Source organism: Schistocerca nitens, chromosome 6, assembly GCF_023898315.1.
Source record: "Schistocerca nitens isolate TAMUIC-IGC-003100 chromosome 6, iqSchNite1.1, whole genome shotgun sequence".
Classification (NCBI taxonomy): Eukaryota; Metazoa; Arthropoda; class Insecta; order Orthoptera; family Acrididae; genus Schistocerca; species Schistocerca nitens.
The window spans coordinates 591,077,576-591,149,664 of record NC_064619.1 but is presented as its reverse complement, the minus strand read 5'-3'; positions in this window follow the sequence as shown (position 1 = coordinate 591,149,664).

Sequence of the window (72,089 nt, the reverse complement as noted above, 5' to 3'; positions counted from 1 at the left end):
AAATTCTAAAACACATTACAATAATTGACAGTATGACATTACGCAGAGAAATGGAAAACAGCATGATGGTTGGTATTTTGTTTTAGAATATAAGCTTATTTAGGCTTTATTGGCTTCGCGAGTACATCGGAAAATAATTACATTTGTTTATAATTTATGTAATATGTTGTTGTTGTTGTGGTCTTCAGTCCTGAGACTGGTTTGATGCAGCTCTCCATGCTACTCTATCCTGTGCAAGCTTCTTCATCTCCCAGTACCTACTGCAACCTACATCCTTCTGAATCTGCTTAGTGTATTCATCTCTTGGTCTCCCTCTACGATTTTTACCCTCCACGCTGCCCTCCAATGCTAAATTTGTGATCCCTTGATGCCTCAAAACATGTCCTACCAACCGATCCCTTCTTCTAGTCAAGTTATGCCACAAACTTCTCTTCTCCCCAATCCTATTCAATACCTCCTCATTAGTTATGTGATCTACCCACCTTATCTTCAGCATTCTTCTGTAGCACCACATTTCGAAAGCTTCTATTCTCTTCTTGTCCAAACTAGTTATCGTCCATGTCTCACTTCCATACATGGCTACACTCCATACAAACACTTTCAGAAACGACTTCCTGACACCTAAATCTATACTCGATGTTAATAAATTTCTCTTCTTGAGAAACGCTTTCCTTGCCATTGCCAGTCTACATTTTATATCCTCTCTACTTCGACCATCATCGGTTATTTTACTCCCTAAATAGCAAAACTCCTTTACTACTTTAAGTGTCTCATTTCCTAATCTAATTCCCTCAGCATCACCCGACTTAATTCGACCACATTCCATTATCCTTGTTTTGCTTTTATTGATGTTCATCTTATATCCTCCTTTCAAGACACTGTCCATTCCGTTCAACTGCTCTTCCAAGTCCTTTGCTGTCTCTGACAGAATTACAATGTCATCGGCGAACCTCAAAGTTTTTACTTCTTCTCCATGAATTTTAATACCTACTCCGAATTTTTCTTTTGTTTCCTTTACTGCTTGCTCAATATACAGATTGAATAACATCGGGGAGAGGCTACAACCCTGTCTCACTCCTTTCCCAACCACTGCTTCCCTTTCATGCCCCTCGACTCTTATAACTGCTATCTGGTTTCTGTACAAATTGCAAATAGCCTTTCGCTCCCTGTATTTTACCCCTGCCACCTTCAGAATTTGAAAGAGAGTATTCCAGTCAACATTGTCAAAAGCTTTCTCTAAGTCTACAAATGCTAGAAACGTAGGTTTGCCTTTTCTTAATCTTTCTTCCAAGATAAGTCGTAAGGTCAGTATTGCCTCACGTGTTCCAACATTTCTACGGAATCCAAACTGATCTTCCCCTAGGTCGGCTTCTACCAGTTTTTCCATTCGTCTGTAAAGAATTCGCGTTAGTATTTTGCAGCTGTGACTTATTAAACTGATAGTTCGGTAATTTTCACATCTGTCAACACCTGCTTTCTTTGGGATTGGAATTATTATATTCTTCTTGAAGTCTGAGGGTATTTCGCCTGTCTCATACATCGTGCTCACCAGATGGTAGAGTTTTGTCATGACTGGCTCTCCCGAGGCTATCAGTAGTTCTAATGGAATGTTGTCTACTCCCGGGGCCTTGTTTCGACTCAGGTCTTTCAGTGCTCTGTCAAACTCTTCACGCAGTATCTTATCTCCCATTTCGTCTTCATCTACATCCTCTTCCATTTCCATAATATTGTCCTCAAGTACATCGCCCTTGTATAAACCCTCTATATACTCCTTCCACCTTTCTGCCTTCCCTTCTTTGCTTAGAACTGGGTTGCCATCTGAGCTCTTGATATTCATACAAGTGGTTCTCTTCTCTCCAAAGGTCTCTTTAATTTTCCTGTAGGCAGTATCTATCTTACCCCTAGTGAGACAAGCCTCTACATCCTTACATTTGTCCTCTAGCCATCCCTGCTTAGCCATTTTGCACTTCCTGTCGATTTCATTTTTGAGACGTTTGTATTCCTTTTTGCCTGCTTCATTTACTGCATTTTTATATTTTCTCCTTTCATCAATTAAACTCAATATTTCTTCTGTTACCCAAGGATTTCTATTAGCCCTCGTCGTCTTACCTACTTGATCGTCTGCTGCCTTCACCACTTCATCCCTCAGAGCTACCCATTCTTCTTCTACTGTATTTCTTTCCCCCATTCCTGTAAATTGTTCCCTTATGCTCTCCCTGAAACTCTCTACAACCTCTGGTTCTTTCAGTTTATCCAGGTCCCATCTCCTTAAATTCCCACCTTTTTGCAGTTTCTTCAGTTTCAATCTGCAGTTCATAACCAATAGATTGTGGTCAGAATCCACATCTGCCCCAGGAAATGTCTTACAATTTAAAACCTGGTTCCTAAATCTCTGTCTTACCATTATATAATCTATCTGAAACCTGTCAGTATCTCCAGGCTTCTTCCATGTATACAGCCTCCTTTCATGATTCTTGAACCAAGTGTTAGCTATGATTAAGCTATGCTCTGTGCAAAATTCTACAAGGCGGCTTCCTCTTTCATTCCTTCCCCCCAATCCATATTCACCTACTATGTTTCCTTCTCTCCCTTTTCCTACTGATGAATTCCAGTCACCCATGACTATTAAATTTTCGTCTCCCTTCACTACCTGAATAATTTCTTTTATCTCGTCATACATTTCATCTATTTCTTCATCATCTGCAGAGCTAGTTGGCATATAAACTTGTACTACTGTAGTAGGCATGGGCTTTGTGTCTATCTTGGCCACAATAATGCGTTCACTATGCTGTTTGTAGTAGCTAACCCGCACTCCTATTTTTTTATTCATTATTAAACCTACTCCTGCATTACCCCTATTTGATTTTGTATTTATAACCCTGTAATCACCTGACCAAAAGTCTTGTTCCTCCTGCCACCGAACTTCACTAATTCCCACTATATCTAACTTTAACCTATCCATTTCCCTTTTCAAATTTTCTAACCTACCTGCCCGATTAAGTGATCTGACATTCCACGCTCCGATCCGTAGAACGCCAGTTTTCTTTCTCCTGATAACGACGTCCTCTTGAGTAGTCCCCGCCCGGAGATCCGAATGGGGGACTATTTTACCTCCGGAATATTTTACCCAAGAGGACGCTATCATCATTTAATCATACAGTAGAGCTGCATGTCCTCGGGAAAAATTACGGCTGTAGTTTCCCCTTGCTTTCAGCCGTTCGCAGTACCAGCACAGCAAGGCCGTTTTGGTTAATGTTACAAGGCCAGATCAGTCAATCATCCAGACTGTTGCCCCTGCAACTACTGAAAAGGCTGCTGCCCCTCTTCAGGAACCACATGTTTGTCTGGCCTCTCAACAGATACCCCTCCGTTGTGGTTGCACCTACGGTACGGCCATCTGTATCGCTGAGGCACGCAAGCCTCCCCACCAACGGCAAGGTCCATGGTTCATGGGGGGGTTATGTAATATATAGTTTATAAAAGTTTTTTACGTTTGATGTTACACTCGCGTCCCGACGTTGCGGATGGACATATGTCAATTTTGAGTAAACTATCATTGCTGTCTAAAGTTCTTGGTTGTAATATTATTTTCAATAACATTTCAAAGTTGTTCGATAATTTGCTATTGCGCGTATATTAGAATACGTTTTCTACTAACTGTTGTAGAAATTCAAATTTGATAGCTTCTTATTTACTCAAAGATATTTATGTTGTTAGGGGTTATATATCTATGGAACTGTTACTGATGTGTTTGTAACCTCTCGCATTTTTGTTATCCGTTGTCCCCATACCACAGTCAAATACATACTGTCACGACAGTCTCTGGTGTGAAAGCTGTTACCGTTTAATAGCTGGAGCGACGCTAGTGCTCCAAGCGGTGAGAAAGCAGACAGTCACAAGCGTCGTATGGGTAACGTTCGTTTTTAATTATTTTCTACTTAGTTAACGAAATAGTTGCTATATCTTTGTGTTCCATGGGTTAGTAAATTACTAAGAGACATGATTTACCGTGAAATAATTTAAAAACATCCGAATCACACTGAGTCAGTGACGTGAGCTACAACGTACACATGAAGAAATACTTTCGAATATGTGTATATCTTCTGCTTATTCCACTCATATCTCATGCATGAGAGGCATATATTTTTGTTGTTGTTTGATGTTATTATCGTAGGCGCTTTCATTGATACCGAAAAACTTTTTGTGGAGTCTAATGATTCGACATTCTTACACTTCACTCGACTTTCTAATAGACGAATATTTTTCTAAATGTAATTACTTTTGCTTCAAAAGTGAATGTGTTGAAGATCCTTACAGTTTGCGGCTCGGATATAGCAGCTATTGTGAAATTGGTTTCTTCTGTGCTGGGAGTCAGTTTTATTGCTTTTTACGATTTATTATCACGTCTGAGTGATTTTTCTGAAGCTACAGTTGCGATGGTTTACTTGGTACGTTACATAATGTAGGTCACACATTCCATATAGCGTTCCTTCATTCCACATTCACCGATTTGACGGAAGTGCAGCGAACAAAACTCTACTTTATTGGGTAGATATACGACCCCCTTCAGATATTTACTAGCTTTTTTATTAAAGGAAAACGATATTATTCAGCAAATGTCTGTACGTTACAAGAGAATCGTAGACAAGCTGTCCTGTAATGTACCGTTTCGTACCTTCCATTTTCCTTAGGAAACTAAATGAGAAATATGGTATAATTTTCCTGTTATTGCCGATTATTTTCATGGCATTACATGAACTCTCTATTGTAAAAACTATGTTACAAATTAATATAAACGTTAGTATTCGCTCTCATCCGATATTGTATTCAGAAGTGTCATTTGCTGGCCATTTGGGGCGCTGCTATTGCTGTGGGTAACAAAAATGAAATGGAGTGTTGCGACTATTATGTTACACTGTACCTATACAAAATTTCAATAGTTTTTTTAAAGGTTGTGTGTGCCTGAAATCGGTTTGTTCATTTAGTATATCGCAGGGATAATCCTTGGTGCGTATGTGTATTTTGAATTCATCCAAAATATTCATGATTGGACCTTTTGGACATAGCGATTGACAACAGTAAATGTTTGACGCACTAAAAAGACAGACCGTCAGTTCTATACGTTAAAATATAAAAGGATGATTTGCTGAGTAGTTACAATATTGACACAGATCAAATGGCAACTGAATGTCTCACAAAATATAAAAGACTAATGTGGAATTTCATAAGTAACGGGTAAAAAGCCGATGTGTTGACTGATTAAGAGAGACATAGGCGACTGAAGTAGTGAGTGGATGTAGATTGCCAGGGATAGGGTTATCTTGAGAACATATCAGTCGAGGTACTCGGTGAGAGGGTGTTTGTGACGGCGGACGTTTGGAGGAGGGATTTAGGAGAGTGAAGACTGATACCGTTCCAGACCAAGCCTTAGGATGTGGATGGAGATGAGAGGAGAGGAAGGAACCCCTGATCAGCGGAGGAGGGGCGGATTTCATGGTCGGGTAAGGGAAAGCGATGAAAGTTTCGTTGGGAGAGGAGGTGGAGAATGTGGAAGTGTGGTGTTGGGGGAATGTGATGGCAGAGGTGTGGCAGAGTACCTGGATCAGTGAGCAGGGAGAAAATTAGCGGGTGGGGAGTGTCAAGTTTCCTTAGTCTTGCTTCCACTATCAACCGCAACGTCAGAATTGTCTCTCTGGTGCATTTACCTTTCCTAAAGCCAAACTGATCATCATCTAACACATCCTCAGTTTTCTTTTCCACTCTTTTGTATATTGTTCTTGCCAGCAACTTGAACGCATGATCTGTTAAGCTGATTGTGCGATAATTCCCATACTTGTCAGCACTTGCAGTCTTCGGAATTGTGCGGATGATATTTTTTCGAAAGTCAGATGGTTTACTGCCAGACTCATAAATTCTACACTACAAAGTGAATAGTCCTTTTGTTGCCACTTCCCCTAATGATTTTAGAAATTCTGATGGAATGCTATCGATCACCTCTGTCTTATTTGATCTTAAGATCTTATTTGATCTTAAGTTTTACATCTACATCTACATGTATACTTCGCTAGCCACCAACCGGAAGGCACAATTAGTGTGATGGTGGTAATAATATATGCTCTACATCCTCGATGAAGATTGGATTTCGGAATTTAGAGAGCAACCCCTTCTGTTAAGCCCGTCGTCTACCTGCAAGTGTGTCCCACTTCAAACTTTCTATGAGATTTGTAACGCTTTCGCGATGGCTAAATGTACCAGTCTCGAATCTTGCCGCTCTTCTTTGGACATTCTCAATCTCTTGAATCAGACCCAACTGGTAAGGGTCCCATACAGACTCACAATACTCTAAGACTGGACGAACTAACGTATTGTAAGCTATTTCCTTTGTTGAAGGACTGCATCGCTTCAGGATTCGCCTTACCCGTTATTTGTGTAATCTGATCATTCCATTTGACATCATTTCGAATAGTCACACCCAGATACTTGACTGATGTTACCGCTTCCAAAGACTGATCATTTATTTTGTACTCATACATTAATGGGGTTTTCCGCCTTGTTATACGCAGTACATTACACTTACTAATATTGAGAGATAACTGCCACTCATTACACCACGCATTTATTTTCTGCAAATCCTCATTGATTTGTTCACAACTTTCGTGTGACACTACTTTCCTGTAGACTAAGGCATCATCGGCAAACAGTCTAAGGCCGCTGTCAATGTGTGTCTAATGAGATGAACAGAAATAACACTTTTTTTAAAGATAGTAATTACACTGAAGTCACCACGTTCATTGATGGTCCTCTGGACATTACAGAGGGTGGGACATGGTTCTTAATACGGTTGCTCGCTGCCAGATCTCCGTAGACATTCTGCATGCTCTGCAACGTTCTCCAGTCCTGGCCACAAGACAGCAAGTAGTTCTTGTGGTAGGGCTTTCCATTCCTCCACCAGTTCAGATGAGAACTGCAGACACTAAACCACCTCACACCATAAAACCTGAACCACCAAAACTATTATGTTCGACAAATGAGCTGCATCATTGCGTGTCCCGGCTGGAGCCATCCAGTATAGACCTCGGAATCTTTGAACGAAGTACAATCGTTCCCTGTGTGCGTCTTTTCATTGGTGTATTCGGCAATGACTTCATTTTCATGGATGAGCGTGCACAACCGCTTAGAATAGCTCAGGCGAAGGAGCGAATGGACTTGCCTGCCCATTCCCCCGACTTTAATCCCACCAAGCCCTTGCGAGATGATTTGGCTAGGCGTACTGTAGCAGGGCCACGCGCATCAATGACCATCCAGTAGTAGTGACCCACGGTGGAAGGCCCTACCACAAGAAATCCTTTCCAGCCTTGCGGCCAGCATGAAAGCACATGCCGCCTGTGCAGGTCACGCGCCCCATTAAGAACGCCTCGCCATCTGTGATGTCCAGGGAACCATCATAAATCGCGGTGACTTCAGTCTGATAGAATCATTCCGTCATTTCCGTTTGCCTCGTTGCGTATTTCTTTCAGGTACCTCTTTTTACTGTCCGCCCCCGGTAGCTGAGTGGTCAGCGTGACAGACTGTTAATCCTCTGGGCCCGGATTCGATTCCCGGCTGGGTCGGAGATTTTCTCAGGGACTGGGTGTTGTACTGATCATCATCATTTCATCCCCATCGACGCGAAAGTCGCCGAAGTGGCGTCAAATCGAAAGACTTGCACCAAGCGAACGGTATACCCGACGGAAGGCCCTAGGCACACGACCTCTTTGTACTATACTATAGCTACTCTTTATACGTATGGTCAAGTTTCATCGTCTTCTTGTACTTGGCCGTAAGACACTGAGCCGTGCGTGGCTCATGCGTCCGCCAAATTGTATTTTACACCCTCTTTATAACGTACTTCCACCTCACTACGTTAATTTAAATTACTACTGTCACAGAGTTGCTGCTCTGCTTCTTCCTGAGCGGCGCTAGCAGCGGGTATCGATATATCCCCTCTCGTAGTATCTTTGCTCGACTGCTATTACTTCCCGCTCGTTGTCTGTTGTTGGAAGGGAGTTCGGGTCTGCCAGTCAGTGGGGACGGGTCTGGAGTGCAGTTCCGGACCTGCCAGCCGGGAGTTGTAATGCGGCACTAGTGCAGTCGGGTTGGAGCAGCAGTGAGCTCTGCGTCTACATGGCTCGCCCGACCATTGCCGCCACGCATCACTTGGGCCGGGCCACGGTCTTGGTGGATCGTCGGTCGGTCGTCCTACCTGCCGGCGTGTTTTGGCTCGCCGATCGTTCATGAGTCGGCTGTGTATGTGTGTGCATCGACTTCCGATTTGTCTTCGTGTGTGCTTAGTTACTGTAGAGTATCGTTCAGGTCTTCGTGCAAGCGTTTGTCAGGTTGTCTGTCTAGTTAGACGACTATTTTAGATGTTGTCGGCACTCTGAGAGCAGTCGGTCGGTTGGTGCGGACCAGAAAGGTTCAAATGGTTCAAATAGCTCGGAGCACTATGGGACTTAACATCTGTGGTCATCAGTCCCCTAGAACTTAGAACTACTTAAACCTAACTAACCTAAGGACATCACACACATCCATGCCCGAGGCAGGATTCGAACCTGCGACCGTAGCAGTCGCGCGGTTCCTGACTGAGCGCCTAGAACCGCTAGACCACCGCAGCCGGCGGAGCAGAAAGGCTATCTCCGTGCGTTACAGTCGGCTGGGTCTGGTGGCGGTCCCTGCGCGGTATCGGAGCGTGTGTGGAGCTGTCCGATCGCTACGAGCTTCGTGGTTCACCGACGCAGGACGTGAAGGTTGAGTAGGGGTTTAAAGTACCCAAGCCCCGTCCATTCATGTTGTGGTTCGTTTAAGTGGTTCATTGTCGATAATCACGTTTGTAACCTATCCTGTTCGAATTCTCGTGTACTGATTGACGGGAAGCAAGTCGTTGTGTCGGTCGGTCCCTGGCTGTCCCCTGGTTGGGTTCCGACGGATCAAGTATAGTTGGGCTCACCGCCTGTCGCACCTAAGTGAACGGGGGCAGAACGACCTCCCTGAAGGCCTTCTGAGTGCCACCGGTGTTTAATTATCTGTTGTCAGGTAGTTTAAATTTTAGGCTTACGGTTAGTTGTTTTGTTTCTTAAAATTTTGCAAAATTCATTTTTAAACTTATCTTTCAAGCTTAAGCACTACGACCTTCTGCCTTTAGAAATTAAGGTAATATATTTTGAAATTTTGAAGTTTAATTGTGGCCCTCAGCCATTGGTATTGCACCTTGCATATGTTGCTTCTTTAAATTATTTTATTGCTCTCTTAATTGGATTTTTTTATTTTGTTGGTTTCAAAGTTTATCGCTATCTTAATTCAATTTTGATTTTTTTAAACATTTCTTGTTGGCCTTCTGCCTTTAAAGGTCTATTATAATGTATTATAAAATTTTGGAATTTAATTGTGGCCCTCAGCCATTTGTATTGCACTTCGCGTGTGTTGTTTTCCGAATTGTTTTATTGCTATCTTAATGCCGGCCGCGGTGGTCTAGCGGTTCTAGGCGCTCAGTCCGGAGCCGCCGCGCGACTTCTGCGGTCGCAGGTTCGAATCCTGCCTCGGGCATGGATGTGTGTGATGTCCTTAGGTTAGTTAGGTTTAAGTAGTTCTAAGTTCTAGGGGACTGATGACCACAGATGTTAAGTCCCATAGTGCTCAGAGCCATTTTTGCTATTTTAATTGGATCTTTATCTTGTTGAGATTTCTTGTTAGAGGCCTTCAGCCGTGAAAGAGTTGCTAAATTACAATAAATGACAATTAGAAGCAGAAACTGACCTCAACACTTGGCCCTTTCCACAATCCTATTACCTGTTCTGCCCAGCGGGTTTAGCGGGCGTTTCAGACATCGTGTGAAAGTTCCTTTCGTCCTTAACTTCCGTGCATCATTGTGTTGGGGAACGCCATGGAGAAATTAAATCTGGGTAGTGGGACAAGGCTTCAACCGCGTCCCTACGTGTTTCTCACAGGCATGTCACTACGATTTTGTTGAGGATAAATTTGTGGCAGTGTAGGCTTGCTTGGAAGCCCCGTACTAGGTGCGTCGAGCACTGCTCAGAGGGTGGGCGTGGCCGGCTCAGCCCACTTGCGGCTGGAGCGGCTATCGGCCGGTTCCGCCACATAGCTCACGGCGGTCGGCGATACATAGGGCTGCCTCCCGCAGGCGTGAGCCCAGCCTCACACGTGCGGCGGAAATGAAGCCGCTGCGTCAGCGGAAGTCCTGCCACAGGCGCACAGATACGTGGCCCAGTCAAGCCACACGTTCCTAAACAATTCGGGACTCTTTTTCCGGAGAATCCGGGTATCGACGATCTATGACGCTGCTCGCCCTTCTTTTTCTCTTCCACCTCTCGTCAGTCGCGTGATTTGATTCCCTTTCAGCCTGGTTCAATGCTACGCTAATTTTAAATGTCTACCATACACTTAAACTGATTTACGTAAACCAAACTTTGTCCACGCGTAAATTTCTTTTCGCTGCTGTTCCCAAATTGCACCTTTCGTAAAGCGTTTTTCAATTCTTTATTTTTTTCGCAGTCCGCTTCTTCTTTAGTAGCGCTGAAGCCTTTGGTGAGCCCTGGCCTCTTCAAAGATCTTCCTCCACACTTATCGGTTATTTGCTGCTGTTTTCCACCCCAGAACTCCCTTTTCGGCTAGCTAAATGGATCACACCTTTCATCATTTTCTTTGGAATTCTATCCTCTGCCATTCTCTCCAAATGTCTTAGCCATCGTATTCGATGTGATTTCACAAATTTTACTATGTCCCTACCTTTAATTAACTGTCCGCACCCGGTAGCTGAGTGATCAGTGCGACAGACTGTCAATCCTAAGAGCCCGTGTTCGGTTCCCGCCTGGGTCGGAGATTTTCTCAGCTCAGGGAATGGCTGTTGTGCTGTCCTAATCATCATCATTTCATTCCCAGTGACGCGCAAACCGCCGAAGTGGCGTCAAATCAAAAGACTTGCACCCGGCGAATGGTCTATCCGACGGGAGGCCCGAGTCACACGACATTTACATTTACCTTTAATTAACCCTTGTAGTTCGGCATTGTAGCGCATTCTCCAGCCTTTTTTTCCTCCCCTATTGGCCCATAGATTTTGCGTAGTATTTTCCGCTCAACGTTTCTTAGTGCATTTTATCATGTTCTGTCAACGTCCATACCTCTGACCCGTATGTGATAACTGGGCGGACTAGGCAATTATATATTAGCAGTTTTGTTTTTCTTGTAACAAGGCTATTTATGAAAAGTTGCATATTTGCAGAGTAAGCTCTGTTTCCTGCTTGTATTTTTTCCCTTACAGCCTTTCGAATACTGTTATCGTTTGTTGTTAGGGCTCCCAACTCCTTTGAAGCATTTCCCATTGATGTTTAGGTTTCTAGGCGTTCTTCTGGCTTCAGATTGTGACATCACCATATACTTGGTTTTGCTTTCATTTACTATGAGGCCAATTTTTAAGGCTTCTGTTTCCATTGCCCGGTATGTTTCTTGGAATGTGGTGATATTTCTTTCTAGTATAGTAATGTCATCACCATATGCACATATGTGGCTGATTTTCATAAATATGGTGCCTCTTTTGTTGATGTTATTTACTATACTAAGGGGGCTATATTCAGTCTGTTTGGCTCAACGCACTCCGTGAGAAGAAATGTGTGTATGATGGGCAGGCTACTGATGGAGCATGACGTCGTCTCCGATGTCGACCACTAGGTCGTACCATGCGGGCACACAGGCCCTCCCAATAAAGTAACGTGAGACCGTCGCATTTAACAGGGATTATGTTGAGAAACAGCCAAAAGAGTGGAGAATAATACTGATTACTGGAAACCTGAATAAAACCAACCTACTTTTAGAAAAAAGTGTTGCATTACTTACCGAAAGCTCCTTGTACATACCGTAGCACAACATGGTGTTTCCACAACTCATTACGAGACGCTGCCTCTTGTGATAACACGGCTGGATATCGTGAATATGAGTGCTCCCAGCCCAGTCGATTGCCGGATTTCATCACCGCCTTGCATCTACAGCGTCATAAGCGCGCCATCAACAGACCGAAGCCACTGATCTATAGTCTGTCAGTTAGCCGTGATTGTTTAGGACTTCGAATTGAATCCGCCAAGGCGAGGCCAACCGTTGAGTGCCATCGCCTGACACTCCAGCCAGATTCCAGGAGTCCCCTGCGTGCTGCCTTGATCGGATGCAATGTACGCCAGTCCAATCACAAGCGCGCTGTAACTGTGGAGCAGACACTCGTTCTGCATCAGCAAAGCTGTTGTCATCACCGCCAGCTGTTAACCTGGCACAGCACTGCACTGCCTCAGTGTACTCAAGCACTGCCCACTAGCTTTGGCTGGCTCCTGGCCCCCAGACATCCGTCCAGAAATGCCAAGTCGTCTGCAGACTTCCAACTTTGATTCCTCTTTCGAAGCTTTTTTCTACTACCTTTACTGCTTGTTCGACGTGAAAGTTCAGCAATAGAGGTGTCGAGCTGAGATCCCGCGTTAAATCTGAAACGTGGCAATCAAATCTGCATGCCCTTTGCATTTGATTTGACTCTTGTTAACGTGATTAGAGGATGATAACGGCGGGGACTACATTGAGAATGTGTTTATTGACTGGTAGTAAGGTGCTTTATGAAACTTCATTTCCCTTTTATAACGTGGTGATGGGCTCACTAGTTTCTGAATCCTTTTAGCGTGTGTTAGAAGACATAGCCCGTCGGTGTCGGTATGCCCAACTTTTTAGAGATAGTTTCGGGGCCTCGGCTGTTCAGTACAGAACATCTACATCTATATCTACATCTAAATCTACATCGATACTCTCCAAGTCGCATTTAAGTGCCTGGTAGAGGGTTCATCGAACCACCTTCACTATTCTGTATTATTCTGATTTCTGAATTCCCTTATTTTATCGTGGTGATCGTTCCTCCATATGTAGGTCGGTGTCCACAAAATGTTTTCGCATTCGGAGGAGGAAGTTGGTGATTGGAATTTCGTGAGAAGATTCCGTCGCAACGAAAAACGCCTTTCTTTAATGATGTCCAGCCCAAATGCTGTATCATTTCTGTGACACTCTCTTCCATATTTCGCGATAATACAAAACGGGCTGCCTTTCTTTGAACTTTGTCGATGTGCTCCGTCAGTCCTATCTGTAAGGATCCCACACCGCGCAGCAGTATTCTAAAAGAGGTCGGACAAGCGTAGTGTAGACAGTCTCATTAGTAGGTCTGTTACATTTTCTAAATGTCCTGCCAATAAAACGCAGCCTTTGGTTAGACTTCCCCACAATATTTTCTATGTGTTCCTTCCAGTTTAAGTTGTTCGTAACTGTAATACCTAGACATTTAGTTTAATTTACGGCTTTTAGATTAGACTGATTTATCGTGTAACAGAAGTTTAAGGGGACCCGGAACGTCCTATACCTCCAATGTTAAATGTAAGGAACATTTTCATATGAACTATTAACACTAGAATGATGAAACTTTTACAGTATAATATTACATATATTTAACACCAAGTACCATGTGGATTTTAATTTCTTGGTGTTTTTTGGGAAGATATTAATTATTTTGTTACTGAAAATAATTGACACATTTTTGGCATAGCATCTTTGAAATAAAATCTGTTATTAATTATGTATCACAAAAAGGATATGATACAAGGTGTATATTGGCACTGTTTACATTCCTTGAATATTTTAAGTCTTTATCTCTAATAGTTTAGCAGAAAATGTTCCTTATATGTCAAAAAAGTGAACTTGTGGAAAACGAGTTTCAAAGTTTCACTAACCGTCGGTTTTAATACTGCTGAGTTGAGGGCTTTCTCTTCTGGAGATACGTGGATGACACTTTCATAGTGTGACCCCACGGAGAGGATAAACTGATAGAGTTTTTGGAACATCTCAGTTCCATTCACGGAAACATCAAGTTCACTATGGAGCGAGAGAAGAATGGCTGTTTACCGTTTCTGGATGTGCTGGTTCGCCGGAAAGAAGATGGATCCCTAGGTCATTGCGTATACCGCAAGCCCACACACACAGACCTGTATTTGCAGGCGTCCTGCTGCCACCATCCGTCACAAATTATGAGTGTTCTGAAAACTGTGGTCCACAGGGCTCATGTTGTGTCCGATGTTGACAGCCTGCAGGATGAGCTTGTACACCTGGAGGCAGTTTTTAGGAGAAATGGCTATTCGCAACAGCAGATTAAGAAAGCCCTGCAAATAAAAACTGCAGAAAAATCACAGGATAAGGATGAGGAAGTGGAAAGGGAAGTGAAATCTACAGCCTTCCTCCCATACGTGGGTAATGTTTCTTCTAAAATCGCTAGAATCTTGAAGAAACATAAAGTGGATGTGATATTCCGCCCACCAGCTAAGACTGCAGCCTTGTTGGGATCCGTTTAGGATGATCTGCTCTTGCGAAAGGCGGGAGTTGATGAAATCCCTTGTGAGTGTGGCAAACGTTACATAGGGCAAACCACGCGCACTGTACAGGAACGATGCGTCGAACACCAGCGGTACACACGTCTTCTTCAGTCCAACAAATCAGCAGTTGCCGAACATTGCATTTCTACTGGCCATGCCATGGATTATAAAGATGTTAAGATTTTAACTACTGCTTCATCTTTCTGGGACTCAGTTGTTAAGGAAGCTGTAGAAATACAACTAGCCGACAACCGGCTAAACCGTGACGAAGGATTTCATCTTGACAATTCTTGGAAACCGCTTATTTCACACCTTCGTTCGGAAAGAATTTCTGCATCTTCACTTCCGACAGATGTTACCACTTTTAAAGATTAATTATTTATTTACAAGCACTGTGGATTCGCAGCAGCACTATTCTGTTTGCACTCTGCGCTTATATGTTTATCTTTGCTATATACATCTTATCTATGACTAGCGCAGTAGTGGCGACTTTGATATCTTTGACGCATGCGCTTTCAATTCTCAGCAGCCTTGTATCACGTGACTCTCCGTATAAATAGGCACGCGCAAACGCTATGAACTAAACAAAACGCAACTCCGCTCCTGGTCACGATCGTGTCACCTACCGTCACCTTAGTGAAGCTCCTGTCTCTTTCCTCTCCACCCTGGCCAGGCTCTACAATGTAGTCCTGTCCACCAGTTACTACCCCGACTTGTGGAAAACCTCCCGTATCCTGCTGTTCCTTAAACCTGGCAAAGAGCCGTCCGCCGTCTCCTCCTACCGTCCCATCAGCCTTACCTCGGTCTTCAACAAGGTCCTGGAATCTATCCTCACCCGACGCATCCACCAGCATCTCCGCCAGCACCGACCCCTTCCCGTTATCCAGTGTGGCTTTCGGCCGTCCTTCTCTTCCGACGACCTTCTCCTTCACCTCACTTATCTCCTTTCCGAACAGCTTAATTCCCGTCGCTCCGCAATCTTCCTCTCCCTGGACCTCGAACGTGCTTATGACCGTGTATGGCATTCCGGTCTCCTCTTCAAGCTCCAAACCTTCGCCCTTCCCATTAACTACGTCCATCTGATCGGCTCCTTTCTCTCCCACCGTCCTTCCTACGTCACCATCCATAACACGGATTCCTACACCTTTTTTCCCTCCGCCGGTGTGCCCCAAGGCTCCGTCCTCTCCCCCCTTCTGTACCTTTTGTATACGGCGGACATGCCGCCGCCGTCACCCCCCGTCCACCTTCTCCAGTTTGCCGATGACACCGCCTTCCTTGCCCTTGCCCCCACCCTGCAGCGCTCCCAACACCTTCTCCAATCCCATCTTGACTGGTTCACCACTTGGTGCAACCAGTGGTTGCTCAAGGTCAATCCCTCCAAAACCCAGGCGATCATTGTAGGCAAAACCACCCCTTCCTTCCGCCTCCTTGATTTCTATCTCACCATCTATGGCCGTCCTATCGCCCTCACCCCCACCCTCAAGTACCTTGGCGTCACCCTCGACCGTCGCCTCTTCTGGACCCCCCATCTCCGGACAATCCAAGCCAAGGCACGCTCCCAACTCTGTCTCCTCAAGCTCCTTTCTGGTCGTACGTGGGGTCTGGACCCCTCCACCATCCTCCACACCTATAAATCCCTCATCCGCCCTATCCTTTGTTACGCCCATCCAGCCTGGATCTCCGCCCCCCCCCCTACCTTTTATAAATCCCTTCAAATCCTTGAACGCCATGCTCTCTGCCTCGCCTATCGCATCCGTCTCCCCTCCCCCACGCAGATCCTGTACGTTCTCATTCCGTTCCCCCACCTCCTCCTTTTCCTTGAAAGGATACGGATCCTGTACACCTCCTGCAAACTCGATCCTCCTCACCTGCTTGTCTCGCCCATCCTCTCCCACCCCCGCCCGCTGCTGTGCCTGTATTCCCACGTCCCGCCCGGTCTCCATCTCTCCACCCTCCTTACTCTCTTCCAAGGTGGCTTCCGCCAGCTCCCCCTCCCTGATGATGTCCTCCTCCCCTCCATCTACCCCTCCTATCAACTTTGATCCTCCCCCCCCCCACTTCCTGTGTCCTTTCCCTGAGGCAACCTCCCTCCCTTCTCTTTCCTTTTCCCCCATCCCCTTCCTCCACCCCTCTCCCCCGGGATTCCCCTCCCCCTTCATCTCTTGCCCTTATCTCCCCTGCCCATGGCATCTCTGGTCTCCCCTCTCCCTCTCCCACCCCCCCTCCTCCTCTCTTGGCAGGTCCCCAGAGTCGTACACAGTTAGTGGACATTTGTGCGCCGGAGATCAACGCCTCGTGTTACTGTGTGTGCCATCGTTTTGTGCTTACGTAGTTCAGTGTTATTCGTTTTGTGCACCTACGTTCACGTGTGACAATTTTCGTCTATGTATGTGTCCAAGTGTCTGAACAAATTTTATCTAGGACTCTACGCCCGTGAACGGCACCATGTATTTTAAAAAGTGTTTGTCTCCGTTTATATGTCCACCATATGTTTTCTCTAATTGTCTTCTTTTGTATCTTTTGTGGTTCTCTGAGGCCAAAGAGCGGCGTAGTGTGCTGCTGCTGGCCTGCCTGTACACAGGTTTAAAAATAACAATAAAGTAAAAAAAAAACCTCTATGAACTCAGTCGCCGACTCGCCTTGAAGATGGCTGGGAGGTTTCTAGCCGAAATATCGCAAGAAGAATTATCGCTGTCCCGAGTGCACGCCCGAAAGATGATGGAACATTATGTCCGCCAGGAAAACTTCAAGAATCAGGTCCCTAGGATTCTGAACATCTGGAATTTCTTCATTCACCGCCACAGCCTCCTCCACTGCTTCTTTCATGGTTCCTTGGGCAATATCTTCAACACAGGATCCAACAATCGAGTTACATTTTGAGAATTTCGTTGGTGGGGGTGATAGATTCATTACACCACAAAACATTTGACCAGCAGAGTATCCCTTACCGATTGACCTTAGAGCATAAACACATCTAATATTTGCACCATAGTACTTGCTTTTCTCACTATCAGTTTCACCTTGGCCTATTTCGACATATTCTGAGTTCCAAAATGAAACACTGTAATGACAACTAGTACAATGGAGACAGATTTTTGCTGCAAGTCCTATGTGCCGCTTGACATTTACTGACATACTCAATTTGCAACATTCCTTACACAGTACTGAACTCTCAATCACCTTTGAGAGCAATGAAATTCTAATTACTTCGTTTACATTATCCTCACTACACTTCTGCAATAAACTGCAGTATTTTTCAGTTGATCCATGCAACTTCTTGTTTGTGCTAGACAGGAGTGGATTTCACTTCATGAATAACCTCACTATTTTCAGAATCATTTCCCAAGGTCGGAGAAATTGTCACAGTTCCACTAGTGTACCTCGGAGGAGGCTTCTTCCTCTTGTAAACTCTGTTACTAAATCGTGGCATATTTGATAAGTTCCAGTTACGCAATAGAAATACAACACAAATCGTGCAATAACCACCAAATGCTCAATGTAAACAACAGTATCCAAAGACTACAATACGCAGACAAAACAATTGCCTATCAAAACGTGTTGCCAACATAATATAAAGTCTTTGGAAAGACCGGAAGTTTTGAAAAACGATGTTTTCAATGAACATGTATCCATGGAAATTCAATGTCGCGACATGCCCTCTACAGCACATTATTTAAAATAATATTTTCAATACTTGGAGTTGAGCTACAGGTAAGATTAATATGTCATTTTAAAGAGGAAGATCTGTACTACTTTATTTCACAGTAAACTGAAATCCCAAAATTTCATCATTTTTAGGTTTCGGGTTCCCTTAACGAGTTCCTTTTAGCACTCCTGTGGATGACCTCACACTTCTCGTTATTTAGGGTCAACTGCCACTTTTCGCACCATTGAGGTATCTTTTCTAAATCGTTTTGCAGTTTGTTTTGATCATCTGATGACTTTATTAGTCGACAAACGACAGCGTCATCTGCAAACAACCGAAGTCGGCTGCTCAGATTGTCTCCCAAATCGTTTATATAGATAAGGAACATCAACGGGCCTAGAACACTTCCTTGGGATTCCATAAGCATGCAATTTCACTACGAGCCGCTTGTGCGCTACAGTGTCAAAAGCCTTCCGGAAATGCAGAAATACGGAATCGATCTGAAATCCCTTGTCAATAGCACCCAACACTTCATGTGTATAAAGAGCTAGTCGTGTTTCACAGGAACGATGTTTTTTAAACCCATGTTGACTGTGTGTCAATAGAACGTCAAATCAAACATCTTTTGCCGTCCAAATTTTCAAACTGTTATTTTATTGGGCTACCAGTTTCTGTGATATATTACGCAATCTTCAGGCACTCTGACCGACGTGTAGGAAGATTCCAGCTTCAGTTCCGGTCAAAATATGGGCCAACATTCAGAGACTGATATTTGTAGATTTTTGATACACCGATCCAATTGATGGCGTAATATATCGCCGAAATTGGTAGCCCAGTAAAATAAGTTTGGAAATTTAGAAAGGTGATTAATTTGGCATTCTACAGCGCAATGGAATTGAGACGAAAACAGAATGCAACGGAAAACAGTACTTCCTTAGAGTGGAAACCCGAGGCTCACGTGGACTTCACGAAAATGGGGCTGCTCTAGGGGTAGCAAACCATTGTCCAGCTTTAAAGCCTCACTCAGGCTAGTGTCCGCCAGGGCATAGAGAGGATCCTTGGGCAGTAGACGGGAGCTTTTCCTTATGTTTTGCGGATCGCCTTTGTATATAGTCATGGGGCACTTAAGAGATCATAGCCCGCCCGGTTGGCCGTGCGGTCTTACGCACAGCTTTCCTGGCGGGAAGGAGCGCCTGGTCCCCGGCACGAATCAGCCCGGCAGATTTGTGTCGAGGTCTGGTGAACCGGCCAGTCTGTGGATGGTTTTTAGGCGGTTTTCCATCTGCCTCGGCGAATGCGGGCTGGTTCCCCTTACTCCGACTTAGTTACACTATGTCGGCGATTGCTGTGCAAACAAGTTCTCCACGTATGCGTACACCACTATTACACTACCAGGGAAACATAGAGGTTACACTCGTCTGGTGTGAAACGTTCCCTGGGGGGGGGGGGAGGGGGGTGGCACCGGGGGCCGAACCGCACAATAACCCTGGGTTCGGTGTGGGACGGCGGAGGGGTGAAGTGGACTGCGGTAGTCTTCGTGGGGTTGTGGACCACTGCGGCTGCGGCGGGGACGGAGCCTCTCCGTCGTTTCTAGGTCCCCGGTTAACATAAAATACAATACAATAAGAGATCATGGGCTGCAGAAAATAATGTATTGTATTGTGTATTATATGTTTAAACCGGGGCCCTAGAAACGATGGAGAGGCTTCTTCCCGCCGTAGACTTCAGTGGTTCACACCTCGCACAACAGGCCACAGCGGTACACCCACACCACCGCCGCCCCACACCGAGCCTAGGGTGGTTGTGTGGTTCAGCCCCGCCTTTGGACGCTCTGTTAAAGTCTCATACCAGATGAGTGCAACCCCAAATGTTTGTGTGGTAGACTAATGGTGGTGTGTGTGTTTGTGGAGACAGTGTTTGTGCAGAAATCGCCGACATAGTGTAACTGAGGCGTAATAAGGGGAACCAGCCCGCATTCGCTGAGGTAGATGGAAAACCGCCTAAGAAACCATCCACAGGCTGGTCGGCACACTGACATTAATACGACGGGCGGATTCGTGCTGGGGACCGGCCCGCCTTCCCGCTCGGTAAGAAACGCGTTAGACCGCGCGGCTAGCCCGGCAGGCTAGAAAATAATGTGCTGGTCTCGTGAGCTGTCGTTCCTGCTTTCAGACGTCCTCTCATGCGAGGCTAGTACGGTACGTGCGGAAACGCGTGACTGGTATATTAGAATGTGATGTCACGAACACAGAGCTGGAGCAGACGTTTTTTTAGTAGTAGGGGAGATGATTGGCTTCTGATCACGAGGCAGTGTTTTAGCAGGGTTCTCTGTGCTGGAGGGAGACCTGGCTATTGGGTCACATTGTTTTGAATTTTCGCTATTGGGGACTGGCACTGTTTGGCGGGAATGTAAACCATGGCGTAAGAGAAAGCCAAATAGGGAGGGTTCCACATCGAGTCGCGGTGGAAGTGGCACCAACTTCGGCTGAGACGTAGTGCAAATCACAGAGACTTCTGAGTTAGAAGACGTCCAGGGAACGGTGTTGCAGTCGTAGCAACGCACCTGAGACAGTCTGCACAAGAGCGGCGTTCATCACAGTGCGAGACAATTAAATTATAGTGGATCTTCATAGCGGCATCGGGAAGCTAGATCATTCCTATTCCACACTTGAGGAATTACACACGATCACGTATGTACGTCTCAATCAGTCACCCACCTTTAAGACATTGTTCTTCTGTCACGAAATATCGATTTTTGAAACTGAGTTTTATCGTCAATTTTGAGTTAACAGGGTGTAATTTCTCATGCAGTTGAGTGGCACTGCTTTCTGTATAATTACTAATACAATCTCCAATCAGAATTTCCATACAGATAACATTAGTCAACTGTGATTGTCTCTCTTTTATGAGTTTTGATCATCAAAATTTTAATGAACAAATTAGAGTGGTTTCGTCAGACACTTTCCTGTCACATTAGATTTTCGTGTAAATCCCTCACATTAGGATCTACGCTTAGGGCCTAACAGTCGCGTTATCCATTAGACGTTGTGCACATTAAATTCGTAGTAAAGGTCTTAAAAGAATGGCCTGCCCACAATTAGTTTTCTGGGTTAGGGAAATTTTCCACGTTGAGAGGATTTCGTGCGTCATTCTTAAGATGAACTTGTCTTTCACGATCATTTAATTTCATTACTTCCAATTGGTTGTTATTGTTGTTGTACATTGTTCCTTTGTCTCTATGCTTGAGCCCTAACGTTCAAAACAATTTTTTTTCCACCTGCCACTGTCTAAACCTTTCTCTAAGTTTTCAAACGCTAGAACGATAGTCAGATCTTTATCACTTTGCCTTCCTTTACCAAGCGGTACGTCAGAATTACCTCTATGGCTTGAAACATGTCAGTTTTGGGGCAAAGATCTTTCAAATCGCATACTCGCGTGACCTGCATTAATTCCCTTGTAAACTCACAGACGATGTGACGCTAGACGACTCTCTCTACTAGAGCGGTGCATCTTCGAAACCGAATTGGCAGTTGCCTCCTAGGATCACACACAAGCCTTGGTCGGTGCCAGACAAGCAGAGCGCTGGTTACGTACATTTCTGTATGGACGCCCCGTGCTGTTTTGTACAAAGCTCTTTCCAGCACGTCGGATGTACGTGATTGGGACACATATCTTGTGTTTCGACACGTGCGAATTCAACCCACAACTCTCAGCGATAGGGTGAGAAGGCAGCAAGCGACGTGTGCTCTGGATGTTCGGAATTGACGCCTGCTTTAAGGTTCTGCGAATTGTTTCTTTTTGCTTTGCATTTTGCATTTCATCTTGCCTTGGGAAGTGCCATACTTTTGTGTCTTTTGATCTTATCAGCATATGCTGTAGCCGTGAGTGGTCTGCTATAGACGCTGATTCAGCGCAACAGAATGTCAATCCTAAGTGCCTGGGTTCGATTCCTGGATGGGTCGTACATTTTCTCCGCTAAGGGACTGGCTGTTGTGTTGTCCTAATCATCATAATTTCATCCCCATCGACGCGCAAGTCGCCGAAGTGGCGTCAAATCGAAAGACTTGCACCCTGCGAACTGTCTACCCGATGGGAGGCCCTAATCACACGACATTTACATTTTTATTTATGAAGCAGACGAATTCTCCGTTCCCTGCAAGCGGTGGGATCTGTCTTCCATCTACTTGTCGGCTACTGTCCCGACTTTAGCTGGCACCGAACTTCTTTACTTCTAGCAGGGGTTCAACTATCGTTTAACTGAAATAATGATAGGGACAACAGGAGGCATTACAGACCAGAGAAAATGAGTCTGTTCTAGTAAAATCATAGCGTATTGTACTTCTAGCAGCACACAAAAAGAAGCCGAGGTAGCCTGATTTGGTAGTATGACGGTACGTATATAAAAACCAGTTCCTCTCTCTTCTTGCTGCAGATCAAGTCTTGTCTCTTCTTGCTGCAGGTCAAACATACTACACAGGAAACATTCAGTTGAGAGTCAAGCCTTGAATTAGCTTGGTGCAGCTCCTCAACTACGCCAGACTGCGCCGAGGAAATCCACGGGGAACGTTGATTATCGACGAGAAAGGTAACGGAAGTCCGGGCAGGGCACATCCTACAGTTATTTACCATCTAAAATAGCGCCCAGTCAATGGAGGGCAGAACGATAGCCAGTATATTCGCGAACGCCGCTGAATGTAGGTACTGACAGAACTTACTATCATCTCGCGAGTGGAATGACCACGGCGGAAAACGTTGTACCGAGATGCCGAGATTCTGATTGGCTCATAACCGACGACCGCCGTAGCTGTTCAACTGCGTTGCACGCAGTCCACTAGTAACATCTACCTTCTCTTGCAAACCCTCGTCACTTTCATTGACGGATGAGATCTCAGCACAGTATATTTCGGCCGCCGAGAAGAGGGGCGTATAGCCAACCTAGCCAGCGTGGCTGTTACCGTTCCCTGCATAGTTGTCAGAGCCCAAGTTGCTGCTCTTACTACGGTGGGAATACCGCGGAAACGGCACGCCGTTGCGTGTTCTTGCGCCGCTAGTAGCCGTGGCCTGTACTTGAAGCTAATGGATAACTGGCCTCTGCCGATATTGGCCATCTCGTGGTATTGTAGGATTAATTGAATTTGTACCCTGAAAATTCGTCCGCCCCCACGAGTGCCTAGTCCGCTAGTTAGGCATGCCGACGGCGGTCTGAAATCGTCGAGAGAAACTAATTTTAGATCTTAAAGATTAATTATAACGATTTTCAAGATAAATACTTTATCAGTTCTAGTGGCATACCAAACAAAAAGGTAATTTAAAGAACAACCCGAATCTGATGTCAAAATTATTAATTTAATTTAATCTGTACTCTGAGATCCTTTGTCGCTGAGCTGTACCATGCGGCAGTGTAGGCTGGTGACAGACTTCCTGGCCAGTCCACGAAAAGTCTGCACGCAAGAGTGTGGTGATCGTTATCCGTTTCTGACTAAAAAGCTTTTGAATTCAAGCGACTTCCAAACAGTTTCTCTCACTCGTAAGATCATGTTTCAGAAGCTTGTAACTTTATTTTGAATTTTCTTTCAGCCACAATATTTGGTGGGAATCTTAAACGGTTATGATCAGATACTTGTATTTATATAAGACGGACAGCTTTCTGTGCATCTCTTTCAAACTTAATATCACAATTTTCATACGTTCGGTCTTCGCGAATTAATTATATGTTCACAAGATCCACCAAGTGTCTCAAATCTCTATACAGCGTGTTTCAGCACAGCGGTTACAAACTTCCCGGAAAAATCACATAGCATTCCATGATCAGAAACACTTTTCTGAGGCAGTAGTGACGATACCAAACACAAGAAAATAAGGACACGAACAAGGTGAGAAAACATGTTTATTGGGCTTGTTGTTGTGATCTTCCGTCCAGAGACTGGTTTGATGCAGCTGTCCATGCTACTCTATCCTGTGAAAGCTTCATCTCCCACTACCTACTGCAACCTACGTCTCATTCACTACTTCAATCGTCTCATTTCCTAATCTAATACCATCAGTAACACCCGATTTAATTCGACTACATTCCATTATCCTCGTTTTGCTTTTGTTGATGTTCATCCCCCATTCCGTTCAGCTGCTCTTCCAGGTCCTTTGCCGTCTCTGACAGAATTACAATATCATCGGCGAACCTCAAAGTTTTAATTTCTTCTCCATGGATTTTAATTCTTACTCCGAATTTTTCTTTTGTTTCCTTTACTGCTTGCTCAATATACAGATTGAATAACATCGGCGATAGGGTACAACCCTGTTTCACTCCCTTCCCAACCACTGCTTCCCTTTCATGCCCCTCGACTCTTATAACTGCCATCTGGTTTCTGTACAAATTGTAAATAGTATTTCGCTCCCTGTATTTTACCCCTGCCACCTTCAGAATTTGAAAGAGAGTATTCCAGTCAGCATCGTCAAAAGCTTTCTACAAATGCTAGAAACATAGGTTTGCCTTTCCTTAATCTATTTTCTAAGGTAAGTCGTAGGGTCAGTATTGCCTCGGCTTCTACGTTTCCATTCGTCTGTAAAGAATTCGCGTTAGTATTTTGCAGCTGTGACTTATTAAACTGATAGTTTGGTAATTTTCACATCTGTCAACACCTGCTTTCTTTGGGATTGGAATTATTATATTCTTCTTGAAGTCTGAGGGTATTTCGCCTGTCTCATATATATTGCTCACCAGACGGTAGAGTTTTGTCAGGGCTGGCTCTCCCAAGTCTATCAGTAGTTCTAATGGAATGTTGTCTAGTCCCGGGGCCTTGTTTCGTCTAGGTGTTTCAGTGCTCTGTCAAACTCTTCACGCAGTATCATATCTCCCATTTCATCTTCATCTACATCCTCTTCCATTTCCGTAATAGTATCCTCAAGTACATCACGCTAGCACAGACCCTCTATATACTCCTTCCACCATCCTGATTTCTCTTCTTTGCTTAGAACTGGGTTTCCATCTGCGCTCCTGATATTCATACTAGTGGTTCTCTTTTCTCCAAAGGTCTCTTTAATTTTCCTGTAGGCAGTATCTATCTTACCCCTAGTGAGATATGCCTCTGCATCTTTACATTTTGCACTTCCTGTCGATCTCATTTTTGAGACCTTTGTATTCCTTTTGCCTGCTTCATTTACTGCATTTTTATATTTTCTCCCTTCATTAAATAAATTCAATGTATCTTCTTTTACCCAAGGATTTCTGCTAGCCCTCGTCTTTTTACCTACTTGATCCTCTGCTGCCTTCACTATTTCATCCCTCAGAGCTACCCATTCTTCTTCTACTGTATTTCTTTCCCCCATTCCTGTCAATCGTTTCCTAATGTTCTCCCTGAAACTCTCTACAGCCTCTGGTTCTGTCAGTTTATCCAGACCCCATCTCCTTAAATTCCCACCTTTTTTAAGTTTCTTCAGTTTTAATCTACAGTTCATAACCAATAAATTGTGGTCAGAGTCCACATCTGCCTCTGGAAATGTCTTACAATTTAAAACCTGGTTCCTAAATCTCTGACTTACCATTATATAATCTATCTGAAACTTTCCAGTATCTCCAGGCCTCCTCCACGTCTACAACCTTGTTTCATGATTCCTGAACCAAGTGTTAGCTATGGTTAAGTTGTGCTCTGTACAAAATTCTACCGGGCGGCTTCCTCTTTCATTCTTTAGTCCCATTCCATATTCACCTACTACGTTTTCTTCTCTTCCTCTTGCTACTGTCGAATTCCAGATCCATGACTATTAAATTTTCGTCTCCCTTCACTACCTGAATAATTTCTTTTATCTCATCATACATTTCATCAATTTCTTCGTCATCTGCAGAGCTAGTTGGCATATAGACTTGCACTACTGTAGTAGGTGTGTGCTTCGTGTCTATCTTGGCCACAATAATGCGTTCACTATGCTGTTTGTAGTAGCTTACCCGCACTCCTATTTTTTATTCATTATTATACCTACTCCTGCATTACCCCTATTTGATTTTGTATTTATAACCCTGTATTCGCCTGACCAGAAGTCTTGTTTCTCCTGCCACTGAACTTCACTAATTCCCTCTATATCCAACTTTAACCTATCCATTTCCCTTTTTAAATTTTCTAACCTACCTGCCCGATTAAGGGACATGACATCCCACGCACTGATCCGTAGAACGCCAGTTTTCTTTCTCCTGATAACGATATCCTCCTGAGTAGTCGCCGCCCGGAGATCCGAATGGTGGACTATTTTACCTCCGGAATATTTTACCCAAGAGGACGCCATCATCATTTAACCATACAGTAAAGCTGCATGCCCTCGGGAAAAATTACGGCTGAGTTTCGCATTGTTATTGGCCTTAGTGCATTAGAAAGCAAGAAATAGGAAGAAGAGATAACGATCATCATCGAAGAAGGTGTTCGAAATTGTGACCCCAGACCGCGATGCAGGCCTCTCATGTCTGGCGTTTGGAAGATCTGATAGTCGTAACCGGAACGGTCGGGGGGTGGCCGCAAACGAAAGCGCGGCGGGACCGAACGGGAGCGGCCCGCAGACAAACAAGACGGACGAACGGGAAAGGACGGCCACGCACAGTGACAGACGACAGAGTAAGACACCAAGAACAACAACACGCAAGAAGCAACGGGGTCACAAGTGAAAACCTTACGTCCACTAATACACGGAAATAAGCAAATTAAACACGATGTCTGTAAGCGAGATATCGAGAAACTGACGCGCACGTCAGACTTCCTAGCTGAGTGAGTGGCAGGCGTTTAAATACATGATAGGGCACGTCGCTATTGGCCGCTGGGACCACGTGCTCCACAGTGGCGCCCTCGCATTACACGAGGGCCAGGAGTGCGTGCAGCCACGGCTTACGGCGCGGCTGCTGCAGAGCCTCTAGTGGTAAGCGAGGTCCATGCAGTTTGGCGCGGATTCGAAACCTGTGGCGCTCGCTACCAGACTGATATTCTGGAAAATATGAGCCGTTTCCCGGACTTACACAACAGCTGCCACGATGTGTGCAACAAGTCACTCAGTAATGTTAAAGGGGGTTACGTACACCAGTACCTTGACGAACCACAGGGACACAGATGGTATTTTCCAGATCATAGCCGGCCAGAGTGGCCGAGCGGTTCTAGGCGCTACAGTCTGGAATCGCGCGACCGCCACGGTCGCAGGTTCGAATCCTGCCTCGGGCATGGATGTGTGTGATGTCCTTAGGTCAGTTAGGTTTTAGTAGTTCTAAGTTCTGATGACCTCAGCAGTTAAGTCCCATAGTGCTCAGTCCCATTTGGACCATTTTTGGACCAGAGCATATCTTCCATGGTCGAGACATGAACACCTGCATCAAGATCCAGAGTCGTAATCCCAGCCACCATGTTTAGTGACGATAGTTGCTGATTTTGCTCTTATTTATTTATTGTACTATTTATTGTACTATTGTGCTATTGTACTATTTATTGTACTAAGCCCAATATCCATGTTTTCTCATCCTGTTCGTATTCTTCCTTTTTTGTGCTTTGTGACGTCACTATTGTGTCAGGAAATCGTTTCCGACTACACATTGATATGTTATTTTCCATCGTCTAGATCAGGGTCAGTTAACCTTATTTTCTTTTTCATCTACCACCCACATCTGTATTTGGTTGGTGATTAAGTTCCTAGCCTATTTTCGTAACTTTAGTAAAAACAGACACACATAACGAGGACTTTGGTTATCTATAACATATTATGTTTCACTATTTACAACAGTCGGCCAACACTGGGGTAACTTTTCGATTCCGTGGCTGTAGAAATCACGTGATCAGCAAAATGAGAATCTGCCGCGTAGTGGGAGAGTGGCGGAGTCGTGGAGATGCAGCGTGGCGTCCAGAAAACAAATGCGACTACACAATGAACATATTATTGCGTCCGAAAACTCCTATAGTTTAAGTTACTCGGTTATCGCTATCGTTTAGGAGACTCTGAAGTCTGTTTGTCTACACTGGCCACGAGCGGATGTGAGTCTCTAAAGCACGAGCGTAAATAAGCACTTCTCAACGGTAAAAGCGTCACAATGAAGTACCAACCTGTTCCTCCCTCTACAGAGAAATAAACTGCTCGTACTTCAAGTAGTGCAGCCAGCACTGTACTAAGTAAGACAAAGACCAGTTAGTGGACACGTTGCTAGGAGCGTCTTGGAGCAGTCTTGCTCTGTGACTGTCTCGCTCGCCTCCTGTCGCTACACTAGGTCGCACCCTCGCTACCGAGCCTCCGTTACTCCAGTGTCTGTTTTAAACACAGGCAATCACGGCTCTCCTTTCGATACCATTTCCTCCCACCATTTTAGGATGTGAAACCGCTCGCCGGCCTACACAACGCTGCAAGATCCTTCGAGATGTTTCCCTAAAGACTGATGCAAACTCATGCTTAAACCTGCAACCAATGGCACCATTTCACATCCTCACCTTGGAGCAAAACGACGAAAGGCTACGCAGTCACCGAAACATCGTCAATAAAGTCAGACTGTGTTGTTAATGGGTCATGTTCAATGCTTGGGGCTACATTTCAAGGTATAAACCATATTCATAAGCTTACATGAAAATACACGTTCAGTAGGCCCTATCCTCGCCCTTGTCCGACCATTGAAACACGTATGTATTCATTACCAGCGATGGCGAGGCATGACAGAATCTCTGACCAGAGAGTTATTTATCGTTGCTAGTCTGCGCTTGACCGCGCGAGTCGACAGTTGGATAGTAGTACTCAGTCTGGTGCAGTTGCGTGTAGCGAGTCGGCAGGAACAGTTGCACTCTGTCTGCAGAGGGATATGCTAACAGCTGCAACAGAATCACTTAGAGACGAAATTAGTGCAGTCGGTAAACAATGCTCTGAAAAAGCAACACAATTACGCGACGAGTTTAAATTAATGACAGCAGAACTTTCGCGCACACTGGATGCAAAAGTAGACGCAAAATTCGACCAACAGAATAGTCAAATTGACGAACGTTTTAATCTTCACCTACAAAACAGTGATACGCGTTTCCGTAAATTTATACAGGAACAGAATAAAGTAAAACGACAAGTCATGGAAACAATCACCGCACAGAGACAGGGTGATAAACGTAAATTGTTTGCGAAGGCAAAAACATACGTAGACAACAATATTGCTACAGTGTCAGACGAAATTAATACCATCAAACAGTTGAACACAGAATTACGTGATGAAATTTCCGATCTTAAATCGAAAACAGACACACACACAGCAGACTTTCAGACAGTGACAGACAGACTCGAACAATTAGAACTAACACAGGATTCTGATGTCATCAAAGCAGACGTTAAAAAATTGAGCGAAACCACACGTAAAATACAAAAACAAATTAATACTTCTGACACTAAAAACGATGATCAGGTAAAAATACTGACTGAAAAATGTGATGAATTGGCCAGTCGTATTGATGTTATTGAAAGTAATAATGACAGCAAATCAGACGATACTTCACCAATTTCGTTTAACCTAACACCTGAATTCCAAAATCTACAACAGACAATCAGTGAGATAGAATCGTCTAATAATACACTACGTAGAAAATTGTCAACTTTACAGCAAGAAGTAACACAGATGAAAAATATTTCAGCGTTTAACACGTCACAAGATACGGCACATTCCGAACATTTCTCACAATCACACAGCCAGTATAATTTGGGTAATTTGCAGAGAGTACGCGACTTAGATTCCGAACAGACACAGACAAATAGATTCTCATACAATCTTGAGCCTGTTCCGACATACAGAGACGATAATTTTGATTACAAAAATTTTCTATCATTAAGAAAATCTAAGGAATTTAATCATGACAGAGCACAGGTACACGCATTGAACTGGATACGTCGATTTATTTTTGTACTTTCACTGCCATTACCTGTAATGCAGAAACTACAATTAGCATGGATACTGCAATTTATTTTTGAATTTTCACCGGCATTGCCTGTAACGCAAAAGCTAAAATGTATTTGCAGCGCATAATAAACCTCAGGGGATTCATTACACTTTAATGAATATGTGCCATAGCGTGCACAGGGCCCCGAGCCGTAGTAGTGCTGTTTCATCTTTAGTTTTCTGCACTGCTGCCTTCTCTTCTACTATCCTTTATATTTATCAAAACAGCTCTTTAACTATTGCTCTACCTAGGATTAAGAGCAGTGTAAAGAAAACCCGATATGACAAGTTATACCGAAAGTGACACTTTTTCATTAGACGGTCGAGAAATGATAACCACGAGAACTTTAATAACAGATTAAAATTGTAATCATCAGTATGTGTAAACGTATCAGCAACAGCGAACGCATTTTTGTAATAATAGAGGTTATTCAATGCAATAGCAACAAAACCAGCCGGTTAGCATACCTAACCAACAAAGCAGTCTGCAAGGTCAACCAAGCTTTAATGTTTCGCCGCGTGCACGTATAGTCTCAGCCCCAACAAATAGTAACGCACAGCAACAAGGGAATCAGTACGTAAAGAAAACACACTATTTCACTTCCTGTCGCAATGCACCGTATAGCAATGACTATCATGACAGACGTAAAAATAATGAGCACAATTTTCAGCGTACATATAGTAACAGTCGGTCTTCTCAGCACCAAGAAGATTAGCAACAACATATTATCATGAGTGTACCACACAGTAGGTGTCATCCAGAATGTAATACGTCAGGAAGAAGTAACAGAACAGTACAAATGGTTGAAATGCCACAGCATCGTTCTGCAAATAATAACACGTCAGAAAGAATTTGACTAGATACAGTACAGGTTGCATAACGTAAGCAATAATTTTGACACGCAGAATCTTGTTCACGAAAATGTTATTTGAAACATGCTTTGTTGAATGCACCACTTTAATCGCACCCAGATCTTACCAGAAATTTTCCCATTGCCACCGACAGTTCTAACACCGCTTTAGGCGTACATATTTTTCAGGAAATTGAAGAAGATGGCTCTACAGTAATTAAAAACATCGCATTTGCAAGTCGCATTCTGTCACCTGATGAACGAAATTATTCCGTTACAGAACTTGAAACATTATGTGTTGTTTGGGCTTTTACGAGATTTCGGCATTTTCTTTATGGAAGACATACCACCGTTTACACAGACCATACAGCTATACAATTTTTATTTTCGGCTAAATTTACACACGACAGGTTAAGCAGATGGAAACTTTATTTGCAGGAATTTAATTTCACAATTGTTCACATTCCCGGCACACAAAATATTGTAGCAGACGCACTATCCCGTTCTCTCAGCAACAACCAGTAAGACATCGCAACCAACTTCTGCAAAGCAAATTTCAGCGTCATGTACATTCAACAAGTTGCATTTGAAAATTTCATTTCGTCGTCATTACAGGACATAGCACAAGAGCAAAGTAAAGACAATGTGTGGAAAGAGATTAAACACCTTTGGCAAGATAGGGATAATGTTACCATTAGAAACCATTACATCGTATGCAATGACATTCTGTTTCGCCGCTCTCATCCTGACAGCAACAATTGGTTATTATGCATTCCTGACGAACTTGTTAGCAAATTAATCTGGTATACTCATTTAAGTTACGTACATTACGGAGCCAGAAAATGTTTTCTTATACTGAGACAGAACTGTTATTTTGCCAACATGGAGAAACGTATTCGACAAGTTTTAGCGTCATGTAAAATTTGCCAGAAAGCTAAGTCAGACACCACTTCACACATTCCTCCATTATATCCCATTGTACCTGCTAAATTGAGACATATGGCCGCTGTAGACATTTTTGGTCCGATTCCCAGAAATAATAGAGGTTTTTGCTACATCTTTGTCGCTGTTGAACTCACTTCAAAATTTGTTACCTTCACTCCGTTACGCAAAGCTACTGCTAAAACTGTTTCGAAAGCATTTGTAAAACATTTTCTATTTCATGCAGGGCGTGTGTTGAAAGTAATTTCCGACAATGGATCACAGTTTGGATCTGCTATATGGACACGTGTTACGAGCTAGAAACATTTCTCCGATCTATATATACAGGTACCATGCTTCTTCGAACCCTTGTGAACGATTAATGAAAGAAATTGGTAAACTGTGTAGAACATACTGCCATAAAAGACATATTGATTGGGACACACACATACTCTCATTCCAGGATGTAATTAATTCTATACCAAATGAATCTACTATGCTATCTCCGTCTGTTATACTGAAAAATGTTGAACCACCTAACAAAATTAAAGAATTAGTAACCTTTCCTACGTCTCGTCGACTACGACACCATGAAATAATTGACATTGCGCTGAACAACATCAAACGTGCCGCAGAGCGCCGGAGAAGACAGCAAAAACAGGTTTGTACACGCCGTGACTTTCACGTTGGACAGCAGATATTAGTACGTACACACTATTTATCCAACAGAATAAAAGTTAGGTGCAGTAAATTTGAACTTCTATACGCAGGTCCATATCGGATACGCAGCATCCCTCACCCCAATGTTGTACACGTCGAAACTTTGAGAACCAGAAAATCCAAAAGAAACCACCACATATCGAATATTAAACCTTTTATTGAATGAAGATACTTTATGATTTAACATGCTGTAATGACATTTCCTAATTTTTTATGACCACTTATGCAATTATATTCACATGAATACTTACAGATGCTTGTCGTATTTTTTCTTGGCAAGTGCCCGTCAATGTAAGGTTAGCAGGTCGCTCTTCTTGTCGTTACACATCAGACCGTGCATATTTTTCCAGATGAACTTACACATTTTATGACCATTTTGCAATTATATTTATGTAACTACTTACTGATGATTGTCGTATTTTTTCTTGGCAAGTGCCCGGCAAGGTAAGGTTAGCAGGTCGCTCTTCTTGTCGTTACACATCAGACCATGCACATTTTGCATTTTTTCATGTATGTATGATTGTTTTCCTGTTTTGTTTGTATGCACTATGAAATAGTTAAGATATAGGAAACACCAGTTGACTTTGACATTTTTGCCTTATGATATCTCAACATCGTGACTATTTAACTTTTTTTTTTTTTTTTTTTTTTTTTTTTTTTTTTTTTTTTTTTTTTTTGCTATTACCTTGTGATACACAGGGTACATTTTTGCCTCTGAACACTGTCTATGTTTTTCACATATTACGTTTTCTGTCATGCTACGCTGTATGCTCAATTATGTTACTATAAACCAGTTTTTATTTAATGGGTATATGAATTAAATGCAAGACATTAATCTTTGTTCATCATTTTCAGAAAGAAATACCGTGTAAAGGAGATAAATTAAACAGAAATGGGAATTTCACCTTCGGAAAGAACGAAAGAAAATGCAACACCTCATGAGGAAGAGTAAATGGATCAGAATTAACAAGCATTAACAACAATATAATATACACATCGTAGAATAGCAGCCTTAACTAATTTTTTCTTTCAGAATACGAGGCGATTGATGCAGGCTGTCAGACAGAACTACACATCTTAGTATTAGTGATGAAATATGCTAGAAATAAGGAATAGTTGTATAGTGAGTAATGAAGTGATTCTTTTGCAGATGATAATGAATGATGATGAATAATGATGAAGAATATGCTACTATGGATAATGAAGTTTTTCTTTACAGGTGATGATAATAATGGAATTATGATAATATGGATAATGAAGTTTTTTCTTTACGGATGAGGATAATGTTGAAGTTTATGTATTTATGCTATGTAGTTATTTAAGTGTTTGTTGCAGTTCGTTTTTGACAGTATGTGTTATATTGCATAGTATGATGACTGAAGGTTTTGGAAAGGACAGCTAGGGAACACACATATTTTTTTATACACATTTCACTACCTGTTAATTCGAAGTTCACTACTTTTCAGCATTAAATGCGTTTCTTCTTTCAGTTTAATAATCCATTTTAGTATAGTTTGCAGAAGAAATTATTTATGAAATGAATGTGCTATGTCATTTATGAATGTGATCACATATACTCTACTTATTTCATAATATTGCTACAGCTGACTCATGACGAATGACGTTACACACCTTCATTTGCAGCAATAACTCAAAAGCAAATATTTTCACTCCACAGTAATTACCCAACGCAATGCATTGCTAGCAAAAAAAAGAAAAAAAAAGCTTTGTAACTGGCCAATGTCTGCCAATGATTACTATAATTAGATTAATTATGTGCATTATTCTGTAATACTATGTCATTTATTAGCTCCTGTTTTCAATGATGACTTCTGATGGTTTGTAATTAGGCAATGAGTGCCAATGTTCTCTGTAAAATATCTCATGAATATTATTGTGTAATACTATGTCATTTATTAGCTCGTGTTTTCAATGATGACTTCTGATAGTTTGCAATTAGGCAATGAGTGCCAATGTTCTCTGTAAAACGTCTCATGAATATTATTATATAATAGTATGTCATTGATTAGCTCCTGTTTTCAATGATGACTTCTGATGGTTTGTAATTAGGCAATGAGTGCCAATGTTCTCTGTAAAATATCTCATGAATATTATTATGTAATACTATGTCATTTATTAGCTCGTGTTTTCAATGATGACTTCTGATAGTTTGCAATTAGGCAATGAGTGCCAATGTTCTCTGTAAAACGTCTCATGAATATTATTATATAATAGTATGTCATTGATTAGCTCCTGTTTTCAATGATGACTTCTGATGGTTTGTAATTAGACAATGAATGCCAATGTTCTCTGTAAAACTACTCATGAACATTATTCTGTAATACTACATACATGGTACAGAAATGTTCAATAACTGGGCAATGAGTGCGACCCATTACTAGTGTAATTCTCAATGAAGACTAGTATGTGACTTAATGTCTTTCACCTTCTAACCTAATTACCTGGACTTACTGCAATATCCGTTTGTCCTGTATATCCTCATGATCATGGAGCACTATATTTGGTTTTTGCACTAATTCTACGTTGGCGTACCTTACAAGAACGTGGTGTTGACACGACATGCTGTCCACCACCATGAGCGATGGAGATGCTATTATGCTCCCACTGTTTGGTGTACCTCCTAATGTACTACCAAAATGATAACATGGAATATTACTACGACATTTCAGTGTCTTGGCTACACTGATTAATACTTCTGGGAAAAGAACTTCAGATTGTCTCACTTTGTGTTGTGCTTCTGCAGAAAGATATGGACTTTCAGTGCAGCTGCGTGCAACCTAAAGTGCTACAACCATGACGCAATCCTTCCCTTTCCTATCCTAATTCTTGTAACATAGTAAAAACCATTTTGTTATCATGATTTGTATTCATGGCCTATACATTTTTGTGATTTGCTGATATGTTCTGAACTACAGTGCATGTGCACTTTAGTCATTTTGTTAACATGATTTCTACTCATTGCATATACATTTTTTGTGATTTGCTGATATGTTCTGTATTACTGTGCGTGTGCACTTTTGCCATTTGTGAATATGTTTTGTACTCATTGTATATATATTTTGTCATTGCCTGATATGTTATGTACTCAGTGCATGTGCACTATATTTACTTCATGTTCTTCACCTGTATATCTGTATATATTCTGTGATTGTAAAGTTAGTTAGTTAAAAAAAAAATTTGTTGCTCATGGCAAGTCCAAATGACTCACAATCGCTGCCAAATTTTTGCCCCCCAGTGGAGGGTTATGAAACACGTATGTATTCATTACCAGCGATGGCGAGGCATGACAGAATCTCTGACCAGAGAGTTATTTATCGTTGCTAGTCTGCGCTTGACCGCGCGAGTCGACAGTTGGATAGTAGTACTCAGTCTGGTGCAGTTGCGTGTAGCGAGTCGGCAGGAACAGTTGCACTCTGTCTGCAGTAGTGAGTTGTACTCTGTCTGTAGTAGTAGTAGTCAGTAGTCAGTAGTAGCGAGTGGACGGTTGTACTGAGCGGGGGTCGGCATGCGTCGACGGTGTGCTCTTCCCGTGACTCTGGTCAGGATTGTGGTGGACGATGAGTTTTGTTGTAGAGGGTAATGAAGCAGCAATGCGCACATCTAATAATGTAATGTTAATTGTAATTAATTTGTTCAAAGAAATGCCCCAATAATAATTTCATAATTTAAAGCAACTCTTTTAAAGAAAAGCAGTCATTTCAATTTAAAGAACATTTTGAATGCATCATCACTCCTTCCAATAATCCAAATAATATATACGCCAGCATTGCACGAAGCTGTGTCAAAAAATTGCAACATAAGAGCACATATAGATGCAGCTTTTATTGAGGTAAGAGTTTTTTGCTTTTTTATTCAGAATACAGGGCCGAAGGTCAGCGCTGCTGTATTTATAAAATTTACCAGATATTATTTTTTGTGTTGAGAGGTTCCATTTGGTTCATGGTTCATTATTCAATTATTATTAGTGTGTGGTTTTTGGTCAATTTTCATTTATCAATTTTGTGGGGAGTTTAAGCTTGGTTCCATTTTGCCTTATTATTAAAATTGTGTGCGGGGAGGTTACACTATGCTGGGGCGGTTCTCGTGGTCAACCTCCGCCGGAGGTCCCCTTCGCTGCCCACAGCGCTTAGGCCCACTCCCTACCTCTACATTGCAACGACGTGTCAAAAATTTAATTTTCCCAGCTCATGTAATTTTATTGTTTTGGGGAGAAGCTAGCCAGTATCAAACCATTTCGTTAATAAAGTCACAACTCTCCAAACCATCGATCTCTCTTCATATAAAATACATCTATTAATTAACATGACTGATGACTTTTAATTAACAATTATTACAAGTAAGGCGAGCAAAATACCGACGCGTTAAAGTAATAATTAGTTGCCAAATGTTTTATATGAAGAGGTTGAAAAATAACCCAACCGGTTGCAAGCAAAGGTTTATTTGCCCATGGCCTAGGTTTCGATATTTGTAAAAATATCTTCTTCAGAAGTAGTGGGCCTTGTTACATCACATGACCCGAAGTACGCTCTACATCTACATCTACGTCATTACTCTGCTATTCACAATTAAGTGCCTGGCAGAGGGTGCAATGAACCACCTTCAAGATGTCTCTCTACCGTTCCACTCTCGAACAGCGCGCGGGAAAAACGAGCACTTAAATTTTTCTGTGCGAGCCCCGATTTCTCTTATTATATCGTGATGATCATTTCTCCCTATGTAGGTGGGTGGCAACAGAATGTTTTTGCAATCGGAGGAGAGAACTGGTGATTGAAATTTCATAAGAAGACCCCGCCGCAACGAAAAACGCCTTTGTTTTAATGATTGCCACTCCAATTCACGTATCATGTCTGTGGCACTCTCTATTTAGCGATAATACAAAACGAGCCGCCCTTCTTTTTTTTTGAACTTTTTCAGTATCATCCGTCAGTCCCGCCTGATGCGGATCCCACACCGCACAGCAATACTCCAGAATTGGGAGGACAAGCGTAGTGTAAGCACTCTCTTTAGTAGACCTGTTGCACCTTCTAAGTGTTCTGGGGCGGTCTTTGGTTTTCTTTACCCACAATATTATCTATGTGATCGTTCCAATTTAAGTTATTAGTAAATGCAATCCCTAAGTATTTAGTTGAGTCTACAGCGTTCAGATTTGTGTGACTTGACGCGTAATTGAAATTTGGCGGATTTCTTTTAGTACTCATGTGAATAACTTCACACTTTCCTTTATTCAGGGTCAATTGCCACTTTTCGCACCACACAGATATCTTACCTGAATCATTTTGCAATTCATTTTGGTCATTTGATGACTTTACAAGACGGTAAATGACAGCATCATCTGGAAATAATCAAAGATGGCTACTCAGATTGTCTCCTATGTCGTTAATATAGATCAGGAACATTAGAGGGCTATAACACTTCCTTGTGGAACGCCGGATATTACTTCTGTTTTACTCGATGACTTTCCGTCTAATACTACGAACAGTAACTTTCTGACTGGAAATCTCGAATCCAGTTCCACAGCTGAGGCGATACTCTGTAGGCACACACTTTGGTAAGAAGACGCTTGTGAGCAACGGTGTCGAAAGCCTTCTGAAAATCTAAAAATATGGAGTCAATTTGACATCCCTTGTCGATAGCACTTATTACTTAATGAGTATAAAGAGCTAGTTGTGTTTCACAAGAACGATATTTTCTGAACCCGTGCTGACTGTGTGTCAGTAAATCGTTTTCTTCGAGGTACTTCATAGTGTTCGAATACAGTATATGTTACAAAGCCCTACTGCAAATCGACGTTAGTGATAAAGGCCTGTAATTCGGCGGATTACTCCTATTTCCATTTTTGGGTATTGGTGTGGCTTGAGCAACTTTCCAGTCTTCAGGTACGGAACTTTCTATGAGCGAGATATATCTAATCTGAATGATATCTAAAGCCATGGCTTCGCATAATCCTTGTTTTGTCAATTTTGTATATGACAAGAGCCGCTCCGTTTCATCTAATCTAACGTACTATCATGTGATGTAATAAGGTCCAGTACTTATGAAGAAGAAATTTTTACAAATATCAAAACCTAGTTTAAGAGCTAATAAACCTTTGTTTGCAACTCGTTGGCCGATTTTTCAACCATTTCAGATTTACAAAGTTGCTATCTCTCAGCCATGTTTCAAATTTTGAAATATTTTATATAAACATTTTATAAAGGCTTAATGAGTGAAACTGGTTTAAAACGCCTGCCGCCTAGCGGCCGCCATGAAAGCTGGAACACCCACTAGTAAACGGTAGGGACCAGACTGACCACCACTGTTTAAGGTGTACCTTATCTTTCTTGAAAGTATGTAACCGCCGTGTTGAAACACAGTCTAGCCTGTATGGAAACTTCATATTTCCTTGACAATAACGTTCCCCATTCACTTTCTTTGCACTTAATTCAGAGGAGACGGGGCATAAATGAGCAGTGCTTGCAATTATCTTCCGCAAGAATTTTATAACATCAGAGGTAAGACTACATAATGCAGTACTTCGAGACACGCAGCGGCAGAGACGGCATCGTCGGCCTTTTTCTCTTCCACTACACTAGCTCATAAATGTCCAGATTACAAGCAACATACGTCACAAATGACAAACGCATTTGTTCTGCACAAGCTGAACCAATAAGAATCAGCCTATTGCAGGTGAAGCAGTATACTGCTTGCAGTCAGTTTTACTTCCTATTAACTGCACTCCATCTTCTCAATTATGCTTTATTGTAGTTTTGTCATCTTCGAAACATCGTTACTGAAGTCATATTGTGTTATTAATGCGTCATATTCAGTGCTTGGGGCTATACTTCAAGGTAAAAACCAGGTTCATAAACTTATAAGAACATACATATTTAGTTTCAAAGGACTGATAAGTTTTCATGTTCTTTTTCCTTCTTGTGAATCAAAACTGGTCTTCGTCCATACATCTTATATTTTCCTCTATATACTTCTATTTACTATTCTGTTTAGAAATTTACACATATGCTTTATCTAACTAATCACCCGTGAATTGTCACGTTTATACTTTGGTGGTAAGTCATCCGCTTCATATATCTATAATGACAAAACGGAAATAATTTTCTAGGTCCTTCACTTCCCATATATTTCGATAAATCGAAGGTACACCATTAACTCCAGCTGAACTGCTCGATTTCAGGTCCTTCAGTGCTGTGTCAAACTCTGGCCGCATTCTTGAATCAATTATTTGTTTCACATTGACTTCTCCTTACTATCAAGCGTCGAGTAAGTTCCTTTCCATCGTACAGGCCTTCTATGTTACCTTGGCATTTTTCTCTTCTTCGACATTTAATGTCAGTTTTTCACTTTCACCTCGTAGGGAAACGCCTTTTCATTTCAGTTCTTCAGATTTACTTGTCATATTTCTGTATATGCCGATTTTTCCTACAGTTCTCATTATCCTTACATGGCCCTCTCACCCATTCTGACCTGGCACGTTTGCACTTCTTATTAATTTAAGTTCCAAGCAACCTACACTGTTGCCTTCCTACCTCATTCATTAATTTATGTTATTGTTGTTTCGTCCATAATTTCAGTTATCTCCTGACTCAACATTACTTCTTCCAGTCTACTGTCACTGTACGCATGATGTCCTGTCTTGCCTTAATTATTCCTTCTGCATTAAACTTCACTCCTCTCCCACTGAACTACTCCCCGTGATTTTATATAGGCAAATGATCACTGTCTGCGATAATTTCCTCACCGTCCTTGTATTCATCAGTTTGCGATGTGAGCGTGTAGACACTCACAGTGGTGACTACTGTAGAGTTTGTTTCAATCCTCAGGAGACTAACTCTGTCATTATATTACTTGTGGTACCTACTTTCCTGTTCCAAATATGTCACCACTTGTTACACAATTCATTGGTGATGTCTACTGTATTATCCTATGGTCATCTAACCAGAAATGTATCTCCTCATTCCATTTTAAATCAATAATTCGCACTACTCTACTCTGGCTCCTCATCCCCCTTTCCTGCTGTTCCACTTATCCGACAGCATTTAGATTTCTGACATTCCACGCTCAGCATGGCAAAACTTTTAAACCATGGGATAGTGTGTTACTGTAAGAACAGATTCTAAACTAAAGCAAGGAACGCCTGCACTGAACTAGACTAGTTTATTACAATGAAGCATTTCAAATTAGTTTTGAAAATGTAGTGTCTGCACCTGAGATTTCGCAGTTATGCTAAAGATCGTACATTAACGGAAAAACTATACGTGCAGTCTTTTAAAGGTTTGCAATTCACTCAAGATTTACTGTTGCAACCGTGCATATGGAGTAAATTAAATGCTTACACTTACAGATTAATAACAAAAGCGGTTCTGAGGTGCCAGGTATCGAACCATGCTGAAACACCCATATTAGTACGTGGTGTAGCATCCAGTCGATCGTACAGATGGAAAATATATCCTGGGGTATGTTATTCCACACCTGCCCAATCTGTTCACGTAGTTTTGTAAGAACTGTTAGTTGAAATGTCGCATGAGTCACTTCTCGCCCCCATCATATAACATATTTGCTCCATTGGAGACAAGTCCGGAGGTCATGCTGGTCAGTGAAGTTGCTGCATGTGTTGTAGAGCACATTGAGTTTCAGAGGCAGTATTATCCTGATGAAATCACATAGCTCCTTTCTACTGCACTAATGGCGAAAGAAAGGGTGTAACAAAATTTTGCTCGTACCGAGCTCTGGTTAGCGTCCTCTCCACAAATACCAAAGCAGAACGAGGGATGTAGTTTATCGCACCCCAGACCATAAGGCCTGCGGTGGGGCCAATGTACTCTACTAGACAGACGTCACCGAGTGTACGTCGTATGTGCAAACGACCATCACTTGGGTCAGGAAGAATTTGCTTTCATCACTGAAGAAATAGTTCAAAGGACTCTGAGCACTATGGGACTTAACATCTGAGGTCATCAGTCCCCTAGATCTTAGAACTATTTAAACCTAATAACCTAAGAACATCACACTCATCCATGCCCGAGGCAGGATTCGAACCTGCGACCGTATCATCGCCCGGTTCCAGACTTAAACGCCTAGAACCGCTCGGCCACTCCGGCCGGCTCATCACCCAACACCGCGGCGCGCCATTCTAAGTGATCTTCTGACGACACCAGTGGAGAAGTATATGTTAATGCTATGGCGTAAAAGGAAAATGGGCTAGAGGTGTGCTTGTCCGTAGCCCACTGCTAATAACCGGTTCTCGACAGTTTGTGTTCACACGTCTGGGTTCACAAGCCCTCTTAAGGCAACTTGCCAGTAAACGGGTGGAAAAGCAGTAATAATTTTCATAAAGTTTATGAGGGTACAACTACATAATGTGAACTCTGAATACAAAGCAATTTTAGGACAATGAAAGTGTTTTGAGGATGAAGATTTTGGTATTAGAATAATCAGAATAGCTTCGATATAAACTTTGTTATGTAAACATTTATTTCGGTCACTAATTTTCCTGCCACTCTCTGTTTGAAGTCTATAGACTTACTAACTACTTTTTCTAGATGCTTAAAACTTTGTGCACACGTTTATGACATTGTTATCTAAAAAGTAGACTACAATCAAATGATTTCAATCAATAGTTTTTATACTATAAATACATAAAGTAGACAATCAGAATTAAGGTAATTTTTTATAACTAATAAGGGTGTATTTTTCCTCGTGGTGATAGTAATCTGGTGGCCTGAAATATCACAAATTTCAGACCTGTAGCTCAAATAGGTTTTTGGATAAAATAAGCACGTCAGAAAATTTGATTCTTGGGAAATTCAGTTTGAAGGTACATTTTATCTGTTACCTCTGTTGTTCTTAAGACCCTCCAGTTGCGTAATATTCTTGGTTTGTGTGTTCCTCATCTCTATTCCTTTTCTTGCTCCTCTGTGCTATTCTGGCCTCTGGTTGCGGAAGTTTCGTTTCATGGTTTCCCGACTTGCATAACATTCTAGGTTTGTATGTTCCACCATATCCTCTCCTCCTTAGATTGCTTTGTGTTCTATGCTATTCTGCCATCTTTGGTGACCTCACGGGCCCATTAAGAGTGCATAAACTTTCCCTTCGCGGTGCAACATCCTTGGTTTATATGTTCCAGCGCATACTCTCCTCCTAACAATGCTACGTGTTCTATACTATTCTACTATCTGAAGGGCTCATTTAACCAATCAAATACTTCCCCATCACTGTTGATTGCCATTAAGTGCTAGCTGTCCCGTTATAATGGGACAAGTGCAAATAAGTGACAGCGAGAGAATCGCATAAATTAAACACATCGCGAAAGCATACATTATCCTAACTCCTCGCTACCTTCACTTACAACCTTCAAACTTTGCCACCACCAAGCGATCACCGACCTTAGTACGTGATATCAACTTCAACTTGAAAGACGGAAATACAAGCCGATAATCGGATTAAAGGAATTCATAGAAAAGCTGTTTTTTCGTCTTACGTGATAACAAATTAAACACTTTCCGTTACTTTCCTTCAATTGTACTGTGAAACCTGGTTCCTTTCTGCGTCTCACGCTTCTAGGCCATCGCAAATAATAATGACGCCATTTGACATCCGACCGCAGCGGAAACACGGTCGTTGCCGCATATCGACATATATTTCAATTTGTTTTTAAAGATGTCCCCTATGTCCGAATCGATACATTTAACTACCATTTTTTTTTCAAAAATCTCCAAATATTGATTTAAGATGGGAAAAAAATTCGAAATTTTGAAGCAGGTTCACTAGCAAGTGGCCTCAACTGTGCTGTGGTAACTGTACCACCTGACAGTGCTGCCGTTACAGTACAACGATCTGTGCTGCGTGAATGTCCAGAACCTTGTCTACGGGCGTGATAATGTCACATGATACCAGCATAGTTCCAAATCTGACGTAGAACGTTCAGCTTGTGTAGCATTTTTCCTAAGGGACCATTCCACCATTCGGGAGGCCACATTATGCCCGTTTTAAAGTCTCTCATGTGGCTGTAAGAAGTACGAGTGCGTTTCCATTGCATGGCTGCCTGCATGCTTCACACAGTTGCACCACGCTGGGCTTTGTGGCTGTGAGCATTTCATCTTAAAGTGTAGACAGAGATGGCGCTCTGGTAGCTACCCCACTACGCTGTCTGTTGGCGAACGACGTTTGAATCGTTATGAAACCATTATCAACACATCAACTGTACCCCTGGTTAGATGTGCCGTCATCGTATCAAAGTCGACGTCTCCTTTCCAGCTGTACAATTTCCTTTTTTTTTTTTTTTTCCGCGACTGACTATCAACTGAAACTAGAACCCTAAGAACTATGAATACTCGTCGGTACAATAGTCAAGCAAGTGTTAACCGAGTGCAAATCGATTTGCTGCGTGGTGTCGGTGAGTGTATTCTGCTGCTTCTTTTGAACAAGTGTTGTTTATTCTCCGACGAACCTGTCCGCTGCTCATGGTCTAGTCAATTGAGTCGCGCACTCTATGTCACTGGATCCTTGGTTCGATTCCCAGTGGGCCCGATGTTTTTCTTCGCTCGGGCACAGCGTGTTTGTGTTGTCCTAAACATTTCATCTTATGCGAAAGTCGCCGAAGTATCGTCAAATACAAAGACTTGCACCAGGCGGCCGGCAAAATCCAGACGGCGTTTCTCGGCCAATAGTGCCGTACTATAATCTCACTTGATTTCATTTGTGACGAGTGCCTATGTTATCTCTCTCGCTCCCTCTCCGTCCGCCCGCGGGTCTGTTTGTCTGTGTGTCTGTGGATTTGCCGAGAACTGAACGAGTCATTTAATTTGGTACGTGCCGCCACAAATTCCTGTAAATGACTGACGCACTGTAGAGCAACGCAAATCGGAGTCCTTCAAAGGAAGCGATAATTTGAATGCAGTGAGTAAATATGGCATGGCGTTTTAAATATTAATATGCAAACTCTATTTACTCACACCGCACATTCAATATACTGGGCGTATTTTATATCCTTTTAGTATTGTGGAATTCGCTTTTTTATCGCGGTCTGCGCGGCACTGATAACAGATATAACAGTATAACTTTATACAGTTGTCCCTTCTAGAGAACTTAAAAAATTTGTAACATTTTATATAGATTACTGTCAACAGCTGTTATTTACCTGGAAAAATTCGTCAAACACCACTACATGTTTGTTCACTTTATTACGAACGGTTTTCGGGCCACATTCACAGTGATCAGCCAGAGCATTATGACCACCGACCTACTGTCAATATAAACCCGTCCACGCAACATCACTGTCACCAGGCGAGGAGTGACTGCTAGTCAGACACACGCACGATGCGTGTAGTATCAGTCAGGGTGCTGTCCGTGTGTAGAATGGGGAAGGCGCGTGATCTGTCTGAGTAGATTGTGATGGCTCAGAGGCTCGGCACGGGCATTTCGGGAACTGCAAGCCTTGTCGAGTGTTCGAGGACTGCTATGGTGAGTGTCTTCAAGGCGTGGCGAAACGAAGAACAAACCACGTCCTGACGTCGTGAGGTTGGACGGCTACCGCACATGATATACTACTGGCCATTAAAATTGCTACACCAAGAAGAAATGCAGATGATAAACGAGTATTCATTGCACAAATATATTATACTAGAACTGACATGTGATTACATTGTCACGCAAATTGGGCGCATAGATCCTGAGAAATCAGTACCCAGAACAACCACCTCTGGACCTAATAACGGCCTTCATACGCCTGGCCATTGAGCCAAACAGAACTTGGATGGCGTGTACAGGTACAGCTGCCCATGCAGCTTCAACAAGATACCACAGTTCATCAAGAGTAGTGACTGGCGTATTGTGACGAGCCAGTTGCTCGGCCACCATAGACCAGACGTTTTCAATTGGTGAAAGATCTGGAGAATGTGCTGGGCAGGGCAGCAGTCGAACGTTTTCTGTATCTAGAAAGGCCCGTACAGGACCTGCAACATGCGGTCGTGCATTATGCCGCTGAAATGTAAGGTTTCGCAGGGATCGAATCTAGGGTAGAGTCACGGCTCGTAACACATCTGAAATACAAAGTCCACTGTTCAAAGTGCCGTCAGTGCGAACAAGAGGTGACCGAGACGTGCACCCCATACCATCACGACGGGTGATACGCCAGTACGGCGATGACGAATGCACGCTTCCAATGTGCGTTCACCGCGATGTCGCCAAACACGGATGCGACCATCATGATGCTGTAAACAGAACCTGGAGTCATCTGAAAAAATTACGTTTTGCCATTCTTGCACCCAGGTTCGTCGTTGAGTACACCATCGCAGGCGCTCCTGTCTGTGATGCAGCGTCAAGGGTAACCGCAGCCATGGTCTCCGAGCTGATAGTCCATGCTGCTGAAAACGTCGTCGAACTGTTCGTGCAGATGGTTGTTGTCTTGCAAATGTCCCCATCTATTGACTCAGGGATCGAGACGTGGCTGCACGATCCGTTACAGTCATGCGGATAAGGTGCCTGTCATCTCGACTGCTAGTGATACAAGGCCGTTGGGATCCAGCACGGCGTTCCGTATTACCCTCCTGAACCCACCGATTCCATATTCTGCTAACAGTAATTGGATCTCGACCAACGCGACCAGCAGTGTCGCGAGACGATATACCGCAATCGCGATAGGCTACCATCCGACCTTTACCAAAGCCGGAAACGTGATGGTACGCATTTCTCCTCCTTACACTAGGCATCACAACAACGTTTCACCAGGCAAAGCCGGTCAACTGCTGTTTGTGTATAAGAAATCGGTTGGAAACTTTCCTCATGTCAGCACTTTGTAGGTGTCGCCACACATGCCAATCTTGTGAGAATGCTCTGAAAAGCTAATCATTTGCATATCACAGCATCTTCTTCCTGTCGGTTAAATTTCGCGTCTGTAGCACGTCATCTTCGTTGTGTAGCAATTTTAATTGCCAGTAGTGTAGATGTCGGACGTTGTAGGCTGGGCAGACTGGTAAAACAGGACAGGTGGTGAAGTATGGCTGCATAATATCAGAATTTAATTCTGGGCGGAGTGCAAGTATGTCTGAACGCACTGTACACCGGGCACTATCAAAGATGGGCCACCGCAGCCGACGACTCATGCATGTACCAATGTTAACACCACGACATCGGCAACTACGACTGAAATTGGCACGTGACCATCGGCACGGGAAGTTGTCGCAGTGGCAGAGCGTTGCATGGTCTGATCAATGACAGTACCTTCTTCATTACGCCGATAGGTGTGCGCGAATCGGTCGTCTCCTAGGGGAACAGCTCCTTGACACAGTACTGCGGGACGGGGACAAACTGGCGGCGGCTCCTTTACGCTCTGGGCGTCATTAATGTGGGCATCCGAGGGCGCAGTGGAGCTCTTGGAAGGCACGATGACGACCAAGGAGTCTCGTACAAGGGTTGCAGCCACGTACACCTCTTCATGGCAATCATGTTTCTCGTTGGCAGTGACTTTTTTCAACAAGATAATGCGTCATGTCATAAGGCCAGGAGTGTGATGGAGTGTGGAACGTGATTGAACGCGGCGTCAGAGCTCATCGCCCCCTGCCCGAAATTTACGGGAATTAGGTGACTTTTGTGTGCAGATGTGGTCCCAACTCCCTCCCGCAGCCTACTACCGCCTCATTGGTTCCACAATATGATGCGTCGCCTCTGTTATCCGTGTCAAAGGTGGACATACCGGCTATCATGTAGATTGTCACAATGTTCTAGTGGATGAGTGTATTAGCACATTAAAACTGACGTGTTTTTAAGTACAGTGCTTCTGTGTTCAAGTCGAAACCACAGCAAGAACCGAATAAAATCACAAATAAGTTCGTAAAATACATAAAATATTTCAGACTATGTTGCCTTCGTTCGCTGCCCTTGGATTTTCTCCACAAGACTGCCAAGAAAAGTAAACAAAGGCAATATAGTCTGAAAAGAAACCACCTAAATCTTAGATGATTAAAACTATTAACGTGGTTGAGCAGAAGTACACTGCTTGGAAGACGTACGGGAACGTGACATTCGGCGACTGCCTTACTCCACTGAGCAATGGGAATGTTATCAAATTATGCCTTTATCTTCAAAATCACAGAACCTTGGAAAACTGTCGATTTCCTAGGCAACATTTGCTAGGTACCGCTCACCACGCGCTTCCACACACGAACACGGCCATCACCTTGTGTCAGAGGGTATCTCGGACCGCACGCGGTGTGTGTGTGTGTGTGTGTGTGTGTGTGTGTGTGTGTTGCCTACACTGAGAGCGAAGATCTCAAGCCATGCAATAACACCCCAAAACAAATTTAACATACCGGACGTTGATTCATGTGTTCCCCAAATTTTTTTTTTTGGATAGGGTATTTTTTTAAACTGTTAAATCCGCAACTTCGTTTGTTTACGTGTAGAATTAAAATGCCATTTCCACTTTGCGGGATCGGACTTTCACTGAAGACCAGTCATATAACGAGACCGTAATTGTAGTGAATATGAGACAAGTACCGAATAGCATCCAGCGAAAGTATTGCCTGAAAGATCTCAGTATCTGAGGTAGTTGGTATGTACAATCACGTAAACTCCCAAGAACTATCGAACGACCTGGCGCGGTTGTAATATATTCGGTAGGGTACCTGTTCATATCTCCATACTCTCATGGAGACTTACATTCTCTGCGTTTTTCCCAAATCTAAGCTTGTAACCCATCTCTAATAACCTTATCACGGCCGTAGCCTCCTACAAAGAACGTGTGATACTAATGAATGTTCATTTGAAGAAATGTGGCAAAATAACTGCTTATGCAATAAGTGGTGAGGTTTATCATTCACCTACCTGTCGGCTGCGTTCCCGACCGTGGCTGGCGCCGAACTACTTCTCTTTTGACAGTGGTTCAGTTGATGATTAATTATCAACAGAGAAAAGCTACAAACAAGAGGAAATGTGTCTTTTCTGGCAAAAATCTTCTCTATTGTTCCTCCAATAATACGGAATATACTGTTGAGGTAGTCTGATGCACGCATATATCTGTAAATTTATGAAGGCCAGCTCCTACTGCTTCTTCCTACGGAACAAGAACATAAAATATTCAGTCGCATGAAAAGCGTTGAAATAAAACGGTCTGGCCTTAGCCCTACGAGACAATGTGAGGAGAGAAAACTAGGAGAACTTTGTTCACTAACATGAAAGGTAACGGGCGCCCTGTCATGGCACCTGCAATAACTTTTCCGTTATCTTATAGTTTAAATAGCATCACGTCTACTGCGCTCTGAAAAATTAGCAGCATAACTGCAAACGCCACCGAATCTAGACTCGCAAATGAATTTAACTATCTGCATCCTTGTTAGTGCAGCTGCCCATGGCGGCAAAAGATGTACAAAGCATTCTCACCGACGCTTGGGTAGTGGCTGGTCCCGAACTCACGACCGTCGTCACTATTCACTTCCGTTCATCGTGATCAACTAATAGCAACTGGGCGAACATGGCGTCTCTCGTCACTTTTGTCGCTGGGAAGCCCTCGACACAGTAAACTTTCGCCGACAAGAAGGGGACCGTACAGCCAACCTAACCAGCGCTGCGTTTAGCGTTAGCAACTCAAGAATTCGAACCGCTGAAGGGGCAGCGAATTGCGCGAAAAGTGCGGGAACTGTCGTGTCCTCCCGCGACAAGAAGTCCTGACCTGAATTTGAAAATAACGGCTGGCCAGCTTCTGCCAGTATGCGTCGTCTTGCGATATTCCAGAATTAATCAATTTAAGACCAAAAAATTCGTCCTCCCTTCGAGCCCACTCCCTGCAAGCCGACGGTGATCTCAAATCGTAGACGAAAATTAGTTTGATAGAGAATATTTAAGGATAAGTTGTGACGACTTTTGAAATAACGATTTAATCAACTCATGCATATCAGACGGAAGGTAATATTCTGAACAACCCGAATCTGATATTAAAAGTATTGATTTAACTGACTTATTGCACTCTCGCTTCGTCACAGAGCTGGACTATGCTGCAGTAGAGCTAGGTGGCAGTACCTGTGGCCAGTCCACGAAAACTCTGCACTCTACAATCTCATTAGAGTAGGACACTGGACTAGCATTCTGTGGGACGACGGCTCATATCCCTGCCGAGGATCCACATTTATGATTTCTGTGGCCTCTTTAAATGGTTCGAAGCAAACAAGGGATGTTTCTTTTGGAAACAGCCGATTTCCTCAATCCGAGCTTACCGAGCGATGTGGCGTAGTATTTAGCACATTGAACGTCCGGCACTCCTGAACTGTGTTTTCCATTGTTTCACTAAATCGCTCCAGGTAAATGTTGAAATGGTTCCTTTGAATGGGTATGTTCTATTTCCTTCCCCGCCCTGGACACAATCTGAGCTTGTCCTCTTCCACTAATGACATCGTCTTTTACGGGACGTTAAACCCTCTTCCTAATGACCTTGCTTTAAGATGACTTGGATGAGCTCAAGCGCATTAATGTTTTAATCTGTCTGTTCACTGCATTGGACTGATCGATTTTGATGATTCATGTCACATTCTTAAAGAATTTTGGTTAATGAAACTTCCTGGTAGGCCGCACTGAGACTCGAACTCGGGACCTTTCCCTTTCGCGGGAAAGTGCTCTACCATCTGAGTTACCCAAGCACGCCTCACGCCCTGTCCTCACAGCTTGACTTCTGCCAGTACCTCGTCTCCTACCTGCCAAACTTTACAGAAGCTCTCCTGCGAACCTTGCAGAACTAGCACACCTGAAATAAAGGATACTACGGAAACATGGCTTAGCCACAGCCTAGGGGATGTTTCCAGAATGAGATTTTCACTCTGCAGCGGAGTGCACGCTAATATGAAACTTACTGGCAGATTAAAACTGTGTGCTGGACCGAGACTCGAACTCGGGACCTTGCCCGCGAAAGGCAAAGGTCCCGAGTTCGAGTCAGATAAAGGTTGGTACTGCCATGTAGCAGTCTCCCACCGGTTGGTCGGTCTCTTCGTGCCAAGTACGATGGTGGGGGAGACTCATTTGTTTGAATACACCAAAATTTTGGAGTGAAACCATCAGACTTTCTCACGCTGGTAGGGCGGCGGTACGGTGTACTGTCTTTTGATGTCCGTACAGGAAAAGTGAAGTCTCATCTTCACTGACTGTCTTCTGGCGACAAGCAGGAAGCTGTGACCACCCCAGTAGCGCACTTCTCCAGCGAGAAAATACGCCACACCTTCCTCCCAATCAAACGAGACCAGTGCTCTCAAGAAAATAACCACGAAATAGTGGCAGAAAATGAAATAGTAAAACATTAGTGACATGTGACAGTCATGTCACAACGTGTTACAATGTTCACTATAGAAGTTAACGGCCTTATAGTACGCACTAGCACTACGGTAAAATGTTAACACCTGTAAGTAGCCCGTTTGTATGTTTGGCAGCGCAATAGACTGTGATAATATCTCTGACAGCGCTCTGCGCCCTCGGCAAGAGATTCTGTGGTTGGACGGACTAGCAGTTAGTGAGTGGATAGAGAAGTGTTTGGACATGGTTATCTTAGTGGAGACTCTGTGTTGGTAGAACATGCATTGTAAAGTGAGATGATGTGTTTATAAGAAAATACACAGGAAATGTATGAAGATGGATGTATGGTTGATAATGTTTGGGTAGTGGAATTATTGACAACTTACAGTTTTTGGAACTGGATGTCACAAGAATAAGGTAAAATTTTCTTAATAGATTGTTTGCTCTTCAATAAAATCTTTCTTTTAGCTAACCATATGCCTTCTAGTAGTTAGAATCTTTTTATTTAGCTGGACTTTGTTGCTACTTGCTCCAATTGCTGTAGATCGTGTTATGAAGATTTTTTGTGAAGTAAGTGACTTATGAAAAAGAATGGGGTTTCCACTATCGGGATTCGTGACTGAAATGAGTTAAGGCAATAAATAGAGTTGGTGGTAGTTTCATATTCCTTTAATTTCATATTTTTTGGATTTGTATTATTGTTAGGATTTCTTACAATTCAGGGCCATTCTTTTGTGTTAATTACTGGAAGTCATGTTGTTAATGTACAGCAGTCTGATTGCGTTGGGCTTGTATATTGTGGGTAATAAATCAATAGGTTAAGTTCGAGTTGTATTTGTCAGGGAAAATTCTGTAGGTCAGTGTTAAATAAAAAAATAAATTAAAGAGGAAGGTTCACACTACGTGGACGGCTTAATTCTTCTGCGCTCGTTTTCTACTTTATCGTCAACAATTAGGGAGGAGTGAGTAAAAGAATCCTGACAGAAGACAAAGTTCTGCAGTTTGAGCGTTCACATACACTCTACTTGAAATAAGGGACACTTCAAAGGAAACTGTAGGGATTTTTTATCTTCACTTTCGGTAAGAAACTGACATGGTTGACAGAACTAAGTGGTGAACAGCCAAGCACTATGGCAACGGATGAAGAGCAGCTGCTCGCGTTTCGTAGATATTTCTTGCAATCCTCACTGTTTTTCTATGGAATTTACGGACTAATAAGACTGCTACTGTTGTGGTCTTTAGTCCGAAGACTGGTTTGATGCATCTCTCCATGCTACTCTATCCTGTGCATTCCTATTCACCACCGAATAACTACTGCAACCTACATCCTTCTGAACCTGCTGACTGTATTCATCTCTTGGTCCCCCTCTACGATTTTTATCCTCCAAACTTCCCTCCAGTACTAAACTGGCGATCCCTTGATGTCTTAGAATGTGTCCTATCAAGCGAACCTTTCTTCTAGTTATGTTGTGCCACAGATTTCTTTTTTCTCCAGTTCAGTTCAATACACCTCATTAATTATGTGAGCTACCCATCTCATTTTCAGCATTCTTCTCTAGCAGCACATTTAATTTATCGTCCATATTTTACTTCCATACATGGCTACAATCTATACAAATACTTTCAGAAAAGACTTCCTAACACTTAAATCTATATTCGACGTTAGCAAATTTCTATTCTTGAGAAACGCTTTTCTTGCTTTTGCCAATCTACATTGTATATCCTCTCTACTTCGGCCATCATCAGTTATTTTACTGCCCAAATAGCAAAACTTATCTACTACTTTACATGTCTCGTTTCCTAATCGAAGCCGGCCGAAGTGGCCGTGCGGTTAAAGGCGCTGCAGTCTGGAACCGCAAGACCGCTACTGTCGCAGGTTCGAATCCTGCCTCGGGCATGGATGTTTGTGATGTCCTTAGGTTTGTTAGGTTTAACTAGTTCTAAGTTCTAGGGGACTAATGACCTCAGCAGTTGAGTCCCATAGTGCTCAGAGCCATTTGAACCATTTTTTTTTCCTAATCGATATCCCTAAGCATCACCTGATTTAATTCGGCTACATTCCATTATCCTTATTTTGCTTTTCTTGATATTCATCTTCGATCCAGCATTCAAGACACTTTCCATTCCGTTCCACTGCTCTTCCAATCCTTTACTGTCTCTGACAGAATTACAATATCATCGGAAAACCTCAAAGTTTTTATTTTTTCCACCTGAACTTTAATTCCTACTCGAAATCCTTCTTTCGTTTCCATTACTGCTTGCTCAATGTACAGTTTGAATAACATCTGGGATGGGCTACAACCTTATCTCACTCCCTCCTTAGTCACTACGTTTTTTTCATGTCCCTTGACTCTTCTGTCGTCTAGTTTCTGCACAAGTTGCAAATAGTCTTTCGCTCCCTGTATTTTGCCTCTGTTACCTTTAGAATTTCAAAAAGTCTTCCAGTCAACATTGTGAAAAGCTTTCTCTCAGTCTATAAATGCTAAAAACTTAGGTTTGCCTTTCTTCTAAGATAAGTCGTAAGGTAAGTATTGCCTCACGTGTTCCAACATGTCTACGGAATCCAAACTGATCTTCTCTGAGGTCAACGTCTACAAGTTTTTCCATTCTTCTGTAAAGAAATCGTGTAATATTTTGCATGACTTATTAAACTGATACTTCGATAATATTCATACTTGTCAGCACCTGTTTTCTTTGGAATTGGAATTACTACATTCTTCTTGTAGTCGGAGGATGTACCGTCTCTCACATGTTTTACTCACAAGATGGAAAAGTTTTATTATGGGTGGATGTCCCAAGGCTATCAGTAGGTCTGACAGAATACCGTCTACTCCCGGGGCCTTGTTTCGACTTAGTCTTTCAGTGCTCTGTCAAATTCTTCTCACAGTATCATGTCTCCCACCACTTCTTCATCTACGTCCTCTTTCACTTCTGAAATATTGCCTACCCTTGTATAGACCCTCTGTATATTCCTTCTACCTTTCAGCTTTCCCTTCCTTTCTTAGGACTGATTTTTCCACCTCAGGTCTTGATATTCATATAGGTGCCTCACTTTCCTCCAAAGACCTCTTTAATTTTCCTGTAGGCAGTACCTGTCTTTCCCCTAGCGATATATATTCTTCCATATCCTTATATTTGTCCCTTAGCAATTCCTGCTTAGCCGTTTTGCGCTTCCTGTCAGTCTAATTTTTTTAGACGTTTGTATTCTCTTTCGCCAACTTCCTTTGCTGCCTTTTTACATTTTGTCCTTTCTTTAGTTAAATTAAATGTCTCCTGTGTTTTCTAACGGTTTCTACTAGGCCTTGTGTTTTTACCTGTTTGTTCTTGTAGTGTATTTACTATTTCATTTCTTAAAGCTACCCATTCGTCTTCTACTGTATTCCTTTCCCTGTTCTAGTCAGTCGTTGCGGAATGCTTGCCCTGAAACTCGCAACAACCTCTGGTTCTTTCAACTTATCCATGCTCCATCTCCTTAATTTTGTACCTTTTTACAATAAGACTAACAGCGCTAAACATTGTCCAGGATATCAGGACAGAGGCTGGCTAGAGATGCCTACAGAAGCTCCCCCATACCAGCGACTAATCTGAGGCCTGTAAGACGCCGATATTCATCCAGCAGCAATACCTTATGACGCCTCAAGGGTTCAGTTTCTTTCCTCATCCACAGTGTATCATCTCATTAAAAGCCCACCAACAGAAGTAGCTTTTCAAGACCGCCCCTGAGCTAACTAATTACAACCTAATCGCAGTTGGTGTCGTACATATAATATATTTACCCAAGATTGCAGCAGGTTGCCACCCAAGTTCATTTATAATCCCATAATTATCTTTAATTAATGGCGCGCAGTAAACATAGTCCACGATATTTCGTTATCAGAATGTCATATTTTTATTTTATATCGGTACATCAACTGTGTGTCCGTCCGCAATTACGCATGTACGCATGGTGAGAACTTTGGCGGCTCTGTAGTTTTTACTGACCAAGTCCTCGAGATCCGTTTACTGAATGAATTACCTGCATTTGGCTCATCGTACACTAGATCTCAGGGGCACTGGATGTGTACCAGCCACTAAAATTCTATGAGTGGAATATTCAATAGACCAGTCTTCTAGTCCATCTAGGATATCCTGCTTCTGATACGAAATCAGAAGAAAGAAGCGAGAAGCAATTATCTGCTGGATACAATGGAATGTGGAAATAAGGAGGCGCGCAAAACACCGGCGATTAAACAGTGTACCACCTCCAGCAACCAATACCTTCGCTGTTCAAGCGGAAAGTAATGCATCATTTGGAGGAAAAATAACTGGAACTGAGAGACAACAAGCTCCTGTCCATGAAAGCTGTTACCCAACTGTGCCGTCGAATGGTGGAGATGAAACGACTCTTGATTAAGTACACATGGTTTCCTCCACTTGATTACTTGTGAGAAACGACCATATCTACGTCTAATTTAAGGTGAGTGTACTCAATTTTTACCGTCAGCCACAGTTTGACTAAAGAATTCCCTTTATTTTAGATACTGACAACGAAGGGTGACGCGATTACTAACATTACCTTCATTCTTCCCACTTTTACTGTATACTTCGTTGCATACCACAGCGTGACCTGCGAAGCGTTGATCCAGATGTTAAGTATTGGAAGCAAATATCTCTGTCTAGGCATTGGTTCATATAGGCAATTATTTCTTTTTTTCTTTTTAAACGTCTTGAGAGGTTTGAGTTGCGTCACATTTCTATTACTTCGTTTCTGTTTTGCATGAAATTTAACTTGGGACCAAACAATCTTCGGCGTCAGTGGTCATGACCCTGGATACCCATTCCCCAGCAACAACAGCAGTTACAACGGGCGATTTGCTTCCCAGAAAGACGAATAGCCCATTGAACACGGAGCTCTAGGTGTAATAGATCAAGGAAGGGGGAGGATATCGACCATGTTGTTTTAGAAAGGGTTAGCGGATAACATGAATATATAAAGCCAGAGTGGGATTAGGAGGGACTGGACTTCGGTCCTAGAGGGTGCAGGTGCAAATCCAGTACTTCAACCACTGTGCCACTTCTCTTGCTGCCCAACTGGAGGCAGAGGTCACATACAGTGATCTTATTGCTGATGCGATGTTGGACATTCAGAGTCTTTCTTGTTTGACTTTCTGCCTTTTATGCGACAGTGAATCTCAAGTTGATTCCGTATTTCTAGATTTCCGTCACAGCAGTCTCTAATTAAATCGCGTGCCTGTGATGCATAGTCAAGTTGGTGCGACTGGATCCGAGATTTCTTGTCACAAAGGTCACGGTTCGTTGTTAATGACAGGGAGGTATATAGAAAATATGAAGTCTATTTGAGGTTTCCCAATGAAGCGTTCTAGACTGTTTAAACGATTTAGGAGACAATCTGTTCCTTTTAACTTGCAGAGGAAGCTGTCGTTTACCATACAGTAAAGCAGCAGATCAAAACTAATTAAAAGATAATTTAGACAAGGTAAGAGGCCTATTTTATTCAAAGTCCGATCGGTCGCGATATGGAAACCACAGGGAAAATCCAAAAAAGTTTAATTTGCAACATTTAGCTACACTTTCCAGGCACTTCTCTGCGTTGTCGCCATTTTGACATAGACATTTGTCGTAGAGTGGCAGCAACTTTCCAACACACTCGTCATGCTGCCAATTATCTTGGCTCAACGTGTTAATAGCCAGCGTTTCAAGTGATGAAAGAGACGAATATCAGACTGAGCGAAGTCCGAGGCCCGTGATGGATGGAGGTTAATGAAGTAGCACCTTATGATAAACAAAATGCGCATCCTATCTGATCTACATCTACATTTATACTCCGCAAGCCACCCAACGGTGTGTGGCGGAGGGCACCCTACGTGCCACTGTCATTACCTCCCTTTCCTGTTCCAGTCGCGTATGGTTCGCGGGAAGAACGACTGTTTGCAAGCCTCCGTGCGCGCTCTAATCTCTCTAATTTTACATTCGTGATCTCCTCGGGAGGTATAAGTAGGGGGAAGCAATATTTTCGATACCTCATCCAGAAACGCACCCTCTCGAAACCTGAGGAGCAAGCTACACCGCGATGCAGAGCGCCTCTCTTGCAGAGTCTGCCACTTGAGTGTATTAAACATCTCCGTAACGCTATCACGGTTACCAAATAACCCTGTGACGAAACGCGCCGCTCTTCTTTGGATCTTCTCTATCTCCTCCGTCAACCCGATCTGGTACGGATCCCACACTGATGAGCAATACTCAAGTATAGGTCGAACGAGTGTTTTGTAAGCCACCTCCTTTGTTGATGGACTACATTTTCTAAGCACTCTCCCAATGAATCTCAACCTGGTACCCGCCTTACCAACAATTAATTTTATATGATCATTCCACTTCAAATCGTTCCGCACGCATACTCCCAGATATTTTACAGAAGTAACTGCTACCAGTGTTTGTTCCGCTATCATATAATCATACAATAAAGGATCCTTCTTTCTGAGTATTCGCAATACATTACATTTGTCTATGTTAAGGGACAGTTGCCACTCCCTGCACCAAGTGCCTATCCGCTGCAGATCTTCCTGCATTTCGCTACAATTTTCTAATGCTGCAACTTCTCTGTATACTACAGCATCATCCGCGAAAAGCCGCATGGAAGGTCATTTATATATATTGTGAAAAGCAATGGTCCCATAACACTCCCCTGTGGCACGCCAGAGGTTACTTTAACGTCTGTAGACGTCTCTCCATTGATAACAACATGCTGTGTTCTGTTTGCTAAAAACTCTTCAATCCAGCCACACAGCTGGTCTGATATTCCGTAGGCTCTTACTTTGTTTATCAGGCGACAGTGCGGAACTGTATAGAACGCCTTCCGGAAGTCAAGAAAAATAGCATCCACCTGGGAGCCAGTATCTAATATTTTCTGGGTCTCGTGAACAAATAAAGCGAGTTGGGTCTCACACGATCGCTGTTTACGGAATCCATGTTGATTCCTACAGAGTAGATTCTGGGTTTCCAAAAACGACATGATACTCGAGCAAAAAACATGTTCTAAAATTCTACAACATGAAGCCTATATTGTACAGGAGACCGAGAAAGAATTCTGATGAAGCACTATATCGTGGCTTCTCCAACAGTTATAAAGTTAGGGTACTATGGGATGGAAAGACAATTGAAACAACAGTGTGTCACGCAGCACTTTCGTTAATCGATGGCATTACAAACCAACGCCTCATCACTTTGAAACGTTCCATAGCAATTACAGGAAAAGCACACATCGAGAGCCGGAGTAAACGTGATAATAGGCGGCAGCAACGTAAGGATAAAACAGTAGTCAAAGTTCATGAACATATACACTGCCGGAAGAAAGTAGTACACGCTTTTAGAAGTTATCAATTCACCCAAAATTTATTGTTGCAACATTACGTACGGGGTATATTAAATGACTACATTTACAGATAAACAGCGCTAAACCACCCATACTAAAGGATATGAGGTAGCCTCCACGGGTGGCATTCCAGGTGCTGACTCTGGCATCCGGTAGACCCACGGAACACGCCGCTGGAGCGTCTTTGTTGCAGCTGCAGTCTGCGGCCGGAAATTGTCGTGAAGGACAGTGCCTGATGACAACAATCCGATTTTTCTCAGTTGTCGTTTGTAGACGATTTACACGAATCGCCTGATGCACCCGCTAACATCTGGCACCGCCCGCTAAACGAGAACATCGGCTGACTCTCGCTTCTTTCCCTGACCACCGCCATCCTGAACATTTGTACGCCGTGCTTCTAGGCTCCTGTACCATTGCCACAATTTGCTGTCACTCATGTGCACACTGCTATTCTCAATCCGTACTCTGCACTCATTAGACTGTGCATTCCGTTCAGCAGATCATGTAATTCTTCTTCACTTTCACTCAGGATAGCAATGTCATCAGCGAATCGTATCATTGATATCCTTTCACCTTGAACATTAATTCCACTCCTGGACCTTTCGTTTATTTCTGTCATTGCTTCCTCGATGTACAGATGGAACAGTATGGGCGAAAGGCTACATCCTTCTCTTTCACCCTTTCTAATACGAGCACATCGTTCTTGGTCGTCCAGTCTTATTACTCCCTCTTGGCTGTTGTACATATTGTATATGATCCGTCTCTCCCTATAGCTTACCCCTATTTTTCTCGGAATTTCGAACATCTGGCGCCATTTTACATTGTCTAACGCTTTTCCCAGGTCGACAAATCCTATGAACGTGTCTTGATTTTTCTTTAGTCTTGCTTCCATTATTAGCCGTAACGTCAGAATTGCCTCTCTCGTCCCTTTACTTTTCCTAAAGCCAAACTAATCGTCACCTAGCGCATTCTCAATTTTCTTTTCTTCTTCTGTATATTATTCTTGTAAGCAATTTGGATGAATGAGCTGTTAAGCTGATTTTGCGATTATTTTCGCACTTGTCAGCTTTTGCTGTCTTCGGAATTGTGTGGATGAAGCTTTTTCGAAAGTCAGTTGGTATGTCGCCAGACTCACACATTCTACACACCAACGTGAACAGTCGTTTTGTTGCCACTTCCCACAATGATTTTAGAAATTCTGATGGAATGTTATCCATCCCTTCTGCCTTACTTGACCTTAAGTCCTCCAAAGCTCTTTCAAATTCTGATTCTGGTACTGGATACCCTAACCCTTCTAAATCAACTCCTGTTTCTTCTTCTATCACATCAGACAAGTCTTCCCCTCATAGAGGCTCTCAATGTATTCTTTCCACCTATGCGCTCTCTCGTCTGCACTTAACACTGGGATTCCCGCTGCACTCTTACTGTTATCACACTTGCTTTTAATGTCACCGAATGTTGTTTTGACTTTCCTGTATGCTGAGTCAGTCCTTCCCGCAATTATTTCTTTTTCGATATCTTCACATTTTCCTGCAGCCATTCGGTCTTAGCTTCCCTGCACTTCCTATGTACACTCCTGGAAATGGAAAAAAGAACACATTGACACCGGTGTGTCAGACCCACCATACTTGCTCCGGACACTGCGAGAGGGCTGTACAAGCAATGATCACACGCACGGCACAGCGGACACACCAGGAACCGCGGTGTTGGCCGTCGAATGGCGCTAGCTGCGCAGCATTTGTGCACCGCCGCCGTCAGTGTCAGCCAGTTTGCCGTGGCATACGGAGCTCCATCGCAGTCTTTAACACTGGTAGCATGCCGCGACAGCTTGGACGTGAACCGTATGTGCAGTTGACGGACTTTGAGCGAGGGCGTATAGTGGGCATGCGGGAGGCCGGGTGGACGTACCGCCGAATTGCTCAACACTTGGGGCGTGAGGTCTCCACAGTACATCGATGTTGTCGCCAGTGGTCGGCGGAAGGTGCACGTGCCCGTCGACCTGGGACCGGACCGCAGCGACGCACGGATGCACGCCAAGACCGTAGGATGCTACGGTCCCGCACACCGTTAGGCCGTCTTCCGCTCACGCCCCAACATCGTGCAGCCCGCCTCCAGTGGTGTCGCGACAGGCGTGAATGGAGGGACGAATGGAGACGTGTCGTCTTCAGCGATGAGAGTCGCTTCTGCCTTGGTGCCAATGATGGTCGTATGCGTGTTTGGCGCCGTGCAGGTGAGCGCCACAATCAGGACTGCATACGACCGAGGCACACAGGGCCAACACCCGGCATCATGGTGTGGGGAGCGATCTCCTACACTGGCTGTACACCACTGGTGATCGTCGAGGGGACACTGAATAGTGCACGGTACATCCAAACCGTTATCGAATCCATCGTTCTACCATTCCTAGACCGGCAAGGGAACTTGCTGTTCCAACAGGACAATGCACGTCCGCATGTATCCCGTGCCACCCAACGTGCTCTAGAAGGTGTAAGTCAACTACCCTGGCCAGCAAGATCTCCGGATCTGTCCCCCATTGAGCATGTTTGGGACTGGATGAAGCGTCGTCTCACGCGGTCTGCACGTCCAGCACGAACGCTGGTCCAACTGAGGCGCCAGGTGGAAATGGCATGGCAAGCCGTTCCACAGGACTACATCCAGCATCTCTACGATCGTCTCCATGGGAGAATAGCAGCCTGCATTGCTGCGAAAGGTGGATATACACTGTACTAGTGCCGACATTGTGCATGCTCTGTTGCCTGTGTCTATGTGCCTGTGGTTCTGTCAGTGTGATCATGTGATGTATCTGACCCCAGGAATGTGTCAATAAAGTTTCCCCTTCCTGGGACAATGAATTCACGGTGTTCTTATTTCAATTTCCAGGAGTGTATTTCATTCCTCAGCGACTTGTATTTCTCTCTTCCTGAGTTTCCCGTAACATTTTTGTACTTCCTTCTTTCATCGATCAATTGAAGTACTTCTTCTGGTATCCATGGTTTCTTCGCAGTTACCTTCTTTGTGCCTAGGTTTTGCTTCCCAGCTCCTGTGATGGCCCTTTTTAGAGATGTCCATTCCTCTTTAACTATATTGCCTACTGAGCTATTTCTTATTGCTGTATCTATAGCCTTAGATAAGTTCAAGCGTATCTCCTCATTCCTTAGTAGTTCCGTATCCCACTTTGCGTATTGATTCTTCCTAATCTCTCAAACTTCAGCTTACACTTCATCACTACTACTTTGTGATCTATGTGTGCTCCTGGGTACACCTTACAGTCCAGTATCTGATTTCGGAATCTCTATCTGACCATGATGTAATCTAACTGAAATTTTCCCGTATCACCCGGCCTTTTCCAAGTATACCTCCTCCTCTTGTGATTCTTGAACAGAGTATTCGCTATTACTAGCTGAAGTTTATTACAGAACTCAATTAATCTTTCTCCTCTCTCGTTCCTTGTTCAGAGCCCATATTCTCCCGTAATATTATTTTCTACTCCTCCCCTTACAAATGCATTCCAGTCGCCCAAGACTATTAGATATTCATATCTCTTTACGTACTGTATTACCTGTTCAATACGTTCAGTATCCTATCTCATCTTCAGATTGCGACGTCGGCATTTATATCTGAACTACCGTTGTAGGTGTTGGTTTCCTGTTGGTTCTGATAAGAACAACCCTATAACTGAAATGTTGACAGTAACACACTCTCTGCCCCACTCTCCTATTCGTAACGAATCCTACTCTCTTTATACCATTTTCTGCTGCTGTTGATATTGCCCTATACTCATCCGACCAGAAATCCTTGTCTTCTTTCCACTTCCCTTCACTGACCCCACTATATCTAGACTGAGCCTCTGCATTTCCCGTTTCAGATTTTCTAGTTTCCCTAACACGTTCAAGCTTCTGACATTCCACACCCCGACTCGTAGGATGTTATTATGTCATTGATTATTCAATCTTTTTCTCATGGTAGCCTCCCTCTTGGCAGTCCCCGACGGGTATCCGAATGGGGGACTATTCTAGAATGTTTTGCCAATGCATAGATCATCATGATGCTTCTACAGTCACAGGCCACATGCCCTGTGGATACACGTTACGTGTCCTTAATGTAGTGGTTTCCATTACCTTTTGCATCCTCATGCCGTTGACCATTGTTGATTCTTCCGCCTCTAGAGGCAGTCTCCCACCCTCTGTCCGCTCCTCCGCAGTCTTTAGCAAGGCCGTTGGCAGCGGTCGGTAGGTGCAGAATGTTGTTAGACCCATTCTTTTGCCGCTCTTGCAACAGGAAGGTGATATGTTGTTCCATCAGGATAGTGCTCGCTCACATACTGCCTGTCAAATTCAACGCGCTCAGCAAGATGTGCAGCAACTTCTCTGGCCAGCACAATCTCCGGACTTGTTTCCAGTCGAGTAAGTGTGGGACATGATGGGCCAAGTGCGACTCATAAACTAACAGCTCTTACAGAACTACGGGAACAGGTTGAGCAGGCATGACATAACGCATTCCAGAGCTGTATTCACCATCTATATGGTCGGCCGGATGCCAGAGTCAGCACCTGGAATGCCACCCGTGGAGGCTACCTCATCCTTTAATATGGGTGGTTTAGCATGGGTACCTCAGAACCATTTGCGCTGTTGATCTGGAAATGTAGTCGCCGGCCGAAGTGGCCGTGCGGTTAAAGGCGCTGCAGTCTGGAACCGCAAGGCCGCTACGGTCGCAGGTTCGAATCCTGGCTCGGGCATGGATGTTTGTGATGTCCTTAGGTTAGTTAGGTTTAACTAGTTCTAAGTTCTAGGGGACTAATGACCTCAGCAGTTGAGTCCCATAGTGCTCAGAGCCATTTGAACCATTTTTTTGTAAATGTAGTCATTTCATATACTCCATACGTAATGTTGCAACAATAAATTTTGGGTGAATTGATAACTTCTAAAAGCGTGTACTACTTTCTTCCGGCAGTGTATATGTTCATGAACTTTGACTACTGTTTTATTCTTACGTTGCTGCCATCGATTAACGAAAGTGCTGCGTGACACACTGTTGTTTCAACTGTCTTTCCATCCCTTAGTACCCTAACTTTATAACTGTAGGAGAAGTAACGATATAGGGCTTCATCAGAATTCTTTCTCGGTCTCCTGCACAATATAGGCTTCATGTTGATTAGATCAAATAGGATGCGCATTTTGTTTATCATAAGATGCTACTTCATTAACCTCCGTTATCGAAGCATTTCTTTCTGAGCTAGTTGGATTTACAAAACATTTCAAGCATGATCACTTACAATCATCAACGGTATTGTGATTCATAGCTCGGATACATTTTGAAGCATCTGAAACTCGGCAATGAACCGTTCTCTTCTTTAAACTGGTTGCAGATTTTACAGTGGAATTTTCATCGCAACTACTGCTTGATATTGTGCAGATTTTCGCACACTGTCTCAGGACACAGCTACAGCACAACTAACAGTCCACTAACAATGTTGTTCCAACACTGTTTTCAAAAATGAAAAACAAAATAATGAATAATTAACGCCTGAATGTTATCGCCCCTCAAAAGGAACAATCTGACTTTTTTAATTCTTCCGAAGTACATCGCGTGGACATCGGTCATTTCTCCGAAGCTTAAGTTCCACAGTGTGGAAGTTTTTCAATTCTACTGCGAGATGGCAGTAAAAGCTAAAATTCGATATGGGTTGTACCTTGCCTGGTATTCACGTGTACCCTCCAATTGGGAGGAGACTCTAGTGTTCTATGTACCTTAACGCATCTTCATGTGCTCACTATACACTGAGAACTGAAAAGTGCGACGTCACGCGATCGCAACACATTTGTGCAAAGCTTCATGATTTTCACTGTGGTTTTAATTTCACGACCGACCGGATCTTGAAAGAAAAAAAAAAAAGCCCTCGTATCCGCTTCGTGGAAAAGTGGCACTTGACATTAAAAAATAAGAAGTGTTAGGTACTCCACATGAGTCGACTGCTAAAATAATAGTGTTATATTTTAATTAGACAACAAATCACACGGGTGAAAATGTTGTCAATTCAATTAAATACTTAGTAATTACGAACAACTTGAATTAAAGCCAGCAAATAGAAAATATTGTGAGGAAACTGAAAAATACTTGGTTTTATTGGATTAAAGGGAGCAACATATTATTGAAAGAGACTGCCTACACTATAAAAGTCCTTTCTCTTTCGAAGTACGCCATTGCTGCACAATATGGGATTCGTACCAGACAGGAATGACGGAGGACATCGAAAAAGTTCAAAGACGTGCAGCTTGTTTTCTACTCTTACGAAATATGCGAGAGACAATCGCGGATAGCCTATTAGAAGCGAGTTTGGGTAGGGAAATCTGTTCGTGAAATCACAATCACCAAATTTTTTCCCCCACGCGCCAAAATATTTTCTTGATTGCCACCCACTTAGAGATTAAAGACCATTGTGATAAAATCAAGAGGCATCTGAGGTCTTGTGAATATTTTAGGTGTTCACTTTTCCCACGTTCTGTTCGAGAGAGGAACGATAGAAAATAATGTGTGAATGGGTCTGTGAATCTTCTGCCGAGTAATTAAGTTCGAATTGTACCGTAATGTTGTAGATGTACTGGGTTCTCTTTCTGTTGCATTCGAAGTCTCGTCAGCGTCTTGTGGAACGTGTATCTCTAAGAATAGCTGCTACTGATGAGTGAGGAGGAGAAGAGAATACTGCTGTCATTTCGTCTATCGGACAGCGGCAATGAATAAAAAAGAAAGCCTTCCCCTAGACAAGCCTTGTCCTAAAGACAACTCAATGAGCGGAAATTAAATAACAGCAACAATAAAAGAGGCTCGGAGCGGGTGGACGACCGGCGCTTGGCAGTCAGTCGGCCGCCCGCGTAATAACTCGCCTGTTATTGGCCGCTTCGCCGGCTGGAGCGTCGAGGGGTGGGGGGTGGGGGTGGGAGCGGGGGTGGACGAGCCCGCGGCGCAGTGGAGCAGTGGGGTGGGCTGCGGCAGACAGATGCGGCTCCGCGGCGCTCGGATTTAATTCAGAGCCCGTGCCTCTGGCCGCGACCGCCAAACAGAAACGGGGAAAGTTCTTTCCTTGCCGTTACTCGCCCCCAGCGGGCAATCCCGCGGAAGCGAGCGCGACGCCTCGAGACCCCAAGTTGAGGCCGGACTCCGCTCCCCTCCTCAAGGGGCCACCCTCCCCATCTGGCGCGGCTGTTCCGCTGCGCCGGAGAAAGATGTCTGCCGGTTGGCCGGTCCCAGTGACATAAAACGTCTGTGTCTCACGGAAACTCTGAAGTTCTTGTACTCGAGCGTGGCTCATTAGCATATTGAAGGAATAACAGCGACTATCGTAATGTAACTCCTATTTTTGAAACAATTTTTAAATATTGTAACCTCCCCGTGAAAATAATGAAAATGAAAAGAATTGGTAAGAATTGCAAATAGTGCCATATGTTAGCTTCCCACAGTAATAAAACTCAATGATAATAAAAATGTGCAAAAAATGTTAAATCCCCACAAAATTACTGAACAATAATGACCCAATGTAAACTCAACACAAAAATTGAGAAATGAACATTAATCATTAAACCCACAATAATAGGGCAGCATCGCTGACCTTAGGCCCTGTGCAATAATTAACCTGAAAAATTGATTCTGGGAGGAAAAGCATAGGAAATATTGTTTCAATTGGAATGATTCTTTTCTTAAAAACGATTGGTTTGAAAACAAAATTATTATTGGGGCAATTCTTGAACAAATTAATTACAATTAACATACATTACATTATCAGATGTGCGAAATGCTGCTTCATTACCTTATTTAACAATATACCTCGTCCCGAACCTTGACCAGAGACCCATGTCGTCGCCCGCCGACTCCAAACACACAACTGCCTACTCGCAACTGCTAACTCGCAACTGAACTCTCGCGCAGTCAAGCGCAGACTAGCCACAATAAATAACTCTCTGGTCAGAGATTCTGTCATGCCTCGCCATCGCTGTCAATGAATACACTGAATACATACGTGTTTCATAACCCTCCACTGGGGGGGGGGGGGGGGGGGCAAAAATTTGGCAGCGATGGTGAGTCATTTGGACTTGCCATGAGCAACAAATTTTTTCTTAACTGATTAAAAAATTTGGCAGCGATGGTGAGTCATTTGGACTTGCCATGAGCAACAAATTTTTTCTTAACTGATTAACTTTACAAACGTAAAATATACAGATATAGAACATGAAGTAAATATGGTGCACATGCACCGAGTACACAACATTTCAGACAATGACAAAAATATATATACAATGAGTACAGAACATATCAGCAAATCAGAAAAATGTATATACAAATCATATCGATAGATGACAAAAGTGCATACTTACTGACGTTCAGCACAAAACATATTAACAAATGACATAAGTGCACATGCACTGAAAAATTCTTCAAAGTCTTCACAACAAATAGACATAATGAGTACAAATCTCATTGACAAATGACATAAGTGCACATGTACTGTAGTTCAGAACATATCAGCAAATGAAAAAAAAAGTATTGGTCATGAATACAAATCATATTAGCAAAAAATGATTTTCACTATGTTACAAGAATTAGGATAGGAAAGGGAAGGATTGCATCATGGTTGTAGCACTTCAGGTTGCACGCAGCTGCACTGAAAGTCCATATCTTTCTACTGTAGCACAACACGAAGTGGAACAATCTGAAGTTCTTTTCCCAGAAGTATTTATCAGCGTAGCCAAGACACTGAAATGTCGTAGTAATATTCCATGTTATCATTTTAACAGTACGTTAGGTACACCAAACAGTGGGATCATAATAACATCTCCATCGCTCAAGGTGGTGGACAGCATGTCGTGTCAACACCACGTTCTTGTAAGGTACACCAACGTAGAATTAGTGCAAAAACCAAATATAGTGCTCCATGAGCAAGAGGATATACAGGATAAACGGATATTGCAGTAATTCAGGGTAGTTAGGCCAGAAGGTGAAGGACATTAAGTCACATACTAGTCTTCACTGAGAATTACAGTAGGAGTTTGCGGCATTTATTGCCTAGTTATTGAACATTTCTGTACCATGTATGTAGTATTACAGAATAATGTTCATAAATTGGCGTTTTACAGAGAACATTGGCACTTATTGCCTAATTACAAGTCATCAGAAGTATTAATGTGGTGTTTTACAGAGAACATTGGTACTCATTTCCTAATTACAAATCATCAGAAGTCATTACATAATAATATTCATATAATGATTTAAAGAGAACATAGGTACTCATTTCCTAATTACAAATCATCAGAAGTCATTATATTCATGTGGTGCTTTACAGAGAACACTGGCACTCATTTCCTAATTACAAGTCATCAGAAGTCATTATATAATAATATTCATATAATGATTTACAGAGAAAATAGGCACTCATTTCCTAATTACAAGTCATCAGAAGTCATAATATTCATGTGGTGTTTTACAGAGAACATTGGTACTCATTTCCTAATTACAAATCATCAGAAGTCATAATATTCATATGGTGTTTTACAGAGAACATTGGTACTCATTTCCTAATTACAAATCATCAGAAGTAATTATATTTATGTGGTGCTTTACAGAGAACACTGGCACTCATTTCCTAATTACAAATCAACAGAAGTCATTACATAATAATATTCATATAATGATTTAAAGAGAACATAGGCACTCATTTCCTAATTATAAATCATCAGAAGTCATTATATTCATGTGGTGCTTTACAGAGAACACTGGCACTCATTTCCTAATTATAAATCATCAGAAGTCAATACATTCATGTGGTGCTTTACAGAGAACATTGGTACTCATTTCCAAATTACAAGTCATCAGAAGTCATTACATAATAATATTTATATAATGATTTACAGAGAACATAGGCACTCATTTTCTAATTATAAGTCATCAGAAGTCATAACTTAAAACAGGAGGTAGTCAATAACATAGTATTACAGAATAATGTTCATAATTAATCATTGCTCATTTCAATACAGTAATCAGTAGCATTCATTTCCCAGTTACAAAGCATTATTATTCATTATGCAAGTGACATACTATTCAGAGCTGAGCAGTATTACTCAGAATTTTCTTAAACTGGTATCATTATTTGGGACTGGTAATACATTTTTGTTAGCAATGCATTGCGTTGGGTAATCATAGGGGAAAGAAAAAAAATTGCTTTTGGGTTGTTGCTGTAAATGAAAATGTGTAACGTCATTCGTCATGAGTCAGCTGTAGCAAGATTATGAAACAAATAGAGTATATGTAATCACATTCATAAGTGACACACGTTTAATGACCAACTGCTTATAGCACATTAATTTCATAAATAATTTCTCCTGCAAAAAATATACAAAAAATGGATTATTAATCTGAAGGAAGAAACGCATTTTATTCTGAAAAGTGGTGAACTTCGAATTAACAGGCAGTGAAATGTGTATAAAAATGTGTTCCATAGCTGTCCTTCCCAAAACCTTCAGTCATCCTACTATGCAATATAACACATACTGTCAAAACGAACTGCAACAAATACTTAAAAAACTACATAGCATAAATACATAACTTCAACATTATCCTCATCTATAAAGAAAAAAAAACTTCATTATCCATATTATCATAACTCCATTATTATCATCACCTGTAAAGAAAAACTTCATTATCCATAGTAGCATATTCTTCATCCTTATTCATCAGCATTCATTATCATCTGCAAAAAAAATCACTTCATTATTCATTATACAACTATTCCTTATTTCTACCATATTTCATCACTAAAACTAAGATGTGTAGTTCTGTCAGACAGCCTGCATCAATCGCCTTGTATTCTGAAAGAAAAAATTTGTTAAGACTGCTATTCTTCGATGTGTATAGTATATTCTTGTTAATGCTTGTTAATCCTGATCCATTTACTCTTCATCATGAGGTTTGCATCTTCTTTCGGTCATTCCGGAAGTGAAATTCCCATTTCTGTTTAATTTATTTCTTTTACGCATCATTTCTTTCTGAAATTTATGAACAAAGATTAATGTCTTGCATTTACATCATATACCCATTAGATAAAAACTGGTTTATACTGATATAATTAAGCATACAGCATAACATGACAGAAAACGTAATATGAGAAAAAAATAGACAGTGCTCAAATGCAAAAAAATGTACACAGAATATCACAATGCAGCAGCAAAAAAATGTAAAACAGTCACGATGTTGAGATATCATAGGGCAAAAATGTCCAAGTCAACTGGTGTGTGTTATATCTTAACTATTTCACAGTGCATACAAACAAAATATGAAAACAATCGTACATACATAACAAAATGACAAGAAATGTGACCTTCTTTGTGTTCAGCTTGTATGTTGTGTAGTTAGTAAAGGCGAGAATTAAAGACTTTAATGGAGACAAAATTTAATAGAATTAATATGTCACTAGATAACATTGCATAATTATTCATAAGATACGTAGGTTTCTCTGGAAAAAATGTGCACAGTCTGATATGTAACGACAAGAAGAGCGACCTGCTAACCTTACCTTGTCGGGCACTTGCCAAGAAAAATACGATAATCATCAATAAGTAGTCACATAAATATAATTGCAGAAATAGTCATGAATGTGTAAATTCATCTGGAAAAATATGCACGGTCTGATGTGTAACGACAAGAAGAGCGACCTGCTAACCTTACCTTGCCGGGCACTTGCCAAGAAAAAATACGATAATCATCAATAAGTAGTCACATAAATATAATTGCAGAAATAGTCATAAATGTGTAAATTCATCTGGAAAAATATGCACGGTCTGGTGTGTAACGACAAGAAGAGCGACCTGCTAACCTTACCTTGCCGGGCACTTGCCAAGAAAAAATACGATAATCATCAGTAATTAGTCATGTGAATATAATTGCATAAGTGATCATAAAAATTAGTAAATGGCATCCCATAGTATGTTGATCATAAAGTGTCTTCATTCAATAAAGGGTTTAATATTGGAGACATGGTAGTTGCCTTTACTTTTTCTGGTTCTCAGAGTTTCGACGTGTACAACATTGGGGTGAGGAATGCTGCGAATCCGATATAGACCTGCGTATAGAAGTTCAAATTTACTGCACTTACCTTTTATTCTGCTGGATAAATAGTGTGTACGTACTAATATCTTCTGTCCAATGTGGAAGTCACGGCGTATACAAACCTGTTTATGCTGTCTTCTCCGGCGCTCTGCGGCACGTTTGATGTTGTTCAGCGCAATGTCAATTATTTCACGAGATGTAGGAAAGTTTACTAATTCTGTAATTTTGTTAGGTGGTTCAACATTTTTCAGTATAACCGACGGAGAGAGGATAGTGGATTCACTTGGTATGGAATTAATTACATCTTGGAATGAGAATATGTGTGTGTCCCAATCAATATGTCTTTTGCGGCAGTATATTCTACACAGTTTATCAATTTCTTTCATTAATCGTTCACAAGGGTTCGAAGAAGCATGGTACTTGGATACATAGATCGGAGAAATGTTTCTAGCTCGTAACATACGTGTCCATATAGCAGATCGAAACTGTGATCCATTGTCGGAAATTACTTTCAATACATTCCCTACATGAAATAGAAAATGTTTTACAAATGCTTTCGAAACGGTTTTAGTAGTAGCTTTGCGTAACGGAGTGAAGGTAACAAATTTTGAAGTGAGTTCAATAGCGACAAAGATGTAGCAAAAACCTCTATTAGTTCTCGGAATTGGACCAAAAATGTCTACAGCGGCCATATGTCTCAATTTAACAGGTATAATTGGATGTAATGGAGGAATATGTGAAGTTGTGTCTGATTTAGCTTTCTGGCAGATTTTACATGACGCTAAAACTCGTCGTATACGTTTTTCCATGCTGGTAAAATAACAGTTCTGTCTCAGTATAAGAAAACATTTTCTGGCTCCGTAATGTGCATAACTTAAATGAGTATACCATATTAATTTGTTAATCAGTTCATCAGGAATGCATAATAACCAATTGTTGCTGTCAGGATGAGAGCGGCGAAACAGAATGTCATTGCGTACTGCGTAATGGTTTCTAATCGTAACATTATTCTTATCTTGCCAAAGGTGTTTAATTTCTTTCCACACGTTGTCTTTATTTTGCTCTTTTGCTATGTCCTGTAATGACGACGAAATAAAATTTTCAAATGCAACTTGTTGAATGTACACTCTTTGACATAAAACTTGACCGGCGACCGGACGCTTCAGAGGCTAAGTCCGCGCCGATCGCGACATGGGACAAAAAAACTGGCCAACTCGCTAATTCTCTAAGTCCGGTTATCTGCACAATCTGGCAACACTGTAGACTGCGGCACTTCCTGGAGGAAAACTTGTCCCATGATAGAGAAACTCTAGGCTGATTACGCCTGTGGTCTAGCGGTAGCGTGCGTTGTTTCTGTTCATAATGTCAGTGGATCGAGAGCAGCTGGCATAAAATGTTTTTATAGCCTCTTCTGTCGAATGCTGAAGACGTGAATGTAATGGTAGCGCAGATTCAATCTATTTCGCTTTGTGACACACCGATATCAAAATTTTATCCAGTAACGATTTTGCGGCAGATTTCCTGCAGACTGTCCTCCTCTGGACGCCGTATGCGGCAAAGCTCCGGGATCCATTTGCTGGCTACTGGCAGCGGCCGTGGCGACAGCAGCGGCGCTGCACTCCCCCGTTCTTTATCGAAAGCGCCTGCTACCGCTCATCGCTTTTGATGATTTAAAACGCTTTATTATTAAATGTTGCTCCACAGAAAATTTCTACAATTTCCATTCACGCTCAAAAGCAACGGAGACAGACGCCCTGATTAGTAGGCGGGTATTATATTACATTAATCGGCAAGAGCTGAGTATGGCCCGAAATTAATTTTATAGACTGGGACGAAATTAAACCACCTCACTACATTC